Source organism: Nicotiana tabacum, chromosome 17, assembly GCF_000715075.1.
Source record: "Nicotiana tabacum cultivar K326 chromosome 17, ASM71507v2, whole genome shotgun sequence".
NCBI classification, from domain to species: domain Eukaryota; kingdom Viridiplantae; phylum Streptophyta; class Magnoliopsida; order Solanales; family Solanaceae; genus Nicotiana; species Nicotiana tabacum.
In genome coordinates this window covers 148019667-148091755 of record NC_134096.1, presented here as the reverse complement: position 1 = coordinate 148091755, position 72089 = coordinate 148019667, and the positions used below count along the sequence as shown (strand labels likewise).

Below are 72089 nucleotides of genomic sequence, written 5' to 3'. Positions count from 1 at the left end.
CACCTGAAGAAGAACAAATAAACAAGTTCTTTGTTAGAGCACACGATCCGCAATATTATGAAAGTTTAATGGTTATCAAGAATCACAAGTTCTCAGACATCATCAAGTTGGGAGAGAGAATATAAGAAGGAATCAAGAGCAGGATGGTAACTAATTTCGAGGCGTTGTAGGCCACTAATAAAGCTTTGCAATCAGGAGGTATTTCAAAGAATAAAGAAGTGGGTGCCGTGATGGTAGCCTTGGGCCCTAGGTCTCCCCTCACATACTAAACACTTCCACCCACATATCAACCTCACCCTCAAAAGACCAATACCCTACCACCGCCTACCATACCTATAACACTCAACCCGCATATTACCATTCACCTCCACCCGCCAGCCAAAAATACCCAAAGCCACATCTAAATTTCGACTGCATACCTCCTAGATAATACACCCCAATTGCTGAACCCATAGCCCAGCTGTATAAGAGACTGAAGGTTGCTGGTTACGTCACCCCTATTCCTGCTGTTGTTGTGGAAACTCCTTCCCAACGGATCAACCCCAACAAAACATATGCTTATCATTCAGACATGAAGGGTCATACTATTGAGGAATGTCGCACATTGAAAGAAAAGATTCAAACACTGGTCGACACTAAGGTTATACAAGCAAAGGAAGCTACAGCGAATGTCCGTAACAACTCTCTCCCGAATCATAGAGGTGAGGGAGTGAACGTGATAGAAAGTGACGAGGAATGAGCTTGAAAAGGGTCCATCGGACTCATTCTAGAGGGAGAAACTCCTAAAACATCTCCGGTCACCCTCACGCCAGTTGTAGTACAATCCCAGGCGCTATTTGAAGTTGAGGTAGCTACACCCTTCATTGTAATGGTAGCCCCTACACCATCTTACAAGTTTGATGCCGTCCCGTGGGGTTATGTTGTGGAATCAAGAAGAAAAGGAAAATCCAAAATGGAAGAAACAGGTGCCGCACAAGGTATGACTTGAACTGGCAGAGTTTACACACCCAAGAATCTGGGAGGAACGAGCAAAAAGCTGCACCTAAGCAGCCTATTGTTGAGACTGGCAATGATGACCTTTGGAGGAAGATACAAGCAAGGGAATACTCCCTTGTTTACCACTTGAACAAAACTCCTGCTTAGATATATATATTATCAATGTTGCAAAACACAAACGCACACAAGAATTCCTTGATGAAAGTGTTGAGTGAAGCTTATGTACCCGCTGGCATTACTAGTGGAGAGATGGGTAACATGGTCGGACATGTACTGGAGAGTCACAAAATTACTTTCCACAAAGATGATTTACCGCCAGAAGGGTTGAGTCACAACAAGACGTTGCACATCATAGTGCAATTCGATGACAAATTCATCGCCAGGGTCCTGATAGATGGAGGTTCGAGTCTGAATATATGTCCATTGACCACCCTAAAAAGATTAGGTAAGGGCATGCACGAGATATGAATGGGAAGCATGAATGCGAAGGCATTCAATGGATCTCAGAGAGCCACTATCGAAGAAATCAACCTTGATCTACAGATGGGTCCGGCTTGGTTTGATGTTAAGTTCTAAGTGCTAGATATATCGGCTACTTAGAACCTATTGTTGGAACGACCATGGATACATGCAGCTGGGGTAGTGGATTCTACTCTGCACCACACTGTGAAGTTTGAGTGGAATCATCAGGAGGTGATCCTTCACAGAGATGGAATCAACCCCATCTATGTAAATTAGACCGTTCCAGTCATCAAAAACATGAGGAAGTTGGGCAGAGAAACATATCATCGCATTGAACGGGTTAATGCAATTGAAAAGGATCGATGGTGGGGAAACAAGATAGAAAGCATATTGTATATTGCTGTGGACAGGATATGAACCAGGCAAGGGTCTTGGTAAAAAGCTTCAAGGGATCACCAAACCCATACAACCACATTATCATGGAACGACCTTTGGACTCGGGTATGAATATACCGTGAAAGAACATCAGGATTGGACACCGCCATGGCGTGCCCTTTATTATTCGCTGGAACAACCCATACTACCTCTGCACCATACATTCCATCAGGCTGATATAATGTGGGGATCTGAGGAATATGACATTTTGGCTGCCGTGAGGAAGCTATTTCTGGGTCAAGAAGACATGGGCTGCAGTGCAATTGCTGAGGAGGAGGAGGAAGACCTTACCATTCAGACAATGGAAGAGGGATTTATTCTCAAGAACTGGATCGCTGCACCATCCCTGGCTCGCCCCATTCCTGGGTAGCTTGGAAAATTAGCATGACTTATTTTCAAATTGTTTTGAGCATTTAAGACATTTTCAGTATTTTGTTTTGAAATAATTACTCAATCCATCTAGTCGTACTTGTTGACATTTTAAAGTTTTATTAATGCATTACTACTTTTCGTATTTATTATTATATTTCTACATTCTTTTTAGAAGCTCACAAAGTTCAAACCAGATATGAGCTTAAAGATAAAAGAGGAGCTCACCAAGCAAATCAAAGCCAAGGTTCTCCGAGTGGTCGAATACCCGACCTGGTTAGCCAACATTGCATTGGTTCCAAATAAAGATGGGAAAGTTAGAGTATGTGTCGATTACAGAGATCTGAACAGAGCAAGTCCTAAGGATGATTTCCCGCTCCCTAACATACACATACTGATTGACAACTGCGCCAAGCATATACTCTAATCCTTTGTGGATTGCTTCGCAGGATACCATCAGATTTAGATGGATTAAGAGTGTCGAAAAGACCGCATTTATCACACCATGGGGAATATATTGTTACAAAATGATGCCGTTTGTTTTGAAAAATGCTGGGGCCACCTACATGAGGGCAATGATGACTATCTTCCATGTCTTGATACACAAAGAAATAGAAGTGTACGTGGATGATGTTATTATCAAATCTAAAAAGTGCTCGGATCACATAGCAGAGCTGAAGGACTTTTTTGATCGGCTTCTAAAATACAACTTGAAGTTGAACCCTGCAAAATATGCCTTCGGAGTCCCCGCTGGAAAATTGTTAGGTTTTATAGTTAGCCACCGAGGTATTGAGCTACACCCATAAAAAATTAAAGCTATCTACGACTTGCCACCACCAAACAATAAGAAAGATGTGATGAGTTATCTAGGGCGCCTCAATTATATCAGCTGTTTTATAGCACAATCAATGGTGATATGTGAGCTAATCTTAAAAATGCTGAGGAAAGATGCTACAACAAGCAGGACGGAAGAATGCCAGAAAGCCTTCGACAAAATCAAGGAGTATTTATCTAAACCGCCCATGTTGTCCCACCAGAACAAGGAAAACCTCTGTTGCTTTATCTGCCTGTGCTAGATGGGGTCTCTGGTTGCGTTTTAGGACAACATGATGAAATTCGAAGGAAGGAGCATGCGATATATTATCTGAGCAAGAATTTCACGCGTTACGAAGCCTGATACTCTTTGTTGGAATGCACCTACTGTGCTTTGACATGGATAGCCCAGAAGTTGAAACATTATTTCTGTCCGTAAACTAAATATCTCATATCAAGGATGGATCTACTAAAATGCATCTTTAAGAAACCCATGCCTACGGGTAAGATAGCAAAGTGGCAGATATTGTTGAGTGAGTTCGACATCATATATGTAACTTAGAAGGCAGTCAAAGGGCAAGCATTGGCTGCTAACTTGGCAAATGATCCCGTAGACGGAGAATACGAACCACTAAAGACGTATTTTCTCGACGAAGAGGTATCATTTATAGGAGAAGATATTACCGAAGCATACGATGTCTGGAGGATATTCTTCGACGAAGTAGCAAACTTCAAGAGAGTGGGCATCGGATCTATCTTAGTATCAGAAAAACCGGTCAACATTACCCGATATCCGCAAAACTCATGTTCCCTTGCACCAATAATATGGCAGAATGCGAGGCCTGTATCTCGTGACTCAGGTTGGCCGTCGATATGAATATTCAGGAGTTGCTGGTAATTGGAGATTTAGCTCTATTGGTGAACTAGGTTCTAGGAGAATGGGCTACTAAGAATACCAAAATATTGCCATACTTGCATTGTGTACAAGAGCTGAACAATAAATTCACGAAGATAGAAATACAAGCATGTTACAAGGATTTAGAATGAATTTGCAAACACACTAGCCACCTTTTCTTCCATGATACAACATCCAGACAAGAATTTCATTGATCCTATCCCAATAGGAATTCATATGCGGCCAACGTATTGTACTCATGTTGAAGAAGAGTTTGACGGAAATCCGTACATGGAAAAGGGAGAATATCCAGAGAATGCTACACACACTCAGAAGTGCATGCTACGATGATTGGCCAATCATTTCATTTAAAGCGAAAAAATTCTGTATAGAAGGATTTTTCATTTGGGATCACTGCGATGTGTCGATACCAAGGAGGTATGTAGATTGCTTGAAGAAATACATGCTGGAACTTGCAGACCTCACATGAACGGTTTCATTTTGTCCAAGAAGATATCAAGAGCAGAGTATTTCTAGATGACTGCGATACGAGTACCGCCCAACGAACTCAATGAAACGAGTTCACCTTGGCCTTTCTCCGCTTGGGGCATGTATGTCATCGGACCAATTGAATCCCGATGCTTCCAATGGACATTGGTTCATTTTGGTGTCCATAGAATATTTTACAAAATGGGTTGAAGCCGCGTCCTATAAAGCTATGACTAAGAAGGTTGTAGCGCATTTTTTCCGGGATCGCATTATTTGTCGATTTGGACTACCTGAGTGAATCATCACTGACAATGCCGCAAATCTCAACAGTGACTTGATGAAAGCTATGTGTGAAACATTCAAGATCAAGCATCAAAACTCTACAACATACATGCCGCAAATGAATGGAGCCGTAGAGGCCGCCAAAAAGAGCATCAAGAAGATATTAATGAAAATGGTGAACAACTACAAGCAATGGCAAGAAAAGATACCATTTGCTTTGCTCAGCTATCGCACTACCATTTTCATGTCAACTGGGGCAACTCCCTACTTATTGGTTTATGGTACCGAAGTCGTTATCCCTGCCTAAGTGGAGATTCCTTCCTTAAGAATCGTATAAGAAGCCAAGCTCAGCAAAGCGGAATGGGTATGAACAACTAGCTCTCGTTGATGTTAAAATAATGAACGCAGTGTGTCTTGGTCAACTTTACCAAAATAGAATGGCAAGAGCTTTTAAGAAAAAGGTTAGGGCGAGACAATTCACATCGGGACAATTAGTGTTGAAATGACAATTTCCTGCATCAGGATGAAGAAAAAGAGAAATTCTCACCCAATTGGCAAGGCCCTTACATGGTCCACCAAGTACTAACAGGAGGAGCACTTATACTCGTAGAGATGGATGGAGAGATTTGGCCAAAACCTATCAATTCGGACGCAGTCAAGAGATACTATGTTTAAGACTATGTTTGCACTTTCTATTTAATGTAACCTAAACTACTCTTGACCTGATTCCTGTTTAACAGGAGATACATAGGCAGCCCTGTAGGTTGAGTCACATCATAATAAATTCTTCATTCAATCTATGGTCTGAAACGGGGGCAAGATCTCGAGTTTTTCCTATCTCGTCGTATTTAGAATCACCAAGAAATGTATCCGAGTTAAGGAGGTTGCAAGGTCTCAAAAGCGTGTCACAGTCATCAATTCGACAAAATTATTCGCTCTCATGCATTATCACATATTTCAAACAACTACATTTTATATAAACAATTTATAACAAATGCATGTTTTTCGAAATTTCATTTTATTATATAGTAGCCAGATGGTACCTGGGGTGACTTAAACAGGACCGCAAGACACGAGCAAAGGCAAAGCAAGGAATCGAGAGCACGAACCAACCTTCCCCCCTCCAAACCCATAATTTTCCTTTGGATACAGGCACAATGGATATAACAGGAACGTCCGCAAATATATACACATAACAAGATCACTATATTCACACCGACAAAAGTATCCAAACGCAAACGCATCAAGCTAAGAAATACTTTTCCCTCTCTAATTTAATCATTGATAATTCTTGCATAAGTCTAAGCACTGTCCCCATCACCGCATAAGGCTAAACATTGCCTTTCCTTTCATGAGACTAAGCACTATCTCCCTTCCTTGCATGAGGCTAAGCAATGCCTCCATTATTGCATAAGGCTAAACATTGCCTTTCCTTGCATGAGACTAAGCACTGTCTCCATTCCTTGCATGAGGCTAAGCACTGTCTACATTATTGCATGAGACTAAACACTGTCCTCCACACAACATAAGTCTAAGCACTGCCTTTCCTTGCATGAGACTAAGCATTGTCTCCATTCCTTGCATGAGGCTAAGCGCTGCCTCTATTGTTTCATAAGGCTAAGCACCGCCTTTCTTGCATGAGACTAAGCACCGTCTACATTCTCGGTATGAGGCTAAGCACTACCTCCATTATTGCATACGGCTAAGCATTGCCTTTCCTGCATGAGACTAAGCATTGTCTCTGCTCCTTGCATAGGGTTAAACACTGCCCTCACCATAGTACAAGGCTAAGCATTGCCTCCATTATTGCACAAGGCTAAGCATTGCCTTTCCTTTCATGAGACAAAGAATTGTCTCCACTTTTTGCATCGGGCTAAGCACTGCCCTCATTTCATACAAGACTAAGCCTTGTCTCATCTCATTCTCACATATGACTAAGCATTAACTATTTCCTCTATCAAATGATCAATATCACCGCATCTTTGTATTTCATAGGCTAAAATATCGCCACATTTTCCTAAGGCACAATAGTCTAAGGGCATCATCCTCATAGCCCGAAGACATCATGCCATGGCCAGATGATCTCTCGAAACTGCATATCATTATTCAAAGGCTTCATAGTCCAGAGGCACCATCTTCATGGCCCGAGGACACCATTTCCTGGCTTGTGAATCCGTTATCATACGCTTCATGGCCCAGGACGTCATAGTCTAAGGACATCATCCTCATTATCCAAAGACAACTCTCATGGTCCGAAGGAAATTTGCATCATGTTTAAATTTTAGCAATAACCCACACATGTTCTCGTGCATCGTGTTTTATGTTCTTCATATAACTCGGGAGGTAACCGTTTTACAAACAGGAGCAATTGTCGCACCGGTTTCCATTCACATCCTTCGATCACCTCAAACGGAATCGATAATCAGCAATTGATTAACCTTTTGTTCTATAACCATTTAAATATATTCCTTGTATATCCATAGCTTTCATTTTGCATTTATAGACCCACCTGAAATCATCCGTTACTCACGATACTATCGCATCCAGAAGATCATTTTTCGAAACACACGACCACTCTTATAACAACTCCATCGGTTTCGTTCGCCGTTGGATCCAGAACTACACACGGCATGATTCTCGTAACACCATGGATATGTACACAACTCATGATCCAGGGTTCGGCCCTATTATTTTCAAAACACATCATTCCTTATTCACCTCGGACAAAATTGGTCATCATATTCTTTACCAGACAACTTTTTAATCATTCCCGGGTAAAGAGGGGCAGTTGTTGATACCATATATGCTTGGTTGATCACTTGGCAAACGATCCCGTAGATGGAGAATACGAACCACTAAAGACGTATTTTCTCGACGAAGATGTATCATTTGTAGGAGAAGATATTACCGAAGCATACGACGGTTGGAGGATGTTCTTCGACGAAGTAGCAAACTTCAAGGGAGTGGGCATCAGAGTTGTCTTAGTATCATAAACCGGTCAACATTACCTGATATCTGCAAAACTCAGGTTCCCGTGCACCAACAATATAGCAGAATATGAGGCATGCATCTTGGGACTCAGGTTGGCCGTCGACATGAATATTCGGGAGTTGCTGGTAATCAAATATTTAGATCTATTGGTGCACCAGGTTCTAGGAGAATGGGCTACTAAGAATACCAAAATATTGCCATACTTGCGTTGTGTACTAGAGCTGATTAAGAGATTCACGAAGATAGAAATACAAGCATGTTCCAAGGATTTAGAATGAATTTGCAGACATATTAGCCACCTTGTCTTCCATGATACAACATCCAGACAAGAATTTCATCGATCCTATCCCAATAGGAATTCATAAGCAGCCCACTTATTGTACTCGTGTTAAAGAACGGTTTGACGGAAATCCGTACTTCGAAAAGGGAGATTATCCAGAGAATGATACACACACTCAGAAGCGCACGCTCTGAAGATTGCCCAATCATTTCTTTCAAAGTGGAGGAATTATTTATAGAAGGACTCCTGATTTGTGATTACTGTGATGTGTCGATACCAATGAGGCATCTAGATTGCTTGAAGAAATACATGCCGGAACTTACGGGCCTCACATGAACGATTTCGTTTTGGCCAAGAAGATATCAAGAGCAGTGTATTTCTGAATGACTATAGAAATAGACTGCATAAAATATGTTCATAACTGTCACTAATGCCAGATACATGCTGATATGATACGAGTACCGCCCAACGAACTCAGTGCAATGCGTTTTCCCTAGCCTTTCTCTGCTTGGGGCATGGATTTCATCGGACCAATTGAACCTGCTGCTTCCAATCGACACGAGTTAATTTTGGTGGCCATAGACTACTTTACAAAATGGGTTGAAGTCGCGTCCTATAAGGCTGTTACTAAGAAGGTCATAGCAGATTTTGTCCGGGATCGCATTGTCTGTCGATTTGGAGTACCTAAGTGAATCATTACTGACAATGCCGCTAATATCAATAGTGACTTGATGAAAGCTATGTGTTAACCATTCAATATCAAGCATCGGAACTCTACAACATACAGGCCGCAAATGAATGGAGTCGTAGAGGCCGCCAATAAGAACATCAAGAAGATATTAAGGAAAATGGTGGACAACTACAAGCAATGGCATGAAAAGCAACCATTTGCTTTTCTCGGGTATCGCATTACCGTTTGCACGTCAACTGGGGCATCTCCCTACTTACTGGTTTGTGGTACCGAAGTCGCTATCCTTACCGAAGTGGAGATTCCTTCCTTAAGTATCATACAAGAAGCCGAGCTCAGCGACATGGAATGTGTACGAAATTGGTATGAACAAATTGCTATCATTGATAGTAAAAGAATGAACGCAGTGTGTCACAGTCAACTCTACCAGAATAGAATGGCAAGAGCTTTTAATAAAAAGGTTAGGGTGAGAAGACTCACACCGGGGCAATTAGTGTTGAAACGAATCTTCCCACCTCAGGATGAAGCAAAGGGGAAATTATTATCCAATTGGCAAGGACCTAACATGGTCCACCGAGTACTAACAGGAGGAGAACTTATACTCGCAGATATGGATGGAGAGATTTGGCCAAAACCTTTTAATTCGGACGCAGTCAAGAGATACTATGTTTAAGACTATGTTTGCACTCTCTATTTGATGTAACCTGAACTACGCTTGACCTAACGCCCATTTAAGAGGGGATACGTAGGCAGCCCTGTGGGTTCAGTCACATCATAATAAATTCTTCAGCCACTCTATGGTCAGAAACAGGGGCAAGATCTCGCGTTTGCACGATCTCGTCGTATTTAGAATCGCCAAGGAATGTATCGCCAGAAGTATGCACTTAAAGTAGGGCAGAACTTTGTGGAGGATCCTCAAAATTTTGAGTTAAGGAGGCTGCAATGTCTCAAAAGCGTGTCACAGTCATCAATTCGACAAATTTATTCGCTCTCATGCATTATCACATATTTCAAACAACTACATTTTTCTATAAATAATTTATCACAAATGCATGTTTTTCGAAATTTCAATTTTTGCCAGACTTTACCCGAGGTGACTCAAATAGGACCTTAAGACAAGAGCAAAGGCAAAGCAATGAATTGAGAGCACTAACCAACCTCCCCCCCCCCCGAACTCGCAATTTTCCTTTAGATACAGGCATAATGGATATAACAGGAATGTCCGCAAATCTATACACACAACAAGATCACTATCTTTACACCGACAAGCGTCGCAAAATGCAAATGCATCAAGCTAAGATATACTTTGACCTCTCGCATTTAATCATTGCTCATTCTTGCATAGGGCTAAGCACTACCCTCATTACCGCATAAGGCTAAACATTGATTTTCCTTGCATGAGACTAAGCACTGTCTCCCTTCCTTGCATTAGGCTAAGAACTGCCTCCATTATTGCATAAGGCTAAACATTGCATTTCCTTGCATGAGACTAAGCACTGTCTCCATTCCTTACATGAGGCTAGGCACTGCCTCCATTATTGCATGAGACTAAACACTGTCCTCAATACTAAATAAGGCTAAGCGTTGCCCTTCCTTGCATGAGAGTAAGCACTGTCTCCATTCCTTGCATGAGTCTAAGCACTGCCTCCATTATTGCATAAGGCTAAGCATCGCCTTTCTTGCATGCGACTAATCACGGTCTCCATTCTCCGCATGAGGCTAAGCACTGCCTACATTATTGCTTAAGGCTAAGAATTGTCTTTCCTGCATGAGACTAAGCATTGTCTCTGCTCGTTGCATAGGGTTAAACACTGCCCTCACCATAGCACGAGGCTGAGAATTTCCTCCATTATTGCACAAGGCTAAGCATTGCCTTTCTTTGCATGAGACTGAGCATTGTCTCCACTCTTTGCATCGGGCTCAGCATTGCCCTCATTTCATACAAGACTAAGCCTTGTCTCATCTCGTTCTCGCATATTGCTAAGCATTACATGTTTCCTCTATCAAACGATCGACATGTTGTCCGAAGGAACCATAGTGTGAGGGCATAATCCTCATAGCCCGAAGACATCATGCCATGGCCATAGGAGCTCTCGAAACTACATATCATTATTCAAAGGCGTCATAGTCCAGAGGCACCATCCTCATGGCCCGAGGACTCCATTTCATGGCGAATCCCCTATCATACGCTTCATGGCCCAGGACATCACAGTCTAAGGGAATCATCCTCATTGTCCAAAGACATCCGTAACAAAAAGGAGTGATTCTCGCTCTGATTTCTGTTCACAATATTCACATCCTTTGATCACCTCAAACGTAACTGATAATCAGTAATTGATTAACCTTTGTTCTATAACCGTTCAAATATCTATCTTGTACATCTGTAACATTCAATTTGCATTCATAGACCCACCTAAAATCATCTGTTACTCACTATACTATCACATCCAAAAGATCCTTTTTCGAAACACACGACCACTCTTAGAAAAACTCCATCGGTTTCGTTCATCGTTGGATTCAGAACTACACACGACCTATTTCCCGTAACACTAGGGATATTAGACAAATCAATAACCAGGGTTCGACCCCATTTTTCTTTTCAAAACACATCATTCCTCACTCACTTCGGACAAAATAGGTCATTGTTTTCTTTACCCGATAACTCTTTCATCATTCTTGGGTAAAGAGGGGAAGCTGTTGATACCCAAATTTGCCCTCATATTTTTATAAATATAATATATGCTTTTAAAATATCATTTTTGCATCACTACTCAATTTAAAATAGTCATATGAGAATTTTTTATAATTGGTCATACATTTTTAAGCTTCAAAATTGATTTTCTTGCATTTAAATTATTTAAATATGTATTAATTATCCCTTTAAATTATGGTTTTGATGACTTAATCATCCAAATTTATTATTTGCATCCACATATGTGTTTCATAATATTTTTACTGCATTTATATAATTACATTTTTATTTTTAGCTATTTACACAATTTTTGTAAATAATAGCCTATATTATATAAATAGTTGCATTTATTATATTAGATATGCCAAAATTGTATTCTATATTTTTATAATTCTGAGTTATTAATTTTAAGCATTTTATTTCATCAATAATAATTTATTATTTTTATTAGACGTTTTAATAATTTAGTTTTAATTAAATTTATGTATTTTACAATGTGGCCCAAATCAGGCAATTTATAGACCAACTTAGCGGCCCAAACACCCACACCTTATCCCAATAACCCCAAAGACCAATCCAAACGACCCTTGTGACTAACCCGGTCGCGACCCACAAACGACTCGCCCCACCTATTCTTTGATCCAGACCGTTGATCTCTCAAGATCAACGGTCCACGATAACCCCACCATTTTAAATACATCTGCCCCAAAACCCTATCCCCATTCTTTAGGGACAACCACCTTTGAACCCTATCTACTCCCTTCTCATCTCAAACTCTAATAGTCGCCTCTTCTATCCCTCCCCCCCCCCCCCAAATTCCAGTTCTAATAGGGAATCTCTCCATGATTTTCCTTTAATATATGCTCGATCTCTCCGTTATTTACATATTTTTGGTATCACATAATACTTTCTTATCTTTGGCAAGTATACGATCCCAAATCAAGCACAATCATCTCCAGAACTTTGAGACTTAGACGGTAATTCATCAATATATACTCACTACAAGGTTTTATGGCTCCGATTTACCAAGATCCTCGACCAATATTTGATTTCCGTCGAACTAGGGTTTGAAATTTCAATTTTACTGCTTTACCAGTTCTATTACTAATTGAATGTGATATTCTATCCTTATTTGTGATTGATTAATTATTTTTCATGTTTGCTTGTTCGATTTTACCACTATATAACCCTTCCTAGATTTCCCTAAGACAAACCTTAATCACCTTAAGAACTATTCTCTCACTCTCACTTATTCTATACTATTATGAAATTGAGCTCTTGGTCGGCTGAAAGTCAAGGCCACCGGATTTTGTTCACCTTCCTCTAGTGCAAGCACTACTCGGGGTCCATTTCGAGGCTCTTGTGAACTCTGAAGCACTGGGGAGTTGGGGTTTTACTCGTCTTCAATAATCACAGCTATTTTTAAGATTTGAGTTCTTCATCCTTTGTTTAGTTTGTTTGCAACTGGTTATTACCCTATACTCTCGTAATTTTATTACTTTATGATTGTGTGCATTTATCTGGGTGTTTTATATCATGCTATCTCAAACCTACTCTAATTTTGACTTTTGCTAAGTGATACATGATGTTACAAGGCAATCAACTAAACCTGATTAATGTTCATCGAATGCTATTTGGATTTCTAGGAAGTTATGTATGTCTAGAAGTGTTTTTATTCTTGTTGAATCCCTTACACATCATCTGTTATCCTACTGCAACTATGGGATGACATTATATGAATACTTAGCCTAGCATGATTTTCCTTGACCTTATTAGCCTCAATGCTTGCCTATTGTAGATAACCAAGTTTCTTGAATGTTTGTCTCCATGTTTAAGCTTAATGGACTATTGGAGACAATATACATGCCTAGAACCTATGCCAAATCTTCTATGTATATCTGCTATTCCCTGAAACCAACTTGTGATCGTATGAACTCTGTGTGCTAATGCTGTTGCAATGCCAAAGCAGACTCATTCTTTGCTTTGATGCTTTGTACTCACCTATTGTTTGAGACTCCTAGGGTGAATTTCAATCCTTGTCTTGTTTACTCTTCTTTACATGATGCCTGCTTACTTGACTTGCCTGAAGGTGAGCCTCTTCTCATTTGAATGCTCACTTATAGATAAACTGAGTTTGTTTGCCTGTCCCATATGTTAAGCTTTGCAAATTAGTTATTCTCATTAGGTTCTTATGTTGAAGTTTCCATGTTAAGTCTATATCTCACTAATCCATCCCATGACACTGTTAGAATTCCATGTTCAACCCCCTGCTTAAGGCTCCTTAGGATAGTGTTTTGACCAAGCTTTGTTCTGGAACTTTATTTGAAATAGCCTTGTTTCTCTTAAACTCTGTTTCTGGAGTTATAACCACAAACCTTTCAGCATAAGTATTTATATGACCTTATCGATAAGTCTTGGTTAGAGGTGTTGTTGGTCACAGCTTAAGGACTGAGTGTTTTAATTTTCAAAGCTGTTCAATTAACTATATGTGTAGTGTCATCTGTATAGCCAAGCTTAACATCCTTTGGGTAAGAAATTATTCATCAAGGCCTAGTATGTTGGGCCTTCTTTGGAATTGGAAGAATGAAGAACACTGTTAGCACTTGGAGTCTGGGCCTGCAGTCCACATGGAATTCTAAACCTATCTGAAGGCCCAATTATTATTGGGTTATTATGTATTCATATTTGTACCTGTAATTATTCAATAAGGCATATAATAATTTGTAAAAAAACAATGCGGAGATTAGTGAAAAGGGCCGGGGTCTCCTAATTCTCGCATAAACGGGTAGAGAGCATGCCTTTAGGACCTACCTGCTTTGTTTGCTACTTTGTTCGACATGCTTTATTTCTGTACACACATAGAAACCATGCCTATAGGAAATCACACACTCCACTTAACTTGCTTAATACTTGTACATTATTCAAAAGCATGATTGTTAGACTAAATATTTTACTTGCTCTCATGTCTACTTCTATATGAATATTAGATAACATGCCTATAGGGTTGTAATCATACATACCTTTTTTAACGCTCATCTAGATACCATGATTATACGGGTCTTAACTAATTAGTTAATCGGCTACTTCTGTTCTTTTATTATACTGCCACCTAGACAGCATGCCTATAGGATAAGTACGACAAAATTGAGTTCAAATACCATCCATTATAAATCTTGTCTATAGGATATTGTTACATGCCTAGAGAGCATGTCTATAGAATCAAACTTGGTAATGCCAAGTTTTCTAATAGCTCTCCCTGCCCGTTGCTCAAACAACTTAGAAATAATATCTATAGGTTTTATAACACCTGTAATCTGCAAATTAGTTAATTTGGAACAGCAGCACTGCATGTACGACTTGAAATTAGAATCATATAGAAAACATGCCCATAAGACTTAACGACTCAAATACTTCTTAATCCTGAAATGGTCTATTGTGTATCCTGGAACTCGTTTGCTTGCTTTGTTGCTACGTGCGGAGGCTAACATGATCCTCTCTTTGTTATTATGTGTAGTCCTACTTGTTTTAAATGCGCGATTAGTTTTATCATTATGATCAACTTAGGTGAAGTCTATAACCACCCGAATAGAGGTCCGAAGCCTCCTCGACCATATGCACGGGACAAGTAATGCACACCTAGGATACGATTTAGAGTTGAATTAGAGCCCCTTTAAGTAACAACTTCAACATAGTAATTGGGTAGCAAGAGATGATAGTCTTTGCCCGCTGAATAATATGAGCAACCCCTACCTTAAGGGAGATGCGAAGTATTATTTATGTTTCACGGGGTGATCCTTTAGGCTAAAAAACATAGGACCCCCCTTTTCTTTATATATATGCTGGTTATCTACAGTTCAATCATGTAATCAATCACATTTATCATCCGCATATCATGTCATAGTCTCTTTCAAAGTGTCACCTCTGCCTCTAGATCGAGCCATTTTCTGTACCAAGCAAAGGCGATTGTTAGTTGCAATTCAAGTTCAGACATACAATGAGTTATGTAAGGACACACCAGAAGACACAGTGAGGAACATAGTTGAAATATGCTTGCATGATAGGGATCTGCGGTTCACACATTTATCCTTGCGGCCGCAGATTAGGCCTTGCGGACCGCACAATTCTCTCTTGCAGCCGCAGATGTGAAGTGCGGTCCGCATATTTTTCATTGCGGCCGCAACTCATAAACCAAAAATATGCCAACTCTCTGATGATAGAGAATTGGCTGATGTGAGGCCGCAACATATTTTCTGCGGTCTGCACATTTTTCTTGCGGCCGCACATTGAATAAAAAATATGCACATTTCTCTGAAGACAGTAAAATAGTTGTTTTGTGGCCGCAATGGAAATTCTACGGTCTGCACAATTCTGTGACCCCCCCATCGCAATCAAATTGCACTTTGAGGTTTCTCACTTTCGTAACCTTTGTCCCTTTCTTGATATGCGCCATATTGGCATTGAATTCCCGGACAAGGTACTCCTTAGCGTCCACCACGCTCTGGATAAACCACATCCACCCTTTGTGTTCTCTAAATTGTCTTAATACTACTAGGTTATACCTCTCCAGATCTTTCAACTAAAACTGTCGCTCAAGAGTGAGTGACCTCACTGGCCACCATCCACAGAAGCTGGAGAAGGCGGCCAAGCTGACAAATTGGTCCTCCCATATCTCTTTCTTCTTTGACCTTTCAAGGCCGGCAACTGTAGCATCTCCCCCTCTGCGATCATCAGGGATGTCCTGAACTAATGTCTTTATGCCTCAGGGTCAGGTTTAGTGGAAGGCGCAGAAGCCTAACTAGCACTTTCCAAACCCTCGAAAGTGATGTGTGATGTGGATAACCCGTCCCTATGTTGATACCTCCCTGGTGGCCTTGACTGGATAGCCAGCTACTCATGTACACAGGCTGAGTTGCCCTCTTATGCGTCCCTAGACGGGGCTTATGAATTGGTCTCGGAAAGGTCTGCATATCTCCCTCTCCCGGTTGTAGGTTTCTTTGTGATTGTTCTTTGTTGGCCGAGGGGTAAAGCATTCTTGCCTCGACCCCTAGAAAGTTCACCCCTTCCTTTTGAAGTATCACATCTGCCTCTTCGATCGAACCATTATCTGTATAAAGTAGAAGCCGTTGTTAGTGGAAATTCCGTGTTCAATCAAATATAAGAGATACACAAGAAAACACCAGAAGACACAATTAAGGTCACAACAAAGTCATTCTTGCAGGGTGAGGATCTACGATCCGCACATTTCTCATTGCGGGCACAGATTGGCTCTTGCGGACCACAAAATTCTCTCTTGCGACCGCAGAGGAGGATTGCAGTCTGCATAATTTCTATTGCAGCAGCAAAATCCAAAACCAAAATTATGCCAACTCTCTGATGATAGAGAATTGGCTGATGTGCGGCCCAACATATTTTCTGCGGACCACACATTTGGTCTTGCGGCCGCACATTGAATCACAAAGATGCACACTTCTCTGAAGACAGTAGAATGTCTGTTTTGCGGCCGCAATGTAAATTCTGCAGTCCGCACAATTTTCCTTGCGGCCGGAGACTCATTCTTGACTAAAGGTTCCCTAGATCCAACTTCTACGGACCGCACAATTTCTTGTACGGCCGTAGATTTCAGACAATTAGGAACATGCTGTATTTTTAACTAAGGCTTGCAATTTGTTTGCACAAATTTTGACATGGTAACAACGTCAAAGCATGAAAATACATTTACCGAGTTCCCAATTAACAAGTACTAGTTGACCCACTACATATTTACCCCCACAAGTATGTACAATCAAATTCAACAAACAAATGGCCTAAAATTTTACTAAAAATCTAAAAGTTAAATGAAAAAGATTAACAAGATTGTGAAACATACCAAATGAATGAGTGTGAAGAAATGAGTGATCAACAGTTGTAGACGTGTGGGAAGATGATTTAACAAGAGATTTCAAATTAGTACTAGTTGTGTGCTCAGAGAAGGAAAAGGGGAACATTGGCCCTAGCCTCTATTTATACTTATTGATTGCCCAAGGAGAGGAGAAGTGAGTGTGGCCGCAGAATTCCAATTGCGGTCCGCACTCTGTTACCTGGGAGCTTAGGTGCCCTTTTGTTCTACGGTCCGTAGTATTTTGTGTGCGGCCATAGATTCCTTATTGCAGATCGCCGATTTGTTGTTGCGGCCGCAGTTCGACACTTTTTCTGATGGACAAATGAAGTCTCCCAAACTCACACCACTTATTGGGATTGTGAGGCGGTCGATGCAATTATAAATACCCAACACGAGTTGGGGTCGATTCCACAGAGAGCTTTACGTTGGATTAGGTATATATCTAGTCTAAGTATATGACGTGCCCAAGATTGTACTTCCACATATTCGGTTGTTTCTTTTCTACTCCTAAATCTTATGCTAATGCTGTAATTGTAAAGCTAAGGGACAATGTTTTTGGTATTGTTATTTTAAGGTTATAAAAGATCTAGGGTTGTAACTTCTACCTAGTTGGTTACCTAACGGATTGAGAGCTTTAGGGCATGTTTGGTTGGTCGGGATACAATATAGCAATCAAACACGATTACTCACTCTATACCTCTCGGTAGTTTGAGTGATTTTGCCCAATTTGGCTTTCTCAAGTCCAAATGGGTATTTCACAAAATAAGTTATAGATGCTCAAGTTGGGTCTTACTATCTCTAGATTTGACCCTTTAATTGGGGCTATCAATTTTCTTGAGTTCACCCCAATTTCTTGTTAGCCAAGTTTTCCTAGACTTAGTCTCTCTTTCTCAAGTAGAGACTAAGTCAATTAGGCATGAATCAATGTTTGCAACCATCAATTCTCAAATTCAATCAAGAACTAGGCTAAATATCATATACCCAATCATAAATAAGCCCTAAATAAATCACCCATTAAGTACCCATACTAGGGTTGGGTCACAACCCTAGCTAAGGGTTTAGCTACTCATAGAAAATGAAGAAATCAAAGAAGAAACTATGATAAAACTCATAATAGATGATTAAGGGAAGAAAATCTAATGTTAAAACGATAAACTATTACAAAGTTACGTAAAACAGTAAAGAAAAACAACTATCTATTCTCAGGTGTTCTCTTCTTAACCTAAATTTGACAAAAAGAGCTATTTATACCCAGCTGAAATTATCAGACAAAATAGCTCATGCGGAGATTCTGCAGCCGCACAATTATGTGTGCGGTCTTCACTTTGATATTAGCTTGACAAGATGGACTTCTGCGGCCGCATAATTCTGGGGTGCGGCCGCACTTCTTCAAATTCTGCGGTCCGCACATTTCTGAGTGCGGCCGCACTCTCGAATTTTAGCTTTGACATGCAAGACTTCTGCGAACCGCGCATTTCTGAGTGAGGCCGCACTTTTGATTCTGCGGTTGTACAATAATGATGCGGTCCGCTCTTCTTCATAACCCCAGAATCCATCTCTCAAAACCTCATCTTCTGCGGCCGCACAATAATTGTGCAGTCCGCACTTTGCATGGAAATTTTGTCAGAGGCTTCCTCATGTTCTGCGGCCGCACTCAATATTGTGCGGTACACATTTTTCCCTTTTAGATTTGTTTTAGTCCTTGTCCAAAATTACTCCATCTTGAGTTGATTTTCATCTCTTTGACTCATATTCCAACACCCCTGCAAGAAAACACATTTCATCAGCTTTCGAGAATACCTTTAAGCAATTTTGAGCTAAAACGAAAGTAAAAGAGTGCAAATAAGTAGTCAAAATCCCTACTTATTTTAGCTTTGACATGCAAGACTTCTGCGGACCGCACATTTCTGAGTGCGGCTACACTTTTGATTCCGCGGCCTCACAATAATGGTGCGGTCCACACTTATTCATAACCCCAGAATCCATCTCTTTGAACCTCATCTTCTACGGCCGCACAATAATTGTGCGGTCCGCACTTTGCATGAAAATGTTGTCAGAGGCTTCCTCACGTTCTACGGCCACACTCAATATTGTGCGGCCCGCATTTTTCCCTTTTAGCTTTGTTTTAGTACTTGTCCAAAATTACTCCTTCTTGAGTTGATTTGCATCTCTTTGACTCATATTCCAACACCCCTACAAGAAAGCACATTTCATCAGTTTTAGAGAATACCTTTAAGCAATTTTGAGCTAAAACGAAAGTAAAAAAGTGAAAATAAGTAGTCAAAATCCTTACTTATTAACCAACTTCAGAGAGTTGGCATTTTTTCACATTCTACTTCTGCGGTCCGCAAGATAATTGTGCGGCCGCAGAGCACTTTTGCTGCAGCAACTGGTAATGTGTGGCCCGCACAATTCAACTGCGGTTCGCACAATTTTGCACTCTTAGCCAGATTTCTGTCCACCATTCTTGTAAGGCACACTCATTCTTGCAGCACACTTTAAATCAAGTTAGCACAAAAATGACTCCTAACTACAAAAGAAACAAAGAAAAGAAAAAAAACACATGGGTTTCCTCCCAAGAAGCACCTGATTTAACGTCACGGCACGACGTAGAATACCATTCGTTGAAATGAATCACCTCCACTACGTGGCCATCTCCAACTTTTGCCAAATAGTGCTTCACCCGGTGACCATTGACTCGGAATACCTCATTATTTTTGTTCTTCAAGTCCAATGCACCAAAGGGTGTCACGCCCACAATTTCAAAGGGACCACTCCATTTAGACTTTAGATTTCCAGGAAACATCCTCAACCGTGAGTTGAACAACAGTACAAGATCGCCCACCTTGAACTCTTTGTTCCAAATGTATTTGTCATGTAGATATTTCATCTTTTCTTTGTACAAGGACGAACTTGCATAAGCATGGTATCGGAACTCATCCAGTTCATTCAAATGTGCAACCCTCAAATTAGCGGCTACATCCCAATCAAGATTCAACTTCTTTAGAGCCCACATGTCTTTGTGCTTAAGTTCCACCGGAAGATGAAAAGATTTTCCAAACACCAACCGGTATGGAGACATTCCGATAGGTGTTTTGTAAGCCGTCCGATAAGCCCATAATGCATCATCAAGCTTCTTAGACCAATCCGTCCGGTTAGCATTCACTGTTTTGGATAAAATACTCTTTATCTCCTCGTTGGAGACTTTCACTTGACCGCTTGCTTGTGGATGATAAGGAGTCGTGACTTTATGAGTAACACCATACTTAGCATGTAAAGTGTCAAAAGCCTTGTTGCAAAACTGCGACCCCCCATCGCTTATGATAGCCCGCGGAGTGCCAAACCTTGTGAAAATATTTTTTTCAAGAATGCCACCACACTTCTCGCCTCATTATTGGGTAGAGCAACGGCCTCAACCCATTCAGACACATAATCAACCGCGACCAAAATGTAGGCATTTCCACAAGAACTCACAAAAGGACCCATGAAGGCAATACCCCACACATCAAAGATATCAATCTCCAAAATGGTAGTGAGGGGCATTTTATTTTTCTTTGAGATTCCACCGGCCCTTTGACATTCATCACATCTTTTCACTAAATCACTTACATCCTTGTAAAGAGTGGGCCAATAGAAACCACAACTTAGCACTTTGGCAGCCATTCTTGCTCCATCATGGTGACCACCATATGGAAAAGAACGACAAGCCCCAAGAATTTCACTTTTCTCTTCTTCTGGTACACATCTTCTAATCACCCCATCCATGCAAATCCGGAAAAGGTACGGTTCATCCCAATAATAATCCTGACAATCCCGTTTGAGCTTCTTTCTTTGATTTGAAGAGAACTCATCCGGGATGATTCCACACACAAGGAAGTTTGCTAGATCCGCGAACCATGGCACCTCCTTCATTGAAATAGCCAAGAGTTTCTCATCAGGGAAGGATTCATTGATTTCAAGGCCATAATGCGGCCTCCCCTCCTTCTCCAAACGAGACAAGTGGTTCGCCACTTGATTTTCACTCCCTCTTCTATCTTGGATGTCAATATCAAACTCTTGCAACAAAATCACCCATCTCATCAACCGAGCCTTGGAATCTTTCTTGCTCATAAGATAACGAAGTGCCGCATGATCCGTGTGGATATTAACTTTCGCACCCATCAAGTACGGGCGTAACTTCTCAATTGCAAACACAATGGCAATGAGTTCTTTATCCGTAACAGTATAGTTGACTTGGGCACCATTCATGGTCTTACTAGCAGAGTAGACCGGATGAAAAATCTTGTTGATGTGTTGCCCCAAAACAGCTCCAACCGCTACGTCACTAGCATCAGACATGAGTTCAAAAGGGATACTCCAATTAGGAGCGGTGATAATGGGAGTGGTTGTCAACTTGAACTTTAATAATTCAAAGGCTTTCATGCAATCATCATTGAAGTAAAACTTAGCATATTTCTATAGAAGCTTGCACAACGGGTTCACCACCTTAGAGAAGTCTTTGATGAAACACCGGTGGAACCCCGCGTGCCCTAAGAAACCCCGGACGCCTTTCACCGAAGTTGGAGGTGGAAGTTTATAAATCACCTCAATCTTTGCCTTGTCAACTTCAATTCCATTCTTTGAGATCTTGTGGCCAAGGACAATGCCTTCCTCGACCGTGAAATGATACTTCTCCCAGTTTAGCACCAAATTCATTTCTTCACACCTTACCAACACTTTATCCATTTGCATCCTCCTCCGAGAAAGTGATGTCATTTTCAGCGACTTCCCGGAGCCTCTTACTGTGGGTTACTGACACCTTCATATTTCTTGCCGCCGAGAATGTAACCCTATTAATCTCGTTTCCCCCGAAAATCATGTTGATCGTCAGGCGCGGGGGATCTTCTACTGCTTTTGAGGGATTCGCATTATCACGATTGCGACCTAATTATTTTTAGTCCAGTCACTTAAAAATTCCCTGAGATAGTTATTTTTTAGCAATGTCGCCACCTCTTTGCGCAGATGCCAGCAGTCCCCGGTCCGTTGACCATTTGTCCCGTGGTATTCGCACCAATAATTAGGATCCCCCTGGCTCGGATCAGATCTTATTGTCTTTGAGAACCGTGCTTCCTTAAGGTTCCTCATTGCCGACACCAACTTTACTACACTGACGTTGAAGTTATATTCTGAAAGTCTGGGGTAGGAAAAATCTCGACAACTTGACATTTCCTTGTCTTGTAATGACTTGTTGTTCCGGCCGCGATCAGTTCTTCTATCGGTAACGAACCTGTCTGCAGATCGAAAACCTATGTCGCGTCCTTCAACCCGTTCATAGGGCAAAAACTGTCTCTTCGAAGACCGTCTATCTGTGTCGAAATCGCCTTTTAATTTCTCTTTATTCTTCTCCCAACACTTAACCGATGCCAGGAAGCCGAGCTGATCATCCGCAATCCTTATCCTTGACTCGTACCGATTGTGAACATCCGCCCAAGTTGTGGCTTAGAACTCGATCAAGCATTCTTTCAACTTCTGAGAAGCATTGGAATTAGGGTGGTGCATTTGGATCGGATATCCAAAATCTGAACCGATCCGCTCAATTTCGGATTTTGGATATTTTGATCGGATTTCAGATTATGTTTATTAAAATTTTGGATATTCGGATCAAATTTCAAATTATGTTTATTAAAATTTTGGATATCCGGATCAGATTCGGATTGGTATAATTTTAACCCGACCCGATCCGAAATTCAAAATTAGGACGTGTTTAAATACTGAACTTTAATTTCGGATAGCCAGTACTTCCTTTACATCTTCCCCCAAGTTATTACCTTTACATCTGATCCAAACTTTAAAATCCGATCCGATATTAATTCAGATCGGATTCGAATTGTATTTTGTAGAATCCGAAATCCGAAATGTGCTAAATTTGATCCGATCCGATCCATGCACAACCCTAATCGGAACTCCTCAGATTCAAACCGTTGGTGAATGCTTCAGCCGCCCATTCATTCGGAACGGTCAGTAGCAACATCCTTTCCTTCTGGAACCGGGTTACAAATTCCCGCAACAACTCGGACAAATTCCTTCTGGAAAAAGCGAATACCACGTCAAGGCTCCCTTCATGAGAGTCTCTCCGAATTTATTCAGCAAAAATGACTCGATCTCGTGGGGAGCTAAATCGTTCCTCTTGACCGTCATAGTATAGGTGGTGATATGTTCCTGAGGATCTGAAGTCCTATCATATTTTGGCATGTCAGGCATTTTAAACTATTTCAGGATCAATTCTGGTGTCGCGCTTGGTTTGTATGGTAATTGAGTGTACTTCTTTGAGTCCTGCCCCTTCAACACCGGTGGTGCACTCGGAATTTGGTCCATGCGGGCATTCACTTCCTTCATAAACCATATGAGTTCATTTTTGAAGAGATCGTTCTCGTTGTTGTAACCGAATTCGCTCCCCCGGCCCCATCGAAGCCGACCTCGCCCCTTAGGGTGTTGTTGTCAATCCTCTGTGTTATTTGATTTGCGGGAGCACCGGAGGAACTGGACCTCGTCTATTCGCGTTATTGGAAGCACCCGATAACGCCTGCTTCAGCTTTGTCATAACCTTATCCTGTCGTATGAGATGACCTAAAATGGCCTCTTGTCGCACCTGCAACACCCTTACCGCTTCAACGACGTTCTCTTCTTTAGCATTATCAGGAGTCGCCTCTCAAACATGTCGGGGGTATCGCCTTCCGTGGATCGGTGTGGCCTCGTTCCCCTCATTGCGGGTATCACTGATTGAATCCTCGTGTTGAGGCTGATTTCCTTGGGCCTCAAGGTTGTGTGCATTGCTAACACCATTATCTGCCATTTTCTATGATTTTTTTCTAAGAACAAATAATCACACATTAGTAAAAGGGGCAAGGACCAACTTAATTAAACAACTGTCTAAGCCTTACGGTGGACGTCAAACTGTTTACCCGTAAAACGGTACAGTTGAATTTATACGTAGTTTATAGACAAGTGAATTAATTTAATCCTAAAATAATAGATAAATTAGATAAAAGTATCATACTTAGCCTTGAGATGAAGATAAAATAGCAGAAATAGAAATTTCGGGAGCAGAACTCACGGGCACAATAGCAATGATATCAGTAAACAAAAAGATAAAACTATATTGAGCTTTGAATAAAGTGTAGCGTATGTTTGCCAGAAAATTTATGTCATTTACAATGATAATAGAGCTCACTATTTATAGTTGCATCTAGGGAACAAGGTCCTAGGATTAAGCCCCTCTTCAATATCAATAATGAGGGCCATTGAAAAATATGTAACGACATGCAGTGTACTTAATGATGTAGAATATTCCTCATTAAATTCTACCGGGTGAAAGGCATTTACTTCATATTTATTAGTATCATTCTCTCTGGCAACATACAGGATTGTTGCCTTCGGATTCAACTATCTCCTGTCTTCGGCTCCATGTGTCACCTCCTCATTCGATCATTTAATATAAACATATTTTACCCTATACAGTATATAAGTTAAATACTACTTTGTATGGTTTTATCTTATATTTTGAAAACCTATAACAAAGTTGAGTGTGGCAGTCCAACGGTTCAAGGTGTTCAAAGTGATATGCTATTCACGGGTTCAAATTTCTACTTATTTTTTGTTTTCCAAAAGTAAACGGAGATTACCATGTCCATGTGTGGTCTATTTGATTTTTTGGCCAAATACCTTGACGGTCCATTAAACTTGGCTCCGATTTTTACTTTGACACTTTAACTAAAGCTTATACCTATTAGAGACTTTAATATTATATAAGGTGGGTCTAATGGACACTTTACTCATAATCAGTAAAAAGAATAAGGTGTGTGTAATTCACACATGAATGACTTAGCAAAATGACAAATAAGAGTGAGACACGCGGCATTTGGGCCCAAATAGTAAAAAAGAAGTTTTGAGAACAAAAAAGATTTATTTTATACATAAATTCCCCCCAACAATTACTTCGTCTACTCCGCATTTCCCCACCGGTTCCATTGCCTCCCACCAATAGCCTCCATGGACACTATCTTCTCCAGTTAAATCGACATGTACACGACAAAAACTAAGTACGTAATAAAGAGGAAATCGAGATTTGATAAGCAAAATGATCATACTGTTAATCTCATACTCCTAAAACTTCAATCTCAAAGAAACTTTCAAGCATTCAAACATGGCGTTGGAAGAATCCAAAATCCAATTTAGTGAACGAATCTTAAGAGGAAGAAGGCAGCAATTAAGATAAAAATTCTCCAAAAAAGAAGCCGCAAAGCTCGAGCCAAAAACGCCTCCGTCAAGAGGCGACTACAGCTGCCGCCACCACTGCTGTCTCTACTGTCTCAGGCTTCACGGTGCAGTTTATTTTAACTGTAAAGCTGGATTCATGAGCAGATGGTGAAATTTATTAGTTAAATTGTGAGCATATGGCCAACATTGGCTACCTTAATAAATCCGACATTATTCTAGACTTGGTAGAGGTAGAACTTAGTCATTTTATTTTTTTTCATTAAAACTATTGCAATGGGCATTTAATCTGTAGCCGTCGGTGCTGAATTTCACAGTGTTTTCGTGGCGTGAAAGAGTTTTTTGGTCGGTTTGAGGAAATGATTGGGGGGGGGGGTGGCTCAGAGAGGAGGAGGAAGAACAATGTAAAACTATGCTTTTTTAAAATAAAATAAAAGAAAAAAATGTGATTTTGGTATTACTTCACGCGTCTAAAGAGAGGTGAGACACTCTTTTTGCCACATCATCAGACGTGTTCAATAGGCATAATTTGTATGATGTTTAAGTGTTTAATAGGTACAAGTTTTAGTTGAGGTGTTAAAATGAAAACTGGAGCCAAGTTTAAGGGGCTTTTTAGGTATTTGGCCTTGATTTCTTTTCAATCTAAAACGTTTTCTAATAAAAAAAACTCTTAAATAAATTTGTGTTGGTTGAAATAAACAACTAATCTTAAAACTAATTTTTAACTAAAAGTTATTTTTAAATAAAAATTACAATTTAAAAGTGAAGCTCTACAAAAATTTCTTCAATAAAAGCTCTCTACAAACTTGTAGGCATATAAAATTTATTGAATTTAAATTCAATAAATAATTTGGACTATACGTTAAATGTACTAGTCTAAATAAATATTATGGGCCAATGTAATTGATTTAATTATTTAAGTCCAATAATATTGATTGGGCCAGTCCATTTAATTGGGCTATAAATGATGAGCCCACATCATTAAGCCCAAGATGCCATCTTCCTAGAGGCCCAGTTTGATGCCACGTGTCAAATGACGTGGCACGCCAAGTCAAACAGAAGCGCCAATAGGATCATGCTACATGTCAAAATGACAAGGCATGCCAAGTCACATTAAAAGGCTAATGAAACCGCGCCACATGTGCAAGTGACATGTTCTGGCCAATTAAATGCGGCATTGTCACTCTTCAATCTGATTGGTTGGAAAGAGTTTGTTCTCATCACAACTCTTCCCTCCCATAACTATAAATAAGGGTCTTCATAACTTAGAAAAAAGACCAGAAGTATAACAAGAAGCAAGAGAGAGCTAGTGGATCAAACACCGCAAATTTCTGTGCAAATTTCAAGCTTCAAGCAATTAAGCTCAAATTCAAGAGATCAAGTTCAAGCTCAAGAACGAAGAACAAATCAAGGTCCAAAGAGTACTAGTTCAAATAAAAGTTCGTACTAGTTGAATCCAAGATCATCGTTCGTGACAACAAATATAGATTCAAGATCAAGCTCAAAGGCCCTTGAATTTATTTACTATTGGAAAGAAGAATCAGAGGAATAATAGAAATTGTAACGCTCAAATATTTGAAATAAAATACTATGATTGTTGTAATATTTTTCGGTCTTGATTTTATTTTTCTCGACTCAATTTTATTGTCTACAAATTCTGGCACGCCCAGTAGGACAATTTCTATCACTCATCTCTTCTTTTCAAAGTTCTAAAACAAGATCCAACGAATCGACCATGGAAGAACAACTTGCAAATTTGACCAAAGCACTTGAGAAGTTGACCAAGTTTATGGAGGATCGAGATACTCGCCTCGAAAAGTTAGCAAGTGAGATCGAGAGCTTAGCAGAAGCAAAATCAATTCAACCACATGTGGAGCTTTCCGAAGATAAACAAGAGGGAGAATCCTCTGCGAGGAAAACGATCATGGTCAAAGAGATCCAAGTTTCTTCAGAAGGTCTAATTCGTATTGATCAATTGGAGGACTTCATCATAGGGACAATTGAAGATAAAATTGATCCTCCGATTAAATCTTCAATGGCATATGCAAAGTCATACACACAACGAATTGATAACTTGAAGATGCCTACCGGATATTAACCTCCAAAGCTTCAACATTTTGATGGAAAGGAAATCCCAAGCAACATATGGAACATTTCGTCGAGATATGTAACACCGTTGGGACTTATGGGGATCATCTTGTCAAATAATTTGTTCGTTTTCTCAAAGGTAATGCATTCAATTGATACACAGATCTCGAACCTGGTTCTATCGATAGTTGGGAGCAGTTGGAGCAAGAGTTTCTCAATCGTTTCTATAGAACGAGATGCATCGTAAGCATGATCGAACTTACAAACACTCATCAAAGAAAGGATGAGCTAGTTGTTGACTTCATCAACCGCAGGAGAAGCTTTAGCCTCAGCTACAAAGATCGCCTTAGCGAAACCTCTGGCATCGAAATGTACATTCAAGGCATTTATTGGAGTCTTCGTTATATCTTACAAGGCATAAAGCCCAAAATATTTGAAGAACTTGCAACTCATGCACATGATATGGAATTGAGTATGGCTATAAGTGGAGATCAAAGGTTTCCTGGCTTTGAGGCTTTGAGCCTCATGATGAAATAGAAGCAGATGATGCTGAGAATGGGGGTAACTATTCATCTGAACATGAAACTGAAAAGTCCATGCATGTTGCAACGCTCCTCAACGCACGAGCCAAAACTGCAAGTTATAATGCTCTTCAAAGCGCGAGCCTAAACTGCAAGTTACAAGGCTTCTTGGCACATGAGCCTACATTATATGTCATAAAACTCCCCAAATGTGAACTAAATCTTTAAGACGTAAAGCTCTTCAAATTCTAGGAAAGTCTTCAAGTCGCAAAGCTCTTTAAATTTGAGCAAAGACTCAAGTTAAAAGCTCTTCAAAGTCGAGCAAAGACTTCAAATCATAAAGCTCTTCAAATTAGAGACAAACTTCAAATTGCAAAGCTCTTCAAATTTGATCTAAATCTTCAAGTCACGAAACTCTTCAAATTCGAGCCGAACTTCAAGTTGCAAAGCTCTTCAAAATTGAGCAATTCTTCAAGTTGCATAGATTTTCAAATTGAGCAAGTTTTCAAGTTGCGAAGCATTTAGAAACATAAGCTAAATCTTCAAATCACTTACGCTCCTGGACTCACGAGCCTAAACTGCATGTCATGAAACTCTTAAAATTTGAGCTAAATCTTCAAATTACCACGCTCCTGGACTCACGATCCTGAACTGCATGTCATGAAACTCTTTAAATTTGAGCAAAATCTTCAAGTTATAAAGCTCCTCAAAATATGAGTTTAGATTGCAAGTTACTACGCTCCTTAACGCAAGAGCATTTACTCCTAGCCTGCAAAGTATAAATTGTGTATGATCCCAAAAAAAAGTCTGCTAGGTTGAAAATCTCTAAAGAGGAGGCCTAGGCAAAAGTTAGGACATTAAAAAAAAAAAAAAAAAAAAAACCTCACCCATTTTGAACTACGGTATGACTTGAACCTCTTCACCGAGGTACGTAGGCAACTTAGATTTTCATTCTAAGTTAAGTCGCATGAGTGCAAAAAAGATGCATAGTGCCCCAATCGTTGTTCAAATAAAGTATGATGGGGTGTAATCTATTCAATCAGCACTTGAAATTCGAGCTGAAATACCATTCTTCTGTTGAACTTTGGATCTCATTTGATTTAAAGGGGGAAAGATGAAATACCATTTAAATTTATGTCTTCAATGGAATGATTATAGTCTTTTAAGAGGCTACCAAGTATTGGTAATGAAGCCCAGAGATTCGCTATGCCTTTGGGGCAAACCTTCAAGTTTTCGATCTTCAAGTTGAAGTGTTTAATTCCTCCAAGTCTTCAAATCTGTCAAGCCTCCAAGTGGAAGTCTACGAGTCCTCCAAGTCTTCAAGTCGCCGGTGTTTTAGTTAAAATCTTCAGATCCGCCAATTCTTCAAGTTGAGATTTTCAAGTCCACCGTCCTTCAAGTTGAAGTCTGCTAGTCTTTAAGTTGAAATATTCAAGCCCTCCAAGTCTTCAAGTCCATCGATCTTCAAGTTAAAGTTCTTAAATTCACCGGTCTCCAAGTTGAGTTGTTTAAACCCTCTAATTCTTTAAGTTGAAGTCTTCAAGTCTGCTAATTCTTCAAGTTGAAGTTTAAAGCCCATCGCTCTTCAAGTTGACGCACCATAGTCCGCCAAATCTTCAAGCCCGCCAAATCGCTCTTGATGTTTACAATTGAAGAACATTGGCGCTATATATAGCTAAGAATAGCGGTTGTCAAGAATCTGTGTTTCGATGTGGGACTAGCAGTTTGTTAGAGTCAAACAAGAATTTGGTATTCTAGTTCGAATAGGAGGACAAGCTACTGGCGGCTGGAAAATTTGTTTCCTAGAAGACTCGGCTTGTAAAGGCTTCATGCAAATTGACGTGGATCAAATTGTGACCTTACTAGTCCAAGAGTTGAAAGGCAAAATAAAGTAATGGCCATTCCACGTGGACTATGCACATGCAACTTATGAATTCAAGGTTAATCATTACAGTGTGAAAAAATTATTTTCCAACCAAGGATTCTTGGAAAAGTTGAAGTCAGATGTTAACCAAGGTCTTGGATTTCCTGACTCAACCTTGTTCTTATATAAAGAGCGAGCATGATCTTATATTAGCATTACAAATGAGTTGTTTTTCTTAGAAGTTCAAAGTTGACGATGTCCGGATTTAATGTCTCGTGTTACTTCAATCCTTATCTTTCAAGTTCGACAAATCTACATTTTAAGTCCGGAAGTAAGGGTATTTGTAGGCGTATAAAATTTATTGAATTTAAATGTATTGGTCCAAATAAATATTATGGGTTAATATAATTGAATTAAGTATTTAAGTCCAATAATATTGACTAGGTCAGTCTATTTAATTGGGTTACAAATGATGAACCCACTTCATTAATCCCAAGATGTCATCTTCCTAGAGGTCCAGTTTGGTGCCACGTATCAAATGACGTGGCACGCACTACAACATTATGCATTTACAGCTACAAAATATATTGTAGCTGAATATGAAAAATTCTGTGGCTAAACACTTTAGCCACAATATTTTTTTTCCGTAGCATTCGTAGCAAAAAGTAGCGTAACTAAAAGTTAGCTACAGACTTTACATGATTCGTGGCTAAGGACTAATATTTATTGCTACGAATTTTTTTGATATTGTAGCAATATTAACAGAACTTTTTTGCCACAAAATATATACCTATAGCAAAAACTCTTATTCTTTTGCCACGACAAATAAACTCTGTAGCAGTCTCTATGTTGTAGCCACAAGGTGTTTTATCGTGGCAAAATAATTAATTTGTTTGCTACGAAAATTCATATGTTTGGCTATTTTTATACCTCAGTCTCGTGGCAATTGTTCTTTTATTTAGCTACGAGTTCAAAAATTTATAGCTATAATTGAAGTATTTGCCACAAACTTTTTGGTATGTAACTAAGAATTCATTCTTTTTGCCATAAAATATATAGAATTAAAGCTATCGTTTAATCATTTGCTACGGAAAGTGAAAAAATTAACCATCAATTATATATATGTGTAGCCTCGAATTCTAAATTTCTATTGCTATAATTGAAGAATTTGCTTCAAAATAATTGGTCACAAGAATTTAATCCTGCAACTAAAATTTCAAATATTTTAGATTCCAAAATAGATACATATAAGAATTGTTACAATGTAGCTAAGAACACGATACGCAAGTCTTCTACAACACCATCTTGCTTGAGACACAAAGTAGCATCGTCTTCTCCTTTCTCTCTTCCCTAAGTAGCACCGACTTAACTGCACCTTAGCTTTAGTCTTAACTTGTCATTGCTACTCTAACTTGACAAATCTGCCTGTCAACGATAAAGTATTTTAATACATCAAAGCGAAAAATAACTGATCACATATGCAAGAGGTAGCCACTACATTGCTTCAAAAATTAATGAAGCAAAAGACATATTGCTTGCAAAGACTAAGAAGGCGGTACTGCAATTTAATTAATCTTAACCGAGTCGCATTAGTGCTTTCTAAGTTACAAATCACTTTGTAATTGGAGGCAGATCATGCTATCTGGCACTAGACTAAAATTTTAACTGAAATGGATTAATTATTTTTGGCCAAAAGATGTATTTTAGTCGGAGAAGGCAACAATTGACAATTGTATGAGTTCGCTGAATATTTAACAGGTACAATTGAGTTTCAACTTCAATACAAAGATGCAAGTTCGATTAGTAAAAATATTAATAGAATATCAATAAGACAAGAAATATTTCTTGATAATTCTTTTACAAGAATTTTTAACATATAACAAAATAGAAAAATACAAAGCAACAAAAGAATTAAAAAAACCTGTAGACTTTTTAAACTTCTTAAAGGATCTTCATCCCAATTTTCTGATGTTGCTTTGCTGTCACAGTCCATGAACTATGGCTCTTCCCAAAATTACCACTTCAAAATCTTCAAATTTTCACTCACTATATATCAAAAATAGGGCAGAATATTAAATTGCTGAATAATTTGCAAAATTAAAACCAAAAATTTATGTCAAGTAGGTATGAGAAAACTCACAAACCGTAAAATATAGAGAAACGAGCTTACCTCTTCTGCTCAAGAATAGAGAAGTTATGGGGTTCTCTCTCACTCTTCTTCTCTGTCGTTCTCGCATTTTTTAGTCTAACCATGGTTGAAGAAAGAATTGGGAAAGTGGGGGTGGGATTGGCGGCCGAAGAGATCAGAATGTAGTTTAGGTTTTGGTGATTTTGCTTTGGGCCAATTGCAATTGCTGTTTGTCATTCTTTTACTTGTTGTTATATACTTATGTAATATATAAATTTTGCTTTCTTTTATTTTTTAATTAATACATCTTAATTCAGTAAATGCAAAGAAATGTAAGTGCTAACAATTATAAGTAAGAACACTACCTACGAAAATACAAAAAGAATAAATATATAATTTATGTCAAGTAACATAGAAAAAATAACTATTTGCATAAAATAAAGATATTCTAACTTAAGTTTTTCTTTAAAGTTTCTTTCATCCTATATGATATTGTTAGTAGTTTGTTATATACTCCTATTTTTATTATATTAGATTCGTATTTTAGTGTTTAATTAGATTTATAAAAAAGATTATGCTTATTCAAATTGAATATAATTAGTGATCAATGTAAATAATTACAAGCACAAAGTTACTGTATAATTATATTTTTTTTAAAATTATATTAGAAAATCACAAGTACTACTTAGTTTGATATGAATTATTATGTACTAATTAATTATTTATAAACTCATTTATCAAGCAATATTAAATTCTCAATTTTTTGAAAGACAAGATCCTCTTTCTGTATACGAATTATATTAAATTCTTAATTCTTTGATTCAGTAATATAAATAATTTATTGTACAATGTAATTAGTACAAGATTATAGTTGTTTAAATTTGATATAATTTGCCATGCACATAATTGTGGGATATAATTCCATTTTTTTTTAATTATAATTGAAACTTATACCGTCAGACTTCTCTATAATAACATCCTCATACAACAACCACTCACTATAAAAGTCAAGTTTTTCTCATATCTGATTTTTATGTTATGTTATAATATGTATCCTCTATAACGATGTTTCACTATAGCAAAAAAAAAAATATTGGAACAAAAGAGGTCGTTATAGAGAGGTTTGAGTATACGTAAGACTTATTTAATAATAATTATAATATAATCAATTTTTCTATGGACTTGGATGTCAACCACATTATATGAAACTCTTAATTCTTAGTGTAACTATATATAGTAAAATTAAATACTTATATCCCCTATATTATGAAAATCCTAAGTTTACACTTCCTCTAAGGTATATCCATAACTAAATGTATATTAATTACACTTCCTCTAAGGTATATCCATAACTAAATGTATATTAAAATATACTTATTAAAAAAATTAAATTTTTAAATAAAAAGTTCTACGTATTATTTTTATAAAATTTAATAGAGAAGATAAATATTATTGTTGAAAATTTGTATTCACGCGTTTGATTAAATATAAATTGCTTAATAAGATATGCAACTATTAGTGAAAACTTTCTTAAATTTTAAACATGTAAGTTATCTGTATTTTTAATTAAATATAAAATTCTTATTACATATGAATAAATCAATTTTATTTTAGTTTGTTTATTTATTGAACCGCTGAAAAATTATCTTAAGTTTGTTGTATGCTATTTTATTTGTATATGATTTTCATTATATGAGAGACTTACATATTTTTAGAAGGAAAAAAAAAGAATAGTTTCATTATAGTTAAAGACTTTTGGACGATAAAACTATTTTGTCAAATATATAACAATTCTAGTTATCTAATTAAGTATTTTGGGTTCATTTCATGTTTAAGAGTTAAGAAAGATGCATATTTCATAGAATATTTATTATCCTTTTTAATCAACTACATGAATAAATATTTTCAACAAAAATGTTTATCCTCTTTTTAAATTTTATAAAAATAAGTATATGAATAATGCTATAATTGTAATTTATTATTTAATAGTTTTATTTTAATAAACGTAGTTATACATTTACCTCATAGAGGTGTAAGTGTAAGATTTTTATAATATAGGGGAAGTAAGTTTGATTTTAAAATACAACAAATTTATCTAAAAATTGATTGATATTGCAATGATTAAACCTAAAAATTAAAATGAATAATAAAGTTAGCGATAGAAGTTTGGTTTATAGATCTTCTGCTATATGTTAGTACAAAAACTAGCAACAAATTTCATTTTTTGTCGCAAACCTGTCGCTATTTTACTATACTTTTTTTAGTTTAATTTTTATTCTATTTAAATTATATTTTAAGATTGAAGATATTTTTCATTTTAATCTTTCTTATTTAGAAGTTAATTAATTCTTCAAGTTATATACATTGTTGTTTTTCCAAATTTCTATATGAAATTATTTTTTCATAACCGCATATAATTTTTAGACTAACTCTTGTCATGACTTTCCTAGTCGAAGTAAAAGAATTCTTCTACAAATTGTTTTGCAGCTAATTTATTATAGTTAACATATTATTACTTCAATGATAACCTCAAATGTATGACAATATATATAGTTATGGTCAATTATGAAAGGTAATTGTCTACTATTCATTTTGTCATGACAAATAATTGGAACTATTAAGCTAACTATTTGTATCGTTTTTTTTTAAACTTGAAGCAAAAACATCAATTAACTACAAGATTGTGTTTTAACTGATTTAATGTGACTAAAATGTTATTATTGCTACACGAAACTTAGAGTGTTGCAAAAACTTATGAATAGCTATAAAATTTCACCACAACAATAAATATGTGGCTATATCATTTATGACAAATAATTATAGTTATTAAGCCGATTATTGGCACGATTTATTTAAAAATTGAAGCAAAATTGTTTGCTCAACTACAACATTTTAATTTAAATAATTTATTGTGACAAAAAAATTTATTTTGCTACAGTAAATTTCAGCATGTGACAAAAACTATTGATTAGCTATGAAAGTTTATCATATAAAAATATTTATCGCTATATTATTTTGTCATGACAAATAATCGTAGCTATTAAGCCAACTATTGCCACAATATTTTATAACTTGAAGCAAAAATATTTATTTAGCTACAACAATTTGTTTCAAAAAATTTATTATGGCTAAAAGTATACTATTGCTACAGTAACGTTTAAACCATGGCAAAACTTATGATTACCTATGAAATTTTACTATATCAATAAGTTTGTAGCTGTTTAGGTAGTTATTGCCACGAAAATTAGTAATTATAACAAAAATAATGAATTAGCTTTATAAATTTAGTTTTGTGGCTAAGAAATTTTAAGAATTTATAGATAGCCACGAAATTCTAATTTTTGTGGCTATTATTAAGTAATAGCTACGAAATTTAGATTTGTAGCTTAGCTTTCGTAACTACAAATATATTTTGTTGTAGTGACGCCAAGACAAACGGAAGAGCCAATAGGATTATGTTGCGTGTCAAAATGACAAGGCATGCCAAGTCACATTAAAAGGCCAATGAAACTGCGCCACATGTGCAAGTGACATGTTCTGGCCAATTAAATGTGGCATTATCACTCTTTAATCTGATTGGTCGAAAAGAGTTTATTCATATCACAATTCTTCCCTCTCATAACTATAAATAAGGGTCTTCATAACTCAGAAAAAGAACCATAAGTTATAACAAGAAGCAAGAGAGAGCTCGTGGATCAAACGCCGCAAATTTCTCTGCATGTTTCAAGCTTCAAGCAATTAAGCTCAAGTTCAAGAAATCAAGTTCAAGCTCAAGAACGAAGAACAAATCAAGGTTCAAGGAGTACGAGTTCAAATCAAAGTTCGTACTAGTTGAATCCAAGATCATCGTTCGTGACAACAAATATAGATTCAAGATCGAGCTCAAAGGCCCTTGAATTTATTTACTATTGGAAAGAAGAATTAGAGGAATCATAGAGATTGTAACGCTCAAATATTTGAAATAAAATACTACGATTATTGCAATATTTTTCGGTCTTGATTTTATTTTGCAATTTTATTGTCTACAAAACTATAAATCCTTTTGACTCTCTCTTCCTTTTGGTTTTATGCTTACGTTTATCAGTAAAAATTTTAGTGTTATTTTTTTGTTATTTCAATTTTAATTTATAAACTATAGTTCTATTAGTTTTTTTTATTGTTTAGCTAAATGTTGAGTAGTTTGATTTAAAAATTTTATTACACCATTCATCGACATAAAAAATTATTGACTTACTTGAAGTTTGAACATTCTTGACGGAATTCCTGGCTGCAACACTGATATCGAATTATTTCTTTATCGAATTCGAGTTTAGTGTAATTGTACAATCACAAGTGATAAGAAAGCAAATGTTAAGCGTCAGATGTGAAACATAATTTCTTTCACATCGTTTAAGTAGGTCTCAACATAATTTGTATCTCTAAGAAGATAATCGAGTGAGTTTAGAATCCTAGTTCGCTTTTTATGTGAAACACACACAACTATAAAGGTATATGTCAAAAGTTTCGGTTCCTTTCGTATGCCACAAATTTACCAGTAACGTTTTATGCTCTCAAGCATGCCATGCATAGTAAATTAATCTTTGATTGATATAAATTTTCTAATACAATTAAGCCGTTTGGCAATGAGAACTTTTTCACTTTTTTTCGATTTTTTTTTTTTCGAAATCAGTATTTGGCCATAAAATTTTTAATATTTACTTGAAAATAAATTTTAGAATTTTTCAAACATTTGAAAAACTCCAAAAAACTATTTTTCAAAATTCACTCAGATCACTCACAAAAATTCAAAAACAACCCAAAATAATATTCATGTCCAAACACAACTCTAATTTTAAAATAATATTTTTGTTATAAATATAACTCAGAATAACAATATCGAACAAGGAAAAACAAGTTAAGAGATATAAAGAGAAAGAGAGGAAGAGAGATTCTTATTTCTTTTTCAATTGTGTGTTTTTCCTATCTATTACAAGGCCTTTATATAGGCATGAAAAGTGAATAAAAATATGTCATTGAATATATCATTAAGCATAGAAATATGTCATTGAATATGTCATTAAGCATTTGAGAAGATCATGGAGGAAGAGTAGACATCCAACATAATTTAATTTCTCTTATAACACTCCCCCTTGGATGTCCATAGATAATGTGCCTCGCTAAAACCTTATTAGAAAAAAATCTTATTGAAAAAAAAAATCATAGTGAAGGAAAAAAAGTACACATGTTTAGAAATACGCCTTTTGGTTGCCTCGTTAAAAACCTTGCAAGGAAAACCCAGTGGGACAAAATCATGTAAGGAAAAAAGAGTACAACGCGTATTAACTCCCCCTGATGAGAGCATCAATTCACATCCTTGAACTTTCGCATCCCAATCTTGTACACTAGTTTCTTGAAGGTTGACGTCGGTAGAGATTTGGTGAACAAATCAGCCATATTATCACTTAAATAGATCTGTTGCACATTGATATCACCATTCTTTTGAAGATCATGTGTGAAAAATAACTTTGGTGAAATGTGCTTTGTCATATCCCCTTTTATGAATCCTCCTTTCAATTGGGCTATGCATGCTGCATTGTCTTCATACAAAATTGTGGGTAATTTATCACACTTCAAACCACACTTGTCTCGAATAAGGTATATTATAGACCTCAACCATACACATTCTCTACTTGCTTCATGAATAGCAATTATCTCAGCATGATTAGATGAAGTAGCCACTATTGATTGCTTAGTCGATCGCCAAGATATGGCAGTGCCTCCATATATAAATACATAGCCTGTTTGAGATCGAGCCTTGTGTGGGTCAGATAAATACCCAGCATCGGCATAACCAACAAGATCGGGATTGTAATCATTGCCAGAAAATAACCCCATATCGATAGTCCCTTTTAGATATCGCAATATATGTTTGATTCCATTCCAATATCTCATTGTAGAAGCAGAGCTATATCTTGCTAAGACATTAACTGAAAAAGTTATGTCAGGCCTTGTAGTATTAGCAAGATACATAAGTGCACCAATTGCACTAAGATATGGTACTTCAGGACCAAGAAGTTCTTCATTCTTTTCTTGAGGTCGGAACGGGTCCTTATTCACATCAAGTGATCGAACAATCATCGGAGTACTTAATGGATGTGCTTCATCCATGTAAAACCGTTTCAATACCTTTTCTATGTAGGCAGATTGATGAACAAAAGTCTCGTTTGCCAAATGTTCAATTTGCAAACCAAGACATAATTTTATTTTTCCGAGATCTTTCATCTCAAATTCCTTCTTTAAATAATCAATTGCCTTTTGGAGTTCTGTAGGAGTTCCAATAAGGTTTATGTCATCAACATATACAGCAAGTACAACAAACTCTGATGTTGTTTTCTTTATAAAAATACATGGACAAATGGTATCATTTATATAACCTTTCTTTAATAAATACTCATTAAGGCGGTTATACCACATTCTACCTGATTGCTTTAGACCATACAAAGATCTTTGCAGTTTGATTGAAAATATTTCCCGGGACTTCGAATTATGTGCATCAGGCATTTTAAATCCCTGGGAAATTTTTATGTATATCTCATTATCAAGTGAGCCGTAAAGGTAGGCTGTAACCACATCCATTAAATGCATGTCAAGCTTTTCATGGACAGCAAAACTAATGAGATAACGGAACGTTATAGCATCTATAACAGGAGAATATGTCTCTTCATAATCGATACCAGGCCTTTGTGAAAATCCTTGTGCAACAAGGCGTGCCTTATATCTTTGTACCTCATTTTTCTCATTCCTTTTACGTATAAAAACCCATTTATAACGAACAGGCTTAACACCATTTGGTGTTTAGACTACAGACCCAAAAACTTCACGTTTCGCAGGTGAAGTTAATTCTGCCTGGATAGCATCTTCCCATTTTGGCCAATCATTTCTCTGTCTACATTCATCAACAGATTTTGGTTCAAGATCCTCATCTTGTTGTATTATTTCAATAGCGATATTATAAGCAAAAACGTTATCGATAACAATATTATTTCGGTTTCATCTTTTTCCCGTTAAGACATAACTTATTGAGATCTCTTCATTCTTATCATTTTCAGGTACCTGAACCTCCCTTGAGGTTTTATCATTTATTATGTCTTTGTGCTCTTCTTGAGTCACTACCTCCGTATTATGATCACTTTGATCATTTGCTCCTTTTCTTTTTCGAGAATTTTTATCCTTAGAACCGATAGGTCTACCACGTTTCAAGCGTGGTTTAAAATTATTTGTTTTAATTAATTGTCCTACCGGGATATCCACTCGAATTGGAGCATTAGCAGCTGGAATATGTGACTTAGTCACCCTTGGTAGGTCAGTGAATGCATCTGGCAGTTGATTTGCAATATTTTGCAAATGAATTATCTTTTGAACCTCTTGTTCACATTGATTTGTTCGAGGATCTAAATGAGATATTGATAATACATTCCAATCTATCTCGTTTCTCAGCTGCTTATTTTCTCCCCCTAATATTGGGTATACTGATTCATCAAAATGACAATCAGAAAATCTTGCTGTAAATAAATCTCCAGTCATAGGCTCCAGATATTTTATAATAGAAGGAGATTCATACCCAACATATACTCCCAACCTTCTTTGGGGACCCATCTTTGTGCGTTGTGGTGGAGCAATTGGAACATATATCGCACAACCAAAGATTCTAAGATGAGAAATATTTGGCTCCTGACCAAAAGCCAATTGCAATGGGGAGACTTTATAATAACTTGTGTGCCTTATCCGCACAAGTGCTACTGCATGTAAAATAGCATGACCCCATATTGAAATGGGAAGTTTTGTTTTCATAAGCATTGGTCTAGCAATTAATTGGAGGCGTTTGATCAATGATTCCGCTAGACCATTTTGTGTATGAACATGAGCAATCAGATGCTCAATTGTTATCCCAGTTGATATACAATAATCATTAAAAGCTTGGGATGTAAACTCACCAGCATTATCAAGACGAATTGTCTTAATTGCATAATCTGGAAATTGTGCTCTTAGCTTTATTATTTGAGCCAACAATCTCGCAAATATCATATTGCGAGTTGATAGTAAGCACACATATGACCATCTTGTAGATGCATCTACCAAAATCATATAATATCTGAATAGTCCACATGGAGGATGAATGGGCCCACATATATCACCCTGTATACGTTCCAGAAATGTAGGGGATTCCATCCTAACTTTAATAGCTGATGGTCTAATAATTAATTTGCCTTGAGAACATGCAGCACAAGAGAATTCTTTAAATTGAAGAATCTTATGGTTCTTCATTGAATGTCCATGTGAATTCTCAATTATTTTACGCATCATAGTAGAACCAGGATGACCCAACCGGTCATGCCAAATAATAAAATTATCTTGATTAGTAAACTTTTCATTTACTATGGCATGCGTTTCAATCTTGCTAATACTTGTGTAGTATAAGCCGGAGGAAAGAGCAGGTAACATTTCAAGCACATATTTCTTACCAGACATTATTGTAGTAATATAAAGATATTCAATCTTTTCCTCATTTGTAGTCTCAATATGGTAGCCATTTTGGCGAATATCTTTGAAACTTAATAAGTTTCTTTGAGATTTACTACAATATAGTGCTTCATCAATAGCCAAATTTGTTCCTCTTGGTAGTAATAAATTGGCTCTTCCAGAACCTTCAATTAATTTTGTACTACCGGATATTGTATTAACATTGGCTTCTTTCATTACCAAATAAGAGAAATATCTCTTATCTCTTAAAATAGTGTGTGTTGTAGCACTATCCAGAAGACATATATCATCTTTATTAATCTTGAGTCCAACTGAAGACCGGAAAATTTTCATATTCTTCATAAAAAAAATTAAAAAGTACATTATAAGAAATACGAAAGACAAACAAAATATATATTAAGAAATACATTAGGAATGTAGAAACTAGTAACACATGATACATTAAGAAAATGCACTTAAAAAAAATAAACTAGTTGCAAACATAACAAAATGACAACTTTTATTATAGCTTCATTCCCAGTAAGATGATTAGTTCTTCAGTCAATATCCTCAAAGAAGTCTCCAGCTTCTAAATGAGTAATATTTGCTAGGCCTCCAAAATCATCATCTTTATATGCAAGATGTGCCTCAGAATCATATTTGTTTGAGGGACCTGCTTCATCATCATTATTTTGAAAGGTCAAATGTGCCTCCACATTATTTTCTTTCTTTCTAAGGGAGGCTTGATAAAGTTTGACAAAATAATCTGGCGTACGACAAATGCGTGCCCAATAACCTTTCATACCACATCGGTGACACATACTAATTTTACCTTTTGAAGGATTAATTTGAGAACCCTTATTGTTCTCCTGTTTACTTCCACCATAATGACGATAATTGTTTCGTCCCCTGCCACGTCTACGTCTACGACTATGTCCCCGACCACAGTAATTATTTTATTTTCTTTCAGACTTATCATATGCTGCTACAACATTCACTTCCGGGAATGGTGCTGACCCAGTGGGACGGGCTTCATGATTTTTCATTAATAGAGTATTATTCTGCTCTGCCACAAGTAGGCATGTGATTAACTCAGAATATTTCTTAAAACCCTTTTCACGGTATTGCTGTTGTAGCACCACATTTGAAGCGTGAAAAGTAGAAAATATTTTTTCTAATAAGTCCTCATCTGTGATAGTGTCTCCACATAATTTTAATAGAGAACTTACTTTAAAGATAGCTGAATTATACTCACTTACGGTTTTAAAGTCTTGCAACCTTAAATGTATCAATTCATACCGAGCTTTCGGTAATACCGTAAGTTTTAGGTGGTCATATCGATCCTTCAAATTAATCCATAACTCGAGTGGATCTTTTACAGTTAAATATTCAGTTTTTAACCCTTCATGTAGATGATGACGAAGGAAAATCATGGCATTCGCTTTATCCTGATTTGATGCTTCATTTTCTTGTATAATAGTATTTCCAAGACTTTTAGCGTCAAGGTGAATTTCAGCATCAAGGACCCATGATAAATAATTCTTTTCGGTAATATCTAGTACCACAAATTCAAGCTTTGACAAGTTTGACATATTAAAACTAATCACAAAAGTAAATGGGTTAGAACAAATAAAAATAATTTTCAATGAAAATATACTTGTAAAAATAAATCAGACAGCTAATTAAGAAGTTGATCACTTCAAACATGCAGTATAAAAAGTAACATATAATATATATGTCAAATAAACAAGAATTATGGAGTATATAAATAAATACAAAGAGATATATTTAGTATGGTAAAAGAAAAGCAATTTATTATAAACGTGGATTTGAGGAATAACTATATACGGTGATAAGAGTGAATGTATTCAAATATTACTTTCCACTAATTGTAAAGTAATTTAAACTAGTATGTACAATAATTACCTTGTCACCTTGGTTATCACTATTTTATTTTTGTAAAATATCTTGAAGATAAGTTTTGCTCTACGCAAGTCCACACATATTTATTAAGTTATTTTTTTTGTTAAGATCTATATCTTATATTTTCTTTAACAATAAGCAAGGTAAGAGAACTTCAGTAACATGATCAACTAAAATAAATGCTTAACAGTATATGAATTTGTTAATAAATAGCATATTGGTGCATATATATTACCATAAACTAAAAGAATATATAGTGATATACCTGAAGGAGAATCGAACACAACTAGGATGTGATTATAAAAATGAACGTGACAATCGTGCTGATAACGTATTATAAATATAACTCAGAATAACAATATCGAACAAAGAAAAACAAGCTAAGAGATATAGAGAGAAAGAGAGGAAGAGAGATTCTTATTTCTTCTTCAATTGTGTGTTTTTCCTATCTATTACAAGGCCTTTATATAGGCATAAAAAATGAATAAAAATATGTCATTGAATATGTCATTAAGTATATAAATATGCCATTAAGCATTTGAGAAGATCATGGAGGAAAATTTGATTTCTCTTGTAACAATTTTCACTTTAAAAAAAATCACTTTTTTTCGGAATTCTACAATTCCGCCCACTAAATTTAACGGGAATTTTACTTTAGTCTTAAAATGAGTCAACCCTCGGAGCAAGATCAGAGTGGTTTATGTATCGACCTTTCCCACCTCTTCCTTTCTTTTTTCTATTTCTTTTTTCCTTTCTTCCTTGGGATTACTCTTGAGTCAGTAACCGTCACCGACTTAAGCGGGACAACTATTTAACGGCTACTTGTCATTTCTGCCTTACGAAACTTTCAAATATTTGAAACTCTCAAGAATCCAATTCCCCTTCTCTTGCCCATACAGTTCCCAAAAGGAGAAGAAGAAGAAGACTCACGCCATTTTCTTCATCATCTGGAAGGAGAAGAACTGCAAAGCTCTTCAAAAATTGGATAACACCCCCCTACTTCTGTCCCATCAGAATTTGAAGTGTAAGGTTTCTTCTTGAATTCACACAATGCATTCTCTGTTTTCAAGACGCCATTTTTAAAAAAATTCTTTTCCCCTTAATTCTTATTTTATCTTTTCCTCTTTTATCATGTTTTCTTGGTGTGGAATTTCATTTTCAATCGGATTATTTCATAACAAATTGCCATACTGAAAAAAATGGTAGAAGTCTTTTCTTGCATGCAGTTCCTTCCACTGCCGTAAACTTTCTTTCTGGTGTATTTATAAAGTTGTTCTTGATTAATTGTAGAGTTTACAGAAAGTGGAGTGAAGATGAACGATCTCATGACAAAATCGTTCTTAAGTTATGTGGAATTGAAGAAACAAGCCCAATTGGATCTTGAAACAGAGAGGGATTTGGAGATGGGCCAACTCAGCCGCACAGATGAAGACAATCTTTCCAACTTCTTCCATGAAATCGAGGTAGTGAAAGTTGATATAGAAGAGATTACTAATCTCTTGATTGATCTTCAAAATCTGAATGAAGAGACAAAGATCACTCACGGTCCCAAAGTTCTTCGTGGCCTTAGAGATAGAATGGATTCAAACATGGTTTCTGTTCTTCGCAAAGCCAAGATTGTTAAGGCAAAACTTGAAGCACTCGACATATCAAATGTGGCTAATCGAAAATTATCAGTGGCATATGCAGAAGGCACTGTGGTTGATCGAACGAGAGTTAATATGACCAATGGATTGAGGGTCAAGCTTAGGGACATTATGAATGAGTTTCAGGCTTTGCGTGAGAAAATCATATCAGATTATAAAGACTGCCTCAGAAGAAGATATTACAACGAGACAGGTGAGGAACCAACCGAGGAAGTGATTGAGAAGATGGTGTCAGGAGGAAGTGGGAAAGTAGAAATATTTGCAGGAAAGACGGAGATGAATGTGGAAGAGAAAGATAGGCATGAGGCTGTAATGGACATACAGAAGAGCCTGGAGAAACTTCATCAAGTATTTCTTGATATGGCTGTTTTAGTTGAGACTCAAGGTGAACAGTTAGATGATATTGAGCGCAATATGGCCACTGCTGGAAGTTTCATCAGTGGTGGAACTAACAGTCTTTTCTATGCTAAGCAGCATCAGAAGAAGGGAGTGACTTGGGTATGTTGGGTTTTGGCTGTGGTGTTCATCATTTTGATGGTTTGTTTCATTGCTATGTTGATCTCTTGATAATACTCATTTCATTTTAGTTTCTGCTTTGTGAGGCAACAGTTTTTAGTATTCGGCTCCGTAATTACTCTCCTTTGGCCTTTCTGAGCTTGAGCATTTTTACCATTCTAAGAGATAGTTGGAAATGTTTTGAATGCAACAATCGTACTGTAGGATTCATATCAGGAAGAATCAAGAAGAACTTGCATTTCTTTTTTCTTTTCCTTATACATAGTACATTTTCTCCCTTAATCACAAAATTTGGAGAATTCAACATACATGTTTTGCAGCTTCGTTTCCTAGCTTTGAGGATTTGGCAAATAAAGTGGAGAATAAAGGGGGAGAGAAGAGGGAACGAATATGAAAATATCACTTCAACACTCTAATTGGCATGAAAATCAGGCCATGAAAGATACAACATTACCTTTTTATTGTTTATTGCCCTTCTCAACCATTGTCCACAGATGAGTCTTTTAACTTAAGATGCAGCAAAAATTTTCTCCAAAAAGTTGATTTCTCTACTCCGCCATCTTTAAGCAACAGTTAGATGTTGTACAGCCGTCCAAGATTGCTCCGGTTCCAGCTGAACTTTTCCAATCTGATATGAACGAGGGAAAACAACAAAAATAGCAAATGAGGTCAAGCATATGAAGCTTTTCAACCATAAGTAAGAGAAATAACATGCAATTGGGTAGGCAAAGGGCTACTAATTTGCAATTAGATCAAATGTATGTGGAAATCACATGCAGAATGTCAAAGGAAATGGGACGAAGAAATCTAGAAACACATTTCAATCTAGCAACACAGAGAGATCCTATATAAATACCTTGGCATTTTCAACGCAAACAAAGTCTTTGTAGCTTTGTTCCATGGTCAGATGAGGGTTCCATAGAACAGCATCAGACCAGCTGCACGTACAAAACACATTCAACTTGGTAAATTAGACAACTAGGGGGCAAGATAGTTCTTTGACCAACTCCATGAAGGTGGGTGGGAAGTAGTAACTCACTTGGTGTTTTTGATGGATATTTTATCACCTAAACCATTATCTAGCTGTAACTCATTAGGTGCATCAAGATAAACACAGTCCACAAATCCAGGAAATGTCACCACATCCCTGTGGCAGAGAAAATTATCAGGACGTGGATTAGTTTCTGCAGAATGCATGAACAAACTGTAAATCTAAGAGCATACCATAAAGAATGGATGTTCTTATTCACAGTCATGAATTCTTTAAGATAATAAGTATATCCTGGTAGAAGAGAATGACTCTTTCTTGATCTATTTGAGATCTCATACTGACCTTTCCTCCTTACCCTCCACAGGATTTGTCGGATCAGGAACTTTGTTTAGAGTTTTGCAACCTTTTAAGCCACTAACTGATGCACCTGTTACAGACGCCTGGAGAATAGAACACTGGATGAAAAAGGTTTTTTTTTCTTGGGTAGATAACAAGCTTACCAATGATCATGAATCAATTGAACGAGAAAGAAAATGAAGTTATTAAGGAAATGAGTTAACATTCATCACCCCCAGAGCCAATGATTGAGGGAAAAGAAAGAAAAAAGGAAAAACGAGAGGTTTATTTGTTTAGAAGAGGAAGAGAGCAGAACACGATTATTCAGTATTGACATCTTATTTATTCTTTTGGGAAAAAACAATATCTTATTATTCCATTTCCCAACGCTATAATTTGACAGGCCTTGAATTCCTGATAAAGTTCAAAAGTTTCAGGAGATGCGCCCCAACTATGGGAATTTCTACTCATAAGTTGCCAGAGAAATACTTACGCGGAAGTAAGTATGAAGAGCAGTAGTAAACGAAAATGATTTGTTGTCAGTATTTGTAATTGTGAATTCCGTGGAAAGGGTCTTCTTATCAAGAGTGATCTGCAAGAAATTGCAAAATGCAAAGTTAAAAGTTTTATCATGTATCATGCTTGATGAAAAGAATCTGGGTTGTAACTATGCGTTACAGGAAATGTATAGCCATCTATCACATCAAATAGGTGTTTCACCAAAGTACGTAAATGAGAGTCCCTTATCAGATTCCTTTACATAAAAGTCACATACCAGTGATAGAGTTTGGATTTGAGAGTTGTGGGCCGATAGATATAGGGAAGAGGGTAATATAACTTTCTCAGAAAAATTGGAGGGAGGTGGGGGGGTTACTTTTGAAAATTGTTTACTTCTGTTTTGCAGTACCTCCTTGGTGCTTACATTAACAAAATTTACTTACCTTTTCAAAAAAAATGTATTAGTTACTTTTGAAAATTTACAAATTAATATGGACAAACATCATTTTGAGATGCAAAGGTAGCTCTGCATTTTCCCCATAGCTCTGCCAATAGCTTTCAACCTTCTGTCTACTCAAACAGGTATTTATCCAGTTTAGCTGTCTCTGAACGGTTAATTAGCTACAGAAGCAATCTAGGAATATGAGGATGAACAAGACGACAATTTTGGTAAATGCAAGATGCTAAATAACTACTATTCGAACCTTGTAAAGAGCGTGGAAACTATAGTCCCACATCGCACGGCTGTAAGGGCCATCCTTTAGCTCCAAAGTAACAATAGGATTCCCTTCCACATTTTCGGAGCTAACCAGAGACCAATTCATGTTCCTTCCAAATCCGTGCTGTCAATCAGATGAGCACATGTAAGACTCAAAACCAGCATCCAGAAACTGATCAGATATAAGACTCAAAACCAGCATCCAGAAACTGATCAGATAACTTGTCCAAGAATAAGTTGACATATTGCGTGCCATAATTACCAACTAAGTTACTCCGACATGGCAGTTTAGGTGCCGCACCCGTGTCGACACGACACTAGTATGGGTGTGGGTATCGGGTCTGTGCCGGATCTGGTCAAAGGATTTTGGGTACTTTGGCCACAACCGCCGGAAAAATTCGAGACGAGATACAATTTGATTCTCGAAATCATAACCAAAACTAGGGTAAATTTGAAGAAAATAGTATACCTTACCTAGGAAATCAATCATTTATTTATCGACAACTTGAGAATAAAAAAATAATCCACACTTTAAAACTATACATAAGTATTTCACAAAATTTCTCATAATCTAGAGATATTTTTATATTTTTAATTTTTTTGAATTATTTTTAGCTGGATCCCCGCACCCGTATCTGTACTAGGATCCGTATCCCCGAATCTTAGAATTTACATCTCGAAGGATCCGACCTCTAGAACGCACTCGTGTCCGAGCAACTTAGATTACCAATATAACTCTAAGTGGAGCTTTAAAATATATTTCTAGCATCAAACTAAGTGCTAGAGTGTGTTGGCAGCAGATAATGTCAGTTGAAGGTCTTGTAAAACAGTTGCTTCTCCAGTAAGAAATGCTGAGCTCTCTAACTATAAGTAGTCTAAACTATATACATAGAAACACGTAAAGCAATTTACCTGCTGGATTGGGCCAGGTCCAAATTGGGGGAAACAATGTGGTATTCCTCCACTATACAATGTAGAATAGTCAATAAGAAAGGTGATATAACTTCTTTAGCTCTTTCCGTTTCAAATAAGACATTGAAGATACTGCAGCTAAATTAAAGGAAAATGGGAACATGTACAAAACCTGATTGGTTTCTGACCATTGAATACAGCATCTGGTCTAACAAAAAGAAGATCTTTACTGTCTACTTTCCAAGATGTGAGACAAGCTCCAAATAGATATAGCTCTGCCTCACTGCAAAATAAGGGAAAGAAAATTTTGACATCTGACATTTTTCAGAACAACTAGTTTTTTGTCCAGATTGTGATCAGTTCGACATGAAGAACTTGGAAGATCTTCACCAACCTTGTCATTACATTTCTTTTTCCTTATCTATCTTTGAGAACATAGCCCGATATATTTAATCCTTCAAGATTAGACCTTTTCTAAGTAATATATTACAATTATGGTTTAGGATTAAGGTTCTACATCAAATGGCTGACTTCTTTTGCCACTACTATATCTTAGTCCTACTTGGACAGAAAATATACAGTCTTAGCTCCCCTCCGCAATCAGCAATTAATAAATTAACATCTAATCTGAACCATTAAGCTAAAAACTAAGAATGTACCTTCCATGAGGAGAAGTCAAAACGACCTTGGGTAAATTCCCCAATCCTTCAGTAGATTTCACACTTGCAAATGCCATCCCTGGATATCTGCAACCAATCGCAACCCGTTAATTCAACCAATTTCTCAACAAACACATAAACACCCACTTAAAAAGATTGCATTTTTAAGACTTACAAAGCAAAAAAAAAAGATTATCTTTTTGAAGAATCAATCAGTAGCTGGGGCAGAAAATCGATCGATAAAATGGGTGAAATGAAAGAAGAAAATAATACCCAAAAACTATAATTAAAAGACGGGATGGAATTTGATATAGAGAAATGAAGGTAAAACTCACCGGTTGACTCGCCTAAATTTGGAGGAGGTTAAGGGAGAGCAAGACCAAGTCATAGACAATGCTGCCATCTTCTATTTGATGGCGAGATTTGAAGAGATTTGCAGAAAGTACGTCCTTTTTTATATTCAACTGGAAATTGCTCTCTTTTTTTATTTCTATGTGCAGTTCCATGTTGTCCACTGAAACTACTTAACTGGATATTGTGCTTTCCAACAAGTCGAATATTCCTTCTTTTTTTTTAACCCTTTAATTTTATAGTTTGCTATGTTTATTGAAGATAATTCTTGAAATTGCACTAATATTAAGTAGTCGTTTGGACATAAGAATTGTAAAATTCGAAAAAATGGTGAAAAATTTTTTCAAGTGAAAATGGTATTTGAAATTTAGAGTTGTGTTTGGACATAAATTTCAGTTTGGGTTGTTTTTGAAGTTTTGTGAGTGATAATTTTGAAAAATAACTTTTTACAGTTTTACAAATTTTCAAAATGCATCTTCAAGTGAAAATTGAAAATTTTATTAACAAACGCTGATTTCGAAAAAAAGTAAATTTTTTTTTGCAAAAATCTTCCATCAAATTTTATGTCCAAATGGGCACTTATAAGTAGCAACAAAGTTTCTACCATTTTCAAAAGGGGCTATTTTTATAAATCATTATTATTACTCTCTCCGTTCACCTTTAATTGTCCACTTTGAACTTTTCACATCCCTTAAGAAATAATAAATGGAATATGTATTTTATAATTTTATCATAAAAGTCTTGGAAAATTAGTAGTTGATATTAAAGGTAAAATAAGTATAAAAAAAAAATTGTCTTTCTCTTGATTTAGCATAGTGGACAAGTAAAAGTGAAAATATATTTTTTGTATAATGAACAAATAAAAGTAAACGGAGAAAGTATTTATTGTTATTATGGCATTTACAGTTGCAACTTTTTGCCATTTGCATTTTGACCATTTCTTTCTTAAACTAATTTCTTAATTATTCAAATTACTTGGCTTTAAAGTATTACAGTCAAGTTTCTTTATAACGATTTTGTTTGTTTTTAGATTTTTTTTAAGTTACAGGAAAGTGTTGTTACAGGAACAATCAAACTTGACTTTTATAGTGAATGAATGTTATACGAGAATAGTGTTATAGATAGTTGTGATTGTAGTACCTTTTTCACCCATATTAATTGCGTTTAGGGTTTAGTGATATTTTCAAACATAAAAGTTTCACAAAATATTATTTGCGAAACCAAATCCAAAATATTGCAAAGTTTTCTCAGCCATAGCCAAAATTCTCCGAAAACCAAACATAAATCACGATCAAATGCCACCTAGGAAATTAACATATGTCCTTTTCTGCTAATTGTAAATTCTCTTCTAGAATGAAGTATACTTTCCCTTTCTCTCAGAACACAAGCTCATGTGAGCTACATTTGATGAAAACATACGAGAATGCACTACTTCCCCAATTTCCGTGCAAGCTTATCTGACCTAAATTTGACCAAACCTACAAGATTTTTTTTAGCATATTTCATGGAGGTTACTGACGATTCTAGGTATTTTGCTCCGATTTTTTGGATACTTGTCGATGTCTCTTTCGATTTTTCGCAATTACAAGCTATGTTATAAATGGGAATGATGTATGTAGCAAGCCATTCTCTCTCTTTTTCTGCTGCACCTTTTGGCCACTTCCACATTACTAATCTCAGTAGCAAATTCATATAATTTGCAAACTGTAGGAGAGGACATCAGATGTAGAATTTCATCTTGTTCCTTACAGCTAAACTATTCTCCGTCCAAATGGCATGCAGTGTTTGATATCATGCCCAATACACAATAATGGGGAAGTGAGACAGAGAAGCCTTTGCAACTGTGCAAGTGCTTATACTCGCTTATATGATTATGTACGTATCTGCAATTGCAGTATATATGTACATATTTTCTGATGAATTGGTTAAGTATAGAAAAGATATGAATACCTACACTAGTAGTTGAAGTTTAGCAAGCATAGATATCACCAAGAAAGTGATCAAATGCTCTATTTTGAATTCACGTCTTATTTGATTTGTTGATTGCTTAGAATGCTTCTGCTAATTCTTATAATCTCGTAATATTGAACTTTTGTGTGGTGTATTGAAAATATATCTAAATATCATTGTTGCAAGAAAGAAAGAAAAGAACTTTGATTGAATTCTATGAGTACTTTCGACAAGAACATGTTATTGTATGTTGATAAAGAAATGATTTCTATCTATAGGTAATAAATACTCAACATCAATGGAGCCTCTCCGCTGATAGAAAAACTTTTCCTATGATACTAACACGCGAGCAAGATTAATTCTTAACACTGCTGAGAGAGGAGGCAGTTGTCAAATTGTTTGCTTCAACTTAATGATATTGAAAATGTCTAGCGTGAAAGCTCAGGACTAAGGTTTGCATTCTCTACTAACATCTGCTGATCATGCATTTATATTCATATTTCTCTTACTGCAAAAGTGCTTTCTGCTTACCTATAAACTATGATACAATAAGAATCTAAAAGCATTAAGCTGTATGTAACTCTAAAATGGAAACATTTAAAGCATTTAAACATCACTAGAATTATTGACTTCAAAGTCCTCATCAAAAATAGATCTAAAAGCATTTGATGTCCTTTCAAATGGCAACCATCAGCCCTATAATTGGTCTATATCCAGCTAAGAACCCTTGTTTACATGCTGCATAGCAAAAATAGAGCCTAAACAATCTTTTCTTGCCTCTGACAATTATTTTTGGATAATCATCCATCATCCAGCTTCAAAATACATGTAGTCCTTGGATTACTCCTTCATAGTTCCGCACAATGGTCCCACAACATATTAAATTGTTCTTCTTTGGTTCCTTTAATCACGTCTAGTGCCTTCCCCTTTGCCCTGTAAGATTGTTATCTACGAAGTGTCCACTTGCGAGTTCTTTTCACATGAGCTTGAAATTCTTTATTGCCCAGCTAGGATTAATTCTGAGCTCTTCTATATACTTCGTAACCAAAAATCCATAATCAATAGTCCGGTTTCTCTTTGGTCGCCACATGAATGATTAGGGCCTTGTCTTGATCTTGAAAGGTTCATCTTGATCTGCTTTTGATTTGGCCTCCTAGTTCATTGTTTACAAACTTAATGGATTTTTTCTTCATCATAGCATGCATGTGAACTGTTGCAACTTTTTGCCAATTGCATTTTGACCATTTCTTAAACTATTGTTGTAAATAGTTCAGTCTACTTGGCTTTAAATTACCTTATTCACCAATATTAATCCGTTTAGTGATATTTTCAGACACAATAGGTGTACAAACCAATTTTATAAAAACAAATCCAAAATATGCAAATTATCTCAAAATCCAAAGTCAAAACTAATTCTCCCAAAACCAAACATAAATCAAACCCCAAACCCATCAAATGCCACCTTAGGAAATTAAAATGTCTTTTTCTTCTGATGTTTTTTAACAAAATAGCTAGGATGTTGGTTTTCCTGAAGTATAGACTGTTACTTCAAAGTGTTTTCTTGGTTTTGTGTGGGCATCTTGGCATTATCTTATATGGATGATTGAAATATTTTAGGAGATGATCCGGGTGCTTAATTAGATTGATTCATGTTTGCTGTAGTTGATAAACTTATCAAGTCAAAAGCAAGTATCGACATACGTATTTCAATGCAACTAGTAGATATTAAATGAATCAGGGAAGTTCATAAAAACAACAGTCCAAAATCTTGTGGACCTTTATTACAACTCAAACTACAACGAATCTCTTTGATTTTCTCGATAGAAACTCCTTTCTTAGATGTGTATGATCCTCGAAGCCTTTTGCCTCCATATGGAACATGAAGCAAATTTTGTAAAGATGCACAAGATATCCATCTGTACAGATAAGAACGAAAGCCTGGTGAATTAGCAGCGTGGAAGATCCTTGGGTGGAGGCAGAATATTATGATCTGATCCTGGTCCATTTTCCACTAAAAATGCTGTTTTTAGTCCCCATCCTGTGTGCAACTCCAGATGACAGTGGAAAAACCAGACCCCTTCACAAAAAATTGGATATGTTAAGAATAAATGAGAAACAATATATAGAAAAAGTTCATTAACTAAAGTTGGTTGTAAACTAGGTACCTGGGTTATCAGCTCTGAACCGAATAGCAGTCCAACCACCCGTTGGAACACCTACAGTATTTCTTTCTACAGGATCAACCAGGTTATATTTTGCTGGATCCTTTTTGGGATCAAAGTTTCCGACACCAGTTCCAACCACAAAGAAATTGTAGCCGTGGAGATGGAAAGGATGTGATTCCACCGATAACAAGTTGGTGTCTTGGATAACTAGTTCGATAGTGGAATTGAAAGCAATCTTATTAAGCCTTGTGCCTAGATTTGTCCTTAGGTTGGCTGTAAGAGGTGCCCCTGTAAAATTGAATTGAGTAGGTGGTTTGTCTGGGAAATCTGGAGTGTATACACCCTTAATGTTGAAGTAATGAGCTTGAAGAAGTGCAGTTTGTGGCATGCTAAAGGTAATGTTGTTGAGAGAAGCCGTTAGCCGAGTTCCATTTAGACAGGTGGGACAAGGATTTATTCCTAGGCCTACTGTAAACAAGAGGTGTCGATCAACATTTAGGGGAACGTTTGCTGGATATTTAGGGGTATTTAGGCTTTTGAGTTTAGAGTTATAGGTCAAAGCAAAGTCTGTGTCATTTTGTTCAGGCAAGGTTGGAAGTTTTGGCAGTAGAGTTTGTGGGATTCCCTTGTACTGGAATATAGCAGTAGCAGTCTTGTTATCCACAGAGATTGGAGCATCCATGAATGCCCTTGCAGCCATGAAGTATCTTCCTGGAATTTGGTTGGCACGAACCAGAACGTTTGTAGTCTGCCCTGGCGCAATCAGAATGGCCTCCGTAGTGAATGGTTTCGTGTAGACTGCATCAATTTCCACCACTGTGAAGGTATGATTAGCCAGGGAAAAAAACAGCTCATCATTGAGAGCAGCGTTGATGATTCTTAACAGGTATGTCTTCCCTTTTTCAACTTCCATGGCAAAAGTATCTGAAAAAGAAATGCAAATATTAAATGATGTTGGAGCCAAACACTCTAACAGCCATATTTTTCTCATATACAAGGTTGAAATACTCCAGTCAATGTCAATTTCTTAATTCTTACGTTTCTCAGAACATGGAAAAAGAGGCCCTGGCTTTCCGTTGATTGTATGGGCATCAGACATATTAGGAGGTATGCCCAAGGCGTTTCCTTGTTTCTCGACTTCTTCAACATCAGCATTCCACCATTCTCCTGCAGCATGATCAAATGAAGCAACCGCATGTTTTATTCATGCTTTTCCATAAAAGAAGGTCAACAAATTTCTGGGTCGAATTCTATATATACTAATGAACGCCACACTCACCTAGTACAAGTACTTCTTCCCTATCTGGTTGAGGGAAAGGGAAGGGAGTTCCTTGCTGTGGCATGATCACTATAGCACCATAGACTGTTGCTCTTAGCCAAAGAATGTGTGCATGCCACCATAAGGTTCCTCTTTGTCCTGTTATATTGAAGTCATAAACATAGCTATTTCCTGTCTGAATAGGGCACTGAGTTATGTAAGCTGGCCCGTCTGCCCAACCATTGCGATATTGTTTCAATCCATGCCTGCAAGAATCAGAATAAAAACATCCTGTTTGAGCCTCTAACATTTGACAGACTTCAAAATGTTTTGCAATTTTTATCAGAATTCACTGTTGTTACCAGTGAATGGACAAGTTATATTGTGCATAGTTAGTAACGTTGATTTGAACTCTATCTCCTTCTTTAGCATATATAGTTGGCCCGGGAAATCTCCCATTAACTGTAACAATTGGTTTTGCATGGCACAATCTGCTCACATTTGCCACTTGAACCTGTAAAACACAGAAAGTTGGTAAATGAGTGGACAAAGAAACAAAAATAGCTAGAAACCAAAGTAAACAAAAGCACATTTTGAAATTGAAGACACTAACATCAAACTGATATTTCTTAAGGGCAGCCTCAGCAGGCAGACAAATGAAACAAAGAAATCCAATGACAAGGAAGCCTAGGAGCGGGAAAAAATTTGTCTGCTTTGCCATTTTTCTTGGCTAGAGCGTAGAAGCTATCAAACAGTTGTTCGAATGGATGATGAGAAAAGGAATTAAGAGGCATATTTATATAAGTGAAATGGTAGAGACAATTTTGTGAGTGTTTTAGTTTGTTAAGAGGGAGAGGAGGTTGTAACAGAGATTAGGTAGAAAAGGATTTCAATGGGCTAGCTGTACTGCAAAGCGTTTAAGCAAAATACTGATGCAGACATTTTTAAAGCTTTGACTAACGTAGAGGGCTAAATTCAAAATCCACCACACTCAAGCTAAAAACGAGGAGTAGAAAAATAAACATTAGTATATGAACTTTATCTTAACGGAAAATGTTTACCCAGAAAATCGGGTAGAGTTAAATTTATAAGTAGTTCTAAGGATATGTGATATAGCTTGACATAAATCGTACAGAAAAATGGAAATGTGTAGATTCTTGACTATAGAAACGGGATAATAATTAGTGAGCAAGAAGAATGAGTATGACAAAGTAAAACAAACTCAAGGGGTTTCTCTTTCAATAGGAGAAGTAGTCTTTTATTACAATGTGTGAATGTCTCTTATGCTTACAATAATCTCCCCTTTATAGTAGAGGGATCCTACTTTATATACAATAAAATATATAGTGGAGAGCCCATGATGAATTGTCTTTTTCCTGATTTCTGACAGGATTTTCTCCCTTAGTGCGGTTGAAACGGCCCTTGTCTGCGAGCTCGATACTGACTCGAACTCGATATTGGATCGAGCCATCGGCCTTGACTCGAGCTCGATCCTGACTCGAAGTCTTGATATTCGGGGTGGGTGTCGGTCGGTCTGTGCATTTCCGACAACCTTCGCGTTGCCTCGTGGTTCGATTTGGTTATGGGCCCGATAATGATACCGAGCTGATCCTTGATCGGTCTTGGAGCTCGAATCATGGCACCCTTACTTCGGACCTCGACCTGACCTTACGCAGATATCTTTTGATCGAAGTATTATTATCTCGACCAGTCTGTACGACTGAATAATAGATTCCGACCGTATACAGATAGTCCCCTCGTTTCTCGAGAAGGATGTAACGAGAAACGACATGATTTCCAACGGTGTGATTAGATATATATTGACGTCAGCACCGAGTCCGACCATGACGCACGTGGTAGCTGTCCCGTCGGTTCAGCTTACCGAGGCATTTAGTGCGCGTCAGTCGATGTCGGCCATTATATGAGATTGAACCGCCTCTGTTTATCCAATAAATAGCCCGTTCCCAAATCAAAGTTAATATGTTACTCTAATCAAAACCCCAAATTTTCTTACTCTTTCCGCCTCTATTTCGCCGCTTGTAGAGCCACCTTCATCAGCGTTTGACACCATCATCCTTTTATCTTCCTTTACTTTTCTTTTACTTATACCAATGGCAAAAACCTCAAAAGCCGTACCGCAGAAGGAGAAAGCTTCCTCTTCCCGGCCGTCCGGCGACAAGGCACCGGCGGAGCCGCCTCCCCACGAGTATGTTCCTGGCCCGTGTATTCTAAAGACCAATTTTAAGGTTGAAAATCCTTCGTCGGTTCCGGGCCGATGTGAGCATGTGTCGATGTACATGTGCTCAATAACAAAGGGCCATCTCGAGGCCGTGAGGAAAGACTGCAACTGGGGTCCCGAGGTTGTGTTGCAAATTTCCTCTCCCGAAGAGAGCACCATCACTCACGTGGAGGGGTTTTTAAGTGTTTATACTTACCCCTTCACGTTGGGTCCCGTCGACCCAGTGATCATTTATTTTTGTAAAAGATATCAGGTCACCCTCGGCCAAATTCATCCTTCTCTATGGCGCATAGTGATCATACTTCGCTTCTTCTCGAGCAAGGCCGGGGGGTTGGATTCTACTCTAAATCACCTCATATGATTGTATCGACCTCAAATCTTTCGAGGACTAATCAGGCTCCACTGTCGGGCAACGAAAGCTTTAATGTCGAGCATCGATAAAGACAAGGATCGGGGTTGGATGGGCCGCTTTATTCGGGTGAGGACCCGTGACCTTATCCCAGAAGAGAAGATGTCGTTCCCCGAGGAATGGAATTTCAACCGTAAGTGATTTTTATAAAACTTTGTTTCTTGTATCTTTCTCCGATTCTCTCTGATATCTCCCTCCGATATACAGTTGTCCCTTGGATGCCACAAGCGGTACCTGACATCGAGGATTGGGTTCGGAAGTTAGCCTCGACTTCCTCTTATGCCAAACGCGCTTGGCGTGAATTGGCAAAAGGTAGATGGGAGGCCAAGAATCACGGTAAGGGTCCCTTTTCATGTTTTTTGAAATATTTTTTATGCTCCATTCGTTACTGACTTCCTTTCATGCAGGCGTGACCAAGGATGCCGTTTTGAGGCCTTCGAGTGGTGAGGAAGGAACCAAGTCCCCGGTTCCGAAACGGGGGAAAGATAAAAAGCGAAAAACTGTCTCTCAGTCAGAGGACCCCAAGCCCAAAACTCGAAGGGTGAGGAAAAAGGTAATCGCTCTTGCGACGGACTCGGCAACGACTAAGAGATGAAGAAGAAGAAGAAGAAGAAGAAGAAGAAGAAGAAGAAGAAGAAGAAGAAGAAGAAGAAGAAGAGGAGGATGCTCTGGCACTGGTGGTCTGATCTGCGAAAGCCATCGAGGTTGCCAGACCTTCTGAGCCGATGGCGGCTATACCGGTCGGGGCTGGTTCTGATACACTGAGGCTCGATCAGAGCGTCCCGAGCGATTTGCTTGGGACCATGATAGTGGGTCATTTGCCTTCTCTTCCGACCTTTTCCGAGGAGGCATTAAGAGAAGCTCGAGAATTGAAGACCCTCGATATGGGTGGAGGCTCTAGTGTAGGGGATCCTTTTCGGGATTGCTTTACTGGAGTCGATGATGCCTCCGATATTAGTGACACTTCTATTCTTCTAGAAGAGGCCAAACGTTTCATTTCTCGAGTAATGATTTTACCGCGCTTGGTTTCTTTATTTTTTTTCTAAACTTGACTTGCGTTTTTTCCCTTTTGTGTAGGCCCTTAGCAAGTTTCGAGCCGATCTCAGCCAGTGTGAGGTCGAGCTTCAAAAGGTCTCGGGGGAGAGAGATGCTCTGAAGCTTCTTTGTGGCCAAAAGGACGAGGTTATAAAGGACCTCCAACCAGATTTTTCCAAGGCTCGTGAAGAAGAGTCCGAACTAGATAAACAGGTGAGCATCGTTCTGTTAGAGTATGGTTTCGACCCAACTGTGAAAGCTAACCCTTCGTTATCTCAGCTGCAACAAAAAGTTGAAAAGATCGGGTTGCTTCGGGGAGAAGTCGATCAAATCAAGGCCGAATGTGATCGGTGGAAGGAGGCTATCGACCGCCTGGCCGCAAAAAAAAAACTATCTTGGCCAAACTATTATCGGCCGATGTTCAGCTTCAAGGTGTCAAGCAAAAAAGTTCGGCTCAGGCCAGGAGGATCGAGGAGCTTGAAACAGGGCTTGCTGAGGCCAGGGCGGAGGTTGAGTCATCGAAAGTCATGGCAGACAAGTCTATTGCTGTGTATCGGGCCGATGCCGAGGCTGCTCAAATGTAGCTAAGGGAGGCTTCTGACCGAGAGAAACGGGTTACCGACTTGGCAAAGTGCCAATCCCGGAGGGAAACCCCCGAGGAAATCCACACTCGAGGTTTTGAACTTTCCGAGGAGATTGCCCGAGCTAAGGCGCTCAAAGTTGAAGCCAGGCAGCTTGTTTCCTTCGACGACGAAGACGATGATAAGAAAGGCAGTCGAGGAGGGTCCGATGAGGAGTCCGAAAGAGAAGCAGCTCCCGAAGGAGATATTGACACCGGCCGCAGTTAGGACTTAGTTTCCCTTTTGCGAACTTTTGACCGGTCTCTTTGTACATACCCCCTTTTGTTAATAATAGAGCTTCTTTTGGATGCCTTCTCAGTTTTATGTTTAAACGTGCTTTTGCCTTTGTGAAGATTTTGTTATTGCAACCTAGTTTTTTTGGCGGTTCTTTGAGCTGAGTTATCTTGAACTTTGGAGTGATGGAACCCTTTCGGTCCGATTTAAGTGAGAACAAAGCCTCAAACTCTTGCTGTGTTGGTCCCTAAGTTTAATAATTGAGTGAGTGATTATTTTGAGCTTGAAGTAAGATAGCCCTTAGGCTTAATAGTTGAGTGAGTGATCGCTCGAACTCGAACTCGGAGTGTTACAACCCGTAGGCTTTTAATGATCGAGTGAGTGGTTTGCTCGAACTCGATGTAAGATAGCCCTTAGGCTTGATAGTCGAGTGAATGATTATTCGAACTCGAAGTATTGTAGCCCGTAGGCTTTTTATGATCGAGTGAGTGGTTTGCTCGAACTCGATGTAAGATAGCACTTAGGCTTGACAGTCGAGTGAGTGATTATTTGAACTCGAACTCGAAGTATTGTAGTGAGTGGTTTGCTCGAACTCGATGTAAGATAGCCCTTAGGCTTTAATAATTGAGTGAGTGATTGCTTCGAACTCAAACTCGAAGTATTGTAGCTCGTAGGCTTTTTATGATCGAGTGAGTGGTTTGCTCGAACTCGATGTAAGATAGCCCTTTAGGCTTTAATAATTGAGTGAGTGATTGCTTCGAACTCAAAGTATTCGTAGCCCGTAGGCCTTTTATGGTCGAGTGAGTGGTTTTCTCAAACTCGATGTAAGATAGCCCTTAGTCTTTAATAATTGAGTGAGTGATTGTTTCGAACTCAAAGTATTCGTAGCCCGTAGGCCTTTTATGGTCGAGTGAGTGGTTTTCTCGAACACGATGTAAGATAGCCCTTAGGCTTTAATAATTGAGTGAGTAATTGCTTCGAACTCAAAGTATTCGTAGCCCGCAGGCCTTTTATGGTCGAGTAAGTGGTTTGCTCGAACTCGATGTAAGATAGCCCTTAGGCTTTAATAATTGAGTGAGTGATTGCTTCGAACTCAAACTCGAAGTATTGTAGCCCATAGGCTTTTTATGATCGAGTGAGTGGTTTGCTCTAACTTGATGTAAAATAGCCCTTAGGCCTTAATAATTGAGTGAGTGATTGCTTCGAACTCAAAGTATTCGTAGCCCGTATGCCTTTTATGGTCGAGTGAGTGGTTTTCTCGAACTCGAAATCCTTTTGATGGTGGTTGGCTTGGCTCTTAAGCCTATTTGAATCATGAAATAGGAAGATGTTTTCAAAGTATGAGATATCTGAGGAGAAGAAGTTTTCCTTTATAAGTCATTATACATGTGTTTGTATCTTGTGCCAGGGTTCGAGCAAAACTACGTGGGCATGGTTCGTTTTGACCATTTGGCCCTTACACTTTTCTCTATTGAGATCCTGTCCGACATGAATTTGATATGAAATAACTTTCTTGTGTCGAACTTGATTTATTCGATGGTAGCCCCTCAGTATTCGAGGTTGATTATGAAGAAGCCTCAGATACTATTGAATTGCCCTCAAGTAGCACATAGTTGTTGCCTCGTTAAAAACCTTGCCGGAAAAATTCATTTGGGACAAAAGCCGAACTAAGGAAAAAAAGAGTACAACGCGTGCTTTAAAACCAGAGGTCTTGATGTCTTTTGTCGAATTCCTGCAATGAGTTAGTGTTGAATATATATATATATATATATATATATATATATAGACGATAGAAAGGAAAAATTCATACCCTAACAACAATATCGTTTGAGAAGTGATATGTTCCAATTGTTTGGTAATGGTTTGTCGTCCATTGTTCCGAGTTTATAAGACCCTTTTTCCGACTATATCGAGGACTTGATAGGGTCCTTCCCAGTTTGGGCCGAGCTTCCCTTCATTAGGATCTCGAGTGTTTATGGTGACCTTCCTTAGGACCAAGTCCCCGGCCTTGAAATGGCGGAGTTTGGTTCTTCTATTGTAGTACCTTTCGATTCGTTGTTTTTGTGCAGCCATTCGAACCAGTGCTGCTTCTCGTTTTTCATCTAATAATTCGAGGCTAGTATTCATAGCCTCGTGGTTCGACTCTTCCAATGTATGTCGGAACCTTGCGCTGGGTTCTCCGACTTCGACTGGGATTAAAGCTTCGGAGCCATACACTAAGGAAAACGGAGTCGCTCCCGTACTGGATTTAGATGTTGTCTGATATGCCCAAAGGACCTCGGCCAGAATTTCTCTCCACTTTCCCTTAGCTTCGTTCAATCTTTTCTTCAGGTTTTGGATGATAGTTTTGTTCGTTGATTCGGCCTGTCCGTTCCCACTAGGATGATATGGTGTTGACAGTATTCTTTTTATTTTATGATCTTCGAGAAATTTTGTCACTTTGCCGCCGATAAATTGCTTACCATTGTCGCATGTTATTTCTGCTGGTATCCGAAATCGACACACGATGTGATCCCAGATGAAATCTATAACCTCTTTCTCTCTCACCTTTTCGAACGCCTGTGCTTCAACCCATTTAGAGAAATAATCAGTCATAAACAAAATGAATTTAGCTTTACCTGGGGCCGATGGTAGAGGGCCGACGATATCCATTCCCCATTTCATGAATGGCCATGGAGAAATGACCGAATGAAGATGCTCTCCGGGTTGATGGATCATTGATGCAAACCTTTGACATTTATCACATTTTCGAACGAACTCCTTAGTGTCCTTCTCCATGCTATCCCAGTAGTATCCTGCTCTGATGATTTTGCGCATTAGTGGTTCGGCGCCGGAGTGGTTTCCACAAGTGCCTTCATGGACCTCTCATAAAACATAATCGGTGTCTCCTGGTCCCAAGCATACTGCCAGTGGTCTGTCGAACGTCCTTCTGTATAATGTTCCATCTTCAACCAACGTGAATCGAGCAGCCTTGGTTCGTAGAACCCTCGATTCTTTAGGGTTCGATGGGAGTTTTCCGTTCTTTAAGTATTCAATATACTTATTCCTCCAATCCCAGGTTAAGCTCGTGGAATTCATCTCGGCATGCCCCTCCTCGATTATAGATCTCGAGAGTTGAACGACAGTCCTCGAGTCGATCTTATCTTCCTCGACCGACGACCCCAGATTTGCGAGTGCGTCGGCCTCACTGTTTTGTTCTCGAGGCACATGTTGTAGGGTCCATTCTTTGAAACGGTGTAGAGTTACCTGTAGTTTGTCCAAATACCTTTGCATCCTATCTTCTCGAACCTCGAAAGTTTTGTTTACTTGGTTCACCACTAGTAAAGAGTCACATTTGGCTTCAATGACTTCTGTTCTCAGGCTTTTAGCTAGCTCGAGACCTGCAATCATGGCCTCGTACTCGGCCTCATTGTTAGTTAATATAGTGGTTTTGATGGATTGCCTAATAATGCCACCTATGGAAGGTTTCAATACGATGCCAAGCCCGGACCCCTTCACATTTGAAGCACCATCCGTGTAGAGGGTCTAAAGCCCCGACGACGTACCCGATTTTAATAAGAGTTCTTTTTCAACTTTGTGTACGAGGGTTGGCGTGAAATCGGCCACGAAGTCCGATAAAATTTGGGACTTGATGGTCGTACGGGTTTGATATTCGATATCATACCCACTGAGTTCGACGGCCCATTTGGCCAATCGACCCGATAGCTCGGGCTTGTGCATATTACGAAGTGGGTAAGTGGTTAAAATGCATATGGGGTGACATTGAAAGTGCGGTCTTAACTTTCTAGAGGCGCTTATCAGTGCGAGTGCCAATTTCTCTAAGTGTGGGTATCTAGTCTCCGCTTCTCCTAAGGTCCGACTTACATAATAAACAGGAAACTGTGCACCTTGTTTTTCTCGGACTAGGACGCCACTTAGTGCGATTTTCGATACCGCCAAGTATAAGTAAAGTTTCTCATCTGCCTTCGGAGTGCGAAGTAGTGGTGGGCTCGATAGGTACCGCTTCAATTGTTCTAGTGCCTGCTGGCATTCCGAGGTCCAGGCGAAATCATTCTTCTTTTTGAGTAGAGAGAAAAATTTGTGGCTTCGATCTGACGACCTCGAAATGAATCGGCCTAAGGCAGCTATCCATCCGGTTAGCCTTTGTACTGCTTTCACACTATCCACGACGGTGATGTCTTCGATGGCCTTAATTTTGTCGGGGTTGATCTCGATTCCCCGATTAGATACCATGAAACCAAGGAACTTACCCGATCCAACGCCGAAAGCACATTTCTCGGGGTTGAGCTTCATGTTGTATTTCCTTAAGATTTTGAACGTTTCCTGCAAATGAGTCAAATGGTCCTCTGCGTGCAGGGACTTAACTAGCATGTCATCAATATAAACTTCCATCGATTTACCTATTTGTTCTTCGAACATTTTATTCACTAGGCGTTGTTAGTAGCTCCTGCGTTTTTTAGCCCGAATGGCATTACATTATAGCAATAGGTTCCATACTTGGTGATAAATGAAGTATTTTCTTGGTCCTCCGGGTTCATTCGAATTTGATTGTACCTGGAATAGGCGTCGAGAAAAGTAAGGATCTCGTGGCCAGCTGTGGCATCGATCATGCGATCGATGCTAGGCCGTGGAAAAGAATCTTTGGGGCATGCTTTGTTTAGATCTTTATAATCTACACACATTCTAAGTTTGTTCCCCCTTTTAGGGACTACAACTACATTGGCTAACCACTCGGGATATTTTACTTCCCGAATTGAGCCTATTTTGAGAAGTTTAGTTACCTCATCCTTTACAAATACGTGCTTCACCTCGGACTGAGGTCTTCTTTTTTGCTTCACTGGTTTGAACCTAGGGTCCAAGCTCAGCTGGTGCGTTGTTATGGACGGTGGGATCTCTACCATGTCTAAATGGGACCAAGCAAAATAATCTATGTTATCAATAAGAAATTGAATAAGTTTTTTCCTGAGTTCGGGGGGTCAATCCCGTTCCCAGGTATACCTTTCTCTCGGGCAGATATTCGATTAATATAACCTTCTCTAGTTCTTCGACCGTCGATTTGGTGGCGTCGGAGTAGTCGGGGACGATAAAAGTTCGAGGTGTCGGAAACTCTTCCTCGTCATCTTCTATTTCCTGCTTCACCGATTCGGTCGAGATTGGTGGTTGTGATTGCTATTTGGTTTCTCGCCTATCTTTTGTGCTCGGCCTTTCTGAGGCCGATAACGTCGGTATCGGTGTTACCTCATCGATCGCAAATATTTCCTTCGCAGCATGTTGCTCCCCGTATACTGTTTTCACACCGTTCGACGTAGGGAATTTCATCACTTGGTGGAGGGTCGAAGGCACTGCCCTCATATTGTGGATCCAAGGTCTTCCGAGTAGGGCATTGTATCTCATGTCGCCTTCGATTACGTGGAACTTGGTATTTTAGATGGTTCCAGCCACATTCACGGGTAGAATAATTTCCCCTTTAGTCATTTCGCTGGCTATATTGAAGCCGTTTAATACCCGAGCTGTGGGCACGACTTGATTCTGCAAACCGAGCTGCTCCACTACCCAAGATCAGATGATATTCGCAGAGCTACCTGGATCTACTAGAACACGCTTAACTTGAACTTTATTTAATAGGATAAAAATTACCAGAGTGTCGTTGTGAGGCTGAGAAATGCCTTCCGCTTCTTCAATTTCGAATGATAAAGTGCCCTCGGGTACATAACCTCGAGTTCGTTTCTCCCCTGTGGTCGGTACCTTGCCGCGTTTGAGTACGGGTCCCTGTGGAGTGTCGACCTCATCGATGATCATATGAATGATATGCTGAGGTTCCTCTTGTTTATCTTTTCTATTAGCGTCCCTTTCTCTGAAGTGATTCTTGGCTCGGTCACTGAGGAACTCTCGAAGGTGGTCTTCATTGAACAAACGGGCTACCTCTTCTCTTAATTGTCTGCAATCCTCGGTTCTGTGGCCATGCGTACCATGATATTTGCACACCGAGTTCGGGTTCCTTTGAGAAGGGTCGGTTTGCATGGGTCTGGGCCACCTAGTATCTTTGATTCTTCCGATCACCGATACAATGCCCGATGCATCGACGCTGAAATTGTACTTTGATAGCCGAGGTGCCTCTATAGGATCGGCATGTTTATCGAAGCCACTCTTTCTCATAAGTCCCCGAGAATTCTGTCCTCGATCACTCCTTCGATGGTTTTGGGAGGCATTGCGTGCTGAACCGTTGTTCATTCAATCGACGACGTATGGTTGATATCGGTCTATGTTTGACCTCTGCTCTCTATCGACGTCCCTCTGGTTTTTAATAGCCGACTTGCTTTGATGCATGGATCCGAGAGGGGCTCCTAATTGGTCGTCTTCGACCCTGATTTTTGACTGGTATCGATTGTGTACATCTGCCCTAGTTATTGCCGGATACTCGATCAAATTTTCCTTCAGCCGGCGTGATGCTATCGAACTTTGCTCGTTCAACCCTTGGGTGAAAGCTTGGTCGGCCCAATCGTCTGTGACCGGTGGCAATTCCATGCGTTCCATTTGAAATCGGGACACGAACTCCCTCAGCATTTCATTATCCCTTTGATTTACTTTAAAAATGTCTGATTTTCTTGATGCAACTTTTATGGCACCGGCATGTGCCTTCACAAAAGAATCTGTCAACATGGCAAATGAGTCTATGGAATTTGGTGGCAGGTTGTGATACCAAATCATCGCCCCTTTCGAGAGGGTCTCTCCGAATTTTTTCAACAAAACGGATTTGATTTCATCATCCTCTAGATCGTTGATTTTGATGGTACATGTGTAAGAGGTGACGTGTTCGTTGGGATCGGTCGTACCGTTATACTTGGGGATTTCGGGCATACGAAATTCTTTGGGGATTGGTTTTGGGGCTGCACTCGAGGGGAAAGGTTTTTGTACGAATTATTTGGAATCCAGCCCTTTTATCATTGGTGGAGCCCCTAGGATCTGATCGACCCTGGAATGACATGTTTCTACTTTTTTATCGTTGGCTTCGATTCGTTTTGTGAACTCTTCAAGTATTCTAGCAATTTCGGGAGTATTCCCCGATTCTTGCTCGTTTGACCTTACTATGGCTAGCTCCGTTCAGTGGGTAATTTCTCGAGGTTGACTGGGCTCTGGCCTGCTTGGTAACTGGGTTTGGCTCTGCAACTGAGCTATCGCTACTTGTTGGGCTTGTAACATTTCAAAGATCATACGCAAGCTGACTCCGATCTCCTCCACGTTATGGGTGTCTCGAGCTACAGATCGAGTACCGCCATGAATATTTTTTTCCGGTTCAGAACGTTGTTTTTTCTTCTTCTCGAGCTGAGGATCTTTCGGAAACAGCCTCGCTATCCCTCTGGGGGTAGGGGTAAGGTCTGCGTATACTCTACCCTCCCCAGACCCCACTTGTAGGATTATACTGGGTTGTTATTGTTGTTGTTGTTGGAACGTTGGTTTGCCTCAAGAGCCACCTGTGAATTGACATCTAGCGGTACTTCGGCTCGAGTTCCAGGTACTTCGACTCGAGCTTCAGTGACATCGTTAAGTGGCCTTCCGGCCCTGGGTATCAAGTTATTGGTTTTATCTTGAAGGCCAACTTCGTTGTCGATAGGTAAAGCCATCAATAGGCGGTCATAAACTGGTGTGTGTTGCAGATTTGTATAAAACAACCACTGTTATCCTTAGCCCCACGGTGGGCGCCAAACTGTTTACCCAAAAAATCGGGTAGAGTTAAATTTATAAGTAGTTCTAAGGATATGTGATATAACTTGACATAAATCGTATAGAAAAATGGAAATGTGTAGATTCTTGACTATAGAAACGGGATATAAATTAGTGAGCAAGAAGAATGAGTATGACAAAGTAAAACAAACTCAAGGGGTTTCTCTTTCAATAGGAGAAGTAGTCTTTTATTAGAATGTGTGAATGTCCCTTATGCTTACAATAATCCCCCATTTATAGTAGAGGGATCCTACTTTATATACAATAAAATATATAGTGGAGAGCCCATGATGAATTATCTTTTTTCTGATTCCTGACAGGATTTTCTCCCTTAGTGCGGTTGCAACGGTCCTTGTATGCGAGCTCGATACTGACTCGAACTCGATATTGGATCGAGCCATCGGCCTTGACTCGAGCTCGATCCTGACTCGAAGTCTTGATATTCGGGGTGGGTGTCGGTCGGTCTGTGTATCTCCGATAACTTTCGCGTTGCCTCGTGGTTCGATTTGGTTATGAGCCCGATAATGATACCGAGTTGATCCTTGATCGGTCTTGGAGCTTGAATCATGGCACCCTTATTTCGGACCTCGACCTAACCTTACGCAGATACCTTTTGATCGAAATATTATTATCTCGACCAGTCCGTATGACTGAATAATAGGTTTCGACCGGACTGAATAATAGGTTTCGACCGTATACAGTAAAGAAAAGAAGTTTGTCTAGATTGTTTGGTGCTATGTATAAGAAGGTATTAATTAGCATGTAAAATGAGGCAGACCTCAAGTAATATTTGACGGCAGTTTCATTGGCCGGTCAAATCATAGCATTTGATTTCGACATAGAGGAAAGAAATTGCTAAAATAATTAAATGTTCGTTGTGCTTTTATAGTCATGTAGACCTACTATGAGTTTCACCATTTTTCTTATGTTTTTTGTGGGTAATTTATTTTCTATGATACTGAAATAGCACCTTCAGCCATCTGAGTTGTCCATCCTTTACTCTTCTCTCAACTAAGTATTTCTCTCTCCTTTTCTTTTTTCTTCTTGCCTTGGTGTTATTTAAAATAAAAAATTGACGGAGTGGAGGTGTAACATACTATAGTGAGGGAGGGGAACGTAAAAGATTGAAACCTTTATAGAAATGTATCCGTGCACTTCAACAGGTTTGGGTAAAGTTTACAGTCACTACTTTAATAAATTTTAGAAATAAAATGAACCACTAATTGATTCGATTATGTTTCTGAAATCAAAACATTATACAAGGTTTAAATAGACTAAAGCAATATATAGAAAACTGTAATAGATTACAAATTAACTTTGCGAACTTTATGCAATTAATCAACCCACTTTATCATTGAAATACAGTACTAAAATCTGTATTACTATTTCGATTAATTTGAGAAAATAGCTCAGGGAGTAAGGCACAAACCTCTCCCTGCAGGCTCTAATTAGTTTACTTAAGAATGAGCAAAGACACTAGAGAATCGACGTTTCTAAACTTGTATCAATTTCGTCATGTAGTCCCCTAAACTGTTTGTGTTAAAACTTGATTCAAGCGCAAATTATTGAGGTTTTGTCCAAGTTCGTGGTGAGATAGTTGAGAGAAAAATGGAAGCTTCTAGGTTTTCCTTGTATTTCACTGAGAGAATCAGAAAGAGTCTATACAATCTTTATTTTCCTTCTTACCCGATGAGATGGGCTGACTCGGTCTTTATATACACAACTCAACTAATTACAATGCCTAAGATAAATACATAGTGGGTTTCTGGGCCCAATAATGAGAGAAAGAAGATAAAAGAAGAAAAGAATCCCAAGTGCCCAAGTGGCTAAGTAACAGCATTTGCATTTGCTTGTATCTCAACACCCCCCGACAAGTTGGAGGGTGAGATAACCCCCAACTTGCAAAGATGCAGATGATGGACAACTCCCCCCAAAGGTTTAGTGAACATATCAGCGAGGTAATTGGCACTGGAAGTGTGAAGCAGCTGAAGCAGACCCTCATGCAACTTGGTGCGAACAAAATGGCAGTCCAATTCAATGTGCTTGGTGCGCTCATGGAAGACAGGATTCTTAGCAATGTGGATGGCTGCCTAGCTATCACAAAACAGACTAACATGAGAAGAAAAAACAACACCAAAATCAGAAAGAAGCCTGCAACGCCAAGTAATTTCAGCAGTAGCTTTACTCATAGACCTATATGCAGCTTCTGCAGAGGACAAGGAGACCACAAATTGTTTCTTTGACTTCCAGCCTACTAGACATCCCCCTAATAAAATGAAAAATCCACTGATGGACTTTCTACTATCCGGGCAAGATCTCCAATCACTATCACAATAGACACTGAGAGAAAGATCAGGAGAATTATTATAGAAAATCCCAAAATCAATAGTACCCTTGAGATACCTGAGCAAACATAAAGCAGCCTGCAAGTAAGGAAGGCAAGGCTTCTGCATAAACTGACTTAAATGTTGCGCTGCAAAACAAATGTCAAGTCTGGTGTGGGTTAAGAAGTTGAGCTTACCCACTAAACACCTATATGTCTCAGGATTGGGCAGGGGATCACCATGAGCAGCCTGCAACTTGTCATTCATCTCAAGAGGGGATATCACTTAAGAATAATCATAGGAATGGAACTCTTTGAGGAGATCATACACAAACTTTTTCTGGTGCAGTAACACTCCACCCTCAGAATGCATCTCTTCAATACCCAGAAAATAGTTAAGATGGCATAAATCCTTAATTTTAAATTGATCATGGAAGAAGGTTTTCACAGCAGCAATCTCACACAGACATGTCCCAGTGATGATAATGTCATCAACATACACTACTAAGAGTACCAAAGCATCACCAGAACCTTTGGTGAAAAGTGAATAGTCATTAAAGAAGTGTTCATAGCCTCTAGAAGACAAAGATTGAGACAACTTGGCATACCATTGCCTTGAAGCTTGTCTCAATCCATACAAAGATTTTTTGAGTTTACAGACCAAAGGAGTGGAAGTAGAAGCAGGGGGTACAATACATACAGAAAGACCAGGTGGAAGCTTCATAAAAACTTTTTCATCTAAGTCCCCATGCAAGAAAGTATTATTAACATCTAGTTGGAATATAGGCCATTGTCTTTTAACAACTACAGTAATTAAAGTTTTAATAGTAGACATTTTAATTATAGGTGAGAAGGTTTCATGAAAATCAATGCCTTCAACCTGCGTATCACCCCTTACCACAAGCCTAGCTTTATATCTTTCTATGCTCCCATCAGCTTTGTATTTAATTTTGTATACCTATTTGCAGCCAATTGGCTTCTTGCCCTTGGGTAACTCAACTATGTCCCAAGTACCATTAGTCTCCAATGCCTCAAACTCTTTTCTCATAACATTCTGCCACTCAGGGATAGCTGCTGCCTGAGAATAAGTAGCAGGCTCAAATGCATGATGCTCACTAGAAGTAGACATAACAGTTGAATTGGCAGACCTAGAGTTATGATTAGGTAAAGTGCAGACATAATTCTGCAGATAAGAAGGAGGATTGTGAGATCTAGATGATCTCCTTAAAGGAGGGAATTCAGATTTATAGAAGAAGAAGGAAGATTAGGAGGAGCAGGAGAGCTGTTCAGAGATATTTCAGAGTCATGAGGAGCAGAGTTGGAGGGATAAGGAGAAACAGGAGATGTAACTGATGGGGCAGGGTAAAAGGAATCATGGAACAGTGAAGAATTCTGCTTAACAGAGTGATCAAAACAGGCAAAAAATGATAAATTTGACATAGTAGGGGAAGTAGATCCAGATTGAATAAAAGGGAATATATGTTCATGAAATATAACATCTCTGGAGATAAAACAGGTTTTATTCTGTAAGTCATACAACTTATAGGCTTTCTTCCCAAAGGGATAACTAATAAACATACAAGGAATGGCCCTAGGCTGAAGTTTGTCCCTATGAGGTTTTGGGACAATAGAGTAACATAAGCATCCAAAAGCTCTAAGATTTGAGTATGGGGGGGGGGGGGAGTGTTATATAAGATCTCATAGGGACTCTTGTCCTTTAATACACTAGAAGGGAACCTATTTATCAAGAAGGTGGCTGTGAGTATGCAGTCTCCCCAAAATCTAAGAGGGAGACCAGATTGGAAAAGAAGGGCTCTAGCAGTTTCCAAAAGATGTCTGTGCTTCCCTTTCCACAACTCCATTTTGTTGTGGAGTGTGAGGGCATGTTGTCTGATGCAGTATCCATTTCTCAGAGAAAAACTTTGATCCAACAGTGCTGGATCCCAACTCTAAAGCATTGTCACTTCTCACATTTTGGACTTTCAATTGGAATTGAGTTTCAGCCATGGCAATGAAGCTTTTAAGAGGTCAAAAGCATTGATTTTGGCTCCCATTAGGTGGGTCCAAGTGGCTCTTGAAAAATCATCAACAATGGTCATAAAATATTTAGAGCCAGTATAGGTAAGAGAGTGATATGGACCCCAGGTGTCAATGTGGATCAACTGAAAAGGCTTTGTGGTTTGTATACTACTGTCAGAAAATGACAATCTTGTTTGTCTAGCTAGTAGACATATTGTGTAGGAAAAAGACTGTTTGGAAGATAAGTGTGACCCAAGCATATAGATGTGTTTCATTCTGGAAAAAGGAATATGCCTAAGCTTATAATGCCAAACCACATCCATTTTATTGATATTATTCAAGATTGCATCAATATTCACATGTGTTTTATCAGCATCAACAAAATTAACATTCTTTACATTTGTTTGTATCTCAGGGAAAACATAGAAAGGGGAAATAACACGGGAAGTCGCACTAGAAGAGTAACAGGAGGTGGTACTAGGAGAAGCAACATGAGGAAGTAAAAGCTTGTAGAGATTGTGGTCCAGTTTACCAAGAACCAGAGGCATCTTCAGAGAAGGGGCATGTATAGCATAAAGAGTTCTGGTAAACAGAACAATTCCATTATATTGTTCTAACAGCTTATGAACTGAAATAAGGTTGTATTAAAAAGAAGGAACATAAAGAACATGATGAATTGTGAAATTTAGAAATAAAGTCAAAGATCCAATTAAATGAACTTTGACTTTGTACCCATTTGGCAAAGAAACTAGAAAGGGTACAGGTAGTGTTTGCACATTAAAAAGTAAATCCTTATGAGAGGTCATGTGATCAGAAGCTCTAGAGTCTATGATCCAAATAAAACTATCTATTTGTGAAAGCATGCATGACTTTAGCAGAATACTTTTTGATAACAGCTTACCAGCAAAATTAGCATAAGCCATTAAAGTGGGAGTAGAGAAG

General features: G+C 38.3%; 3 protein-coding genes and 3 long non-coding RNA genes across 7 annotated transcripts in view; 2 read left to right on the top strand and 4 right to left on the bottom strand.

Moving 5' to 3' along the window:
- Positions 1 to 31196: 31196 nt before the first annotated feature.
- Positions 31197 to 32354, bottom strand: LOC107817370 (uncharacterized). The gene is made up of 3 exons (XR_001655164.2): positions 32167 to 32354; positions 31918 to 32042; positions 31197 to 31421 (listed from the first exon to the last, which is right to left on the bottom strand). It is a non-coding gene; the product is annotated as an uncharacterized LOC107817370 (long non-coding RNA).
- An 11076-nt stretch (positions 32355 to 43430) lies between these two features.
- LOC107792481 (syntaxin-112-like) lies at positions 43431 to 44911 on the top strand. The gene is made up of 2 exons (XM_016614702.2): positions 43431 to 43570; positions 43837 to 44911. The coding sequence occupies exon 2, from the start codon at positions 43860 to 43862 to the stop codon at positions 44757 to 44759; it is 900 nt and encodes a 299-aa protein (XP_016470188.1). The 5' UTR covers positions 43431 to 43570; positions 43837 to 43859; the 3' UTR covers positions 44760 to 44911.
- A 9-nt stretch (positions 44912 to 44920) lies between these two features.
- Positions 44921 to 49328, bottom strand: LOC107792473 (putative glucose-6-phosphate 1-epimerase). Its single transcript, XM_016614690.2, has 10 exons — positions 49158 to 49328; positions 48823 to 48909; positions 48336 to 48446; positions 48164 to 48215; positions 47238 to 47375; positions 46529 to 46627; positions 46042 to 46139; positions 45748 to 45855; positions 45565 to 45646; positions 44921 to 45336 (listed from the first exon to the last, which is right to left on the bottom strand). Exons 1-10 carry the CDS (start codon positions 49223 to 49225, stop codon positions 45271 to 45273), a joined length of 909 nt encoding a protein of 302 aa, XP_016470176.1. The 5' UTR covers positions 49226 to 49328; the 3' UTR covers positions 44921 to 45270.
- A 1058-nt stretch (positions 49329 to 50386) lies between these two features.
- Positions 50387 to 54962, top strand: LOC107792464 (uncharacterized). Its single transcript, XR_012701524.1, has 3 exons — positions 50387 to 50700; positions 51402 to 54174; positions 54336 to 54962. It is a non-coding gene; the product is annotated as an uncharacterized LOC107792464 (long non-coding RNA).
- On the bottom strand, positions 53062 to 55319 carry LOC107792429 (laccase-11-like). Its single transcript, XM_075235268.1, has 6 exons — positions 55160 to 55319; positions 54909 to 55060; positions 54568 to 54812; positions 54327 to 54455; positions 53289 to 54212; positions 53062 to 53200 (listed from the first exon to the last, which is right to left on the bottom strand). The coding sequence occupies exons 1-6, from the start codon at positions 55265 to 55267 to the stop codon at positions 53070 to 53072; spliced, it is 1689 nt and encodes a 562-aa protein (XP_075091369.1). The 5' UTR covers positions 55268 to 55319; the 3' UTR covers positions 53062 to 53069.
- Positions 55320 to 68402: 13083 nt separating this feature from the next.
- Positions 68403 to 72089, bottom strand: part of LOC107792438 (uncharacterized) — a 5374-nt gene continuing 1687 nt past the window's right edge. The window contains exons 1-2 of one of the 2 annotated variants that reach the window (XR_012701522.1): positions 69209 to 72089; positions 68403 to 69145 (exon numbers count right to left, since the gene is read on the bottom strand). The exon at positions 69209 to 72089 is cut by the window's right edge and continues 1687 nt beyond it. This is a non-coding gene — a long non-coding RNA (uncharacterized LOC107792438). The remainder of the gene's footprint in view (positions 69146 to 69208) is intronic. The other variant, XR_012701523.1, reaches the window with a different exon arrangement.

Excerpts from the sequence above, each read along its gene's own strand:
- LOC107792481 (XM_016614702.2), top strand. The coding sequence starts at position 43,860 with ATGAACGATCTCATGACAAAATCGTTCTTAAGTTATGTGGAATTGAAG.
- LOC107792473 (XM_016614690.2), bottom strand. The coding sequence starts at position 49,225 with ATGGCAGCATTGTCTATGACTTGGTCTTGCTCTCCCTTAACCTCCTCC. Across the intron at positions 47,376-48,163 it reads GACCTGGCCCAATCCAGCAG|CACGGATTTGGAAGGAACAT; the intron begins GTAAATTGCTTT and ends TCTGATTGACAG. Across the intron at positions 46,628-47,237 it reads GTTTCCACGCTCTTTACAAG|ATCACTCTTGATAAGAAGAC; the intron begins GTTCGAATAGTA and ends AATTTCTTGCAG.
- LOC107792429 (XM_075235268.1), bottom strand. The coding sequence starts at position 55,267 with ATGGCAAAGCAGACAAATTTTTTCCCGCTCCTAGGCTTCCTTGTCATT. Across the intron at positions 55,061-55,159 it reads TTAAGAAATATCAGTTTGAT|GTTCAAGTGGCAAATGTGAG; the intron begins GTTAGTGTCTTC and ends TGTGTTTTACAG. Across the intron at positions 54,456-54,567 it reads GGAAGAAGTACTTGTACTAG|GAGAATGGTGGAATGCTGAT; the intron begins GTGAGTGTGGCG and ends ATCATGCTGCAG.